The 64041-nt window shown below is 39.9% G+C and overlaps 3 protein-coding genes across 3 annotated transcripts; all 3 read right to left on the bottom strand.

Moving 5' to 3' along the window:
* Positions 1-14019: 14019 nt before the first annotated feature.
* LOC132892462 (taste receptor type 1 member 1-like) lies at positions 14020-20773 on the bottom strand. Its single transcript, XM_060930746.1, has 6 exons — positions 20601-20773; positions 19919-20216; positions 19075-19830; positions 18759-18971; positions 18554-18674; positions 14020-15182 (listed from the first exon to the last, which is right to left on the bottom strand). Exons 1-6 carry the CDS (start codon positions 20771-20773, stop codon positions 14254-14256), a joined length of 2490 nt encoding a protein of 829 aa, XP_060786729.1. The 3' UTR covers positions 14020-14253.
* Positions 20774-36596: 15823 nt separating this feature from the next.
* Positions 36597-43515, bottom strand: LOC132892461 (taste receptor type 1 member 1-like). The gene is made up of 6 exons (XM_060930745.1): positions 43334-43515; positions 42858-43149; positions 42026-42763; positions 40840-41049; positions 38924-39044; positions 36597-37867 (listed from the first exon to the last, which is right to left on the bottom strand). The coding sequence occupies exons 1-6, from the start codon at positions 43513-43515 to the stop codon at positions 36933-36935; spliced, it is 2478 nt and encodes an 825-aa protein (XP_060786728.1). The 3' UTR covers positions 36597-36932.
* A 5796-nt stretch (positions 43516-49311) lies between these two features.
* Positions 49312-61734, bottom strand: ndufa7 (NADH:ubiquinone oxidoreductase subunit A7). The gene is made up of 4 exons (XM_060930744.1): positions 61618-61734; positions 54476-54525; positions 51054-51191; positions 49312-49537 (listed from the first exon to the last, which is right to left on the bottom strand). Exons 1-4 carry the CDS (start codon positions 61666-61668, stop codon positions 49450-49452), a joined length of 327 nt encoding a protein of 108 aa, XP_060786727.1. The 5' UTR covers positions 61669-61734; the 3' UTR covers positions 49312-49449.
* Between the last annotated feature and the right edge of the window lie 2307 nt (positions 61735-64041).

Below are 64041 nucleotides of genomic sequence, written 5' to 3'. Positions count from 1 at the left end.
ATTATCAATGTTGAGTTCAACAAATAATTAACCCTGAAACAAGTAAGTAAAGAGCAGTGTCTCTCCCCAGGGATTTCAAATAGAATCCTGGTAAATTGTCCTTTTGAAATAGCATTTTGCTTCTTGAAATCGTGTCAAAATCCACCCTATATGTTTCCTAAATACATTGTCAGTAAACAGGAAGTCAATGTGTGACAGATCTGAAAATGGCATATGTAGTATAGAACCCCAAGCCGAAGCTTGGTACCAAATATCAAGCAGTTGTGATTTGTAGTTGCTGAGAAAAGTGTTATGAAAATTTTGTAAATCCACTCTATATGTTTCGTAAATACATTCAGTCGGTAAACAGGAAGTCGATGTGGGACAGACCTGAAAACGGTATACACGGTATAGAACCTCAAGCTGAAGCTCAGTACCAAATATCAAGCAGTTGTGATTTGTAGTTGCTAAGAAAAATGTTCCGAAAGTTTTGGAAATCCATGCTATATGTTTCGTAAATACATTCAGTCAGTAAACAGGAAGTCGATCTGCGACAGATCTAAAAATGATATACACAGTATAGAACCCCAAGCTGAAGTTTGGTACCAAGTACCAAGTGGCTATGAGTTGTGGTTGCTGAGAAAAAGGGTGTTTTGGACAGACAGACAGACGGGTAAAAAAACAGTATACCCCCCTCCTTCAGAGCAGGGGTATAAAAAATCCCAATAATAATGAAAGGGAACCGGATGATTCTACTGGTGAACCATATATGTTGGCTGGGAAGGTTCTGTCCTTGCTTCACTATTTACTTCTGTCACACAGCGAAAGAAAGAAGAGAAAAGGAGCCTCGCATGTGATGTCCTCTTCAGGCGCACGCCACGCGACACAATGAAAAGGCTCTCCACTGGGAAAGCTGAGCTGCTCCTCTCCAGAAACTGGGAGGGAAACACACTCCTACCCTTTCCAAGAGCCCATTGATCTTTGCACCAGCCTTTTCTCTGGCTTTACTCTCCATATGAGATGAGTGAAAGAATCCCTTCACTTTCAAGCACAATGTCCTCTGAGTTCAATAGAAGAAGAGCTCTGGCATTGATGCAGTCCTGCTTGTGTGACTTTAAGCCCTGAGATTTGTACTAAACTGACCAACAAACTTACTTTCACCAAACTAACTAAATAAATAAATAAATAAATACACCACCATTCAGGGAATTATTAGTGCACGTTATATGGTAGATATGTTTATATCTGTGAAACATCTATATGATCACATACAGTATTGTGCAAAAGTCCTGGCACCCTTTTTTCCCAAACAAACTTTGTTATAGATTTCTATTTGATGACTTCTACATTATCGAGTCAGTACAAAAACATTTTAGCTTTCCAAACATTCATTTTCCAGCACAAAATTAAATGTTACAGGAAAAAAAAATGCTTGTATCGAAGCAGAATATTCCCTAAGAGAGCACTTTCCAGATTAAAAAAGAAAACATAATAAAGGCTGCTGGGTTTTGGTGCAAAATGAAGAAGCGAGTGTGACAGTCAAAGTGTCCAGAAGAACTGTGGCTGGTTCTGGAAGATGCTCAGTAAAACCTACAGCTCATTGCCTTATCAAACTGCACTCAGTGTACTGGAGACTACTATTTATTTATTTAAGCAAAGGGTCATCTCACATCAAATATTGACCTTGTTTCATTTATTATGGCTTACTGCTTACTGTTTATAGTATTTTTTTTATGTTGAAACATTTCATTTCATTATTTTTAAGCCATTTTTGGTCTCCAGCATTTCTTTACATGTGCCTAAGACATACTTTTGCACAGTGCTGTATGTCATGATGTGATGCATATTTGCATATTGTCTCTTAAAACGCTTAAAGTTGTAAAGTTGTGGTTGATGTAAAGGGTTTAACTTCAATGACCAGCTTGTTAATTAGGGGCAATTTGTAGTCTAATTAGCTTGCGCTGCACCAAGCTGCCAAAAATCATCTTCTTCTCCTTCTAAAGCCAGCATTGTGTCACTATAGGCAACCTCTCGCCTTTTTTGATGGACAAAGCGTTGTCTCTTGACAGGTAGCATAACGCATGTAGATTTGTTAACATCCAACGCTTATTTAGCCACATAGGACAGACTTTTCTGGATGCATCCGCAATAAAGTTGCATGTAATGCACCGCAAAATTGGTGCAAATCACGACAGCACGCATAAAGCGGCACTAAATCAGTATGAAATCGGAGCAAAGCACCTTAAAGACTACTTCAGCTCCTTTGTGCTGCTTGGACGCTGCGTTTTCACGCCGTTTTCACGCTCCAGTGTAACACGTTGCACCATATTGGTGCAATTTTAACAGAGCAAAAGTTAACATCCCCCATCCCACTCCATCCGAAATAATGTGTGGGTTTTTTTTCCTCTAACAAAAATTTATTCTTCATCAGTTTTCAGAAAAATATAACTTGTTGATTCATTTACCGTAAGTAGAAGAACACATCAAATGTCAACTTTTGCCATAAAAAGAGAGAAAGAAATAGAAGCAAAACCCTAACGACACCTAATTTTGTGATATAGATCAAAGATTCCCTCTTTAACCCTCTTAAAAGAGCCTCTTCAATAACAGTGAAGCAGGAATGACATGCACCCAGGCTTGTGCATAATAATGAGTTGCGTTGAAATAACAAGTTGAGTGTATGTTTATGAAAAGCCTCTTCAGCCCTGAGGTTGCTTTCACTTGTCTCTCTCTGTCACTCATTAACCCTCAGCGCCTTAGCTGCACTCAGCAGGGGCATCCTCCAGTCATTTCATGCATTCTCAGACCTGTTAACAACAATTAGAGAGGCAATTATACAATTACCTGCAATAAACTTTTTCTTTCTCAGGGATTTTTCCATTAGCACATGAATGTAAAGACAAAACACGCACTTGACTCGAGGGAGATGCGCACACGTACTGGGTTCCCTTTTCTGTTCATCACTGGGTTCTAACCTTCTAGAGTAGGGGAGAGCAGGGAGACTTGGGACATGTTTTCAGCTTTTGTAGATCATGTGAAATTCTTTGCAGGTAGTGTCACATTCATATTGCATTAGAGAGTATTTACTGTACCCTCCTACCACAACATTATCCATCCATCCATTATCCGTAACCACTTATCCTGTGCAGGGTCACGGGCAAGCTGGAGCCTATGACTATGGGCGAGAGGCATAGTACACCCTGGACAAGTCGCCAGATAATCACAGTGGTGTAGTGGTTAGCACTGTCGCCTCACAGCAAGAAGGTCCGGGTTCGAGCCCAGTGGCCGATGGGGGCCTTTCTGTGTGGAGTTTGCATGTTCTCTCCGTATCTGCGTGGGTTTCCTCCGGGTGCTCCGGTTTCCCCCAAAGATATACAGGTTAGGTTAATCGGTGGCTCCAAATTGACTGAAGGTGTGAATGTGAGCGTGAATGGTTGTTTGTCTCTATGTGCCAGCCCTGCGATGATCTGGCAACTTGTCCAGGTTGTACCCCGCCTCTTGCCCATAGTCAGCTGGGATAGGCTCCAGCTTGCCTGCGACCCTGTAGAACAGGATAAGTGGCTACAGATAATGGATGGATATCCCAGGCAGCAAAGTGAAGATTTGGCAAAGTTAGGCCAATGTCAGTCATTGTGTTGGGCCAACTTTGAGCAAGCATCATTTTGTTCACTGGGTCATCTTTGAGCCAACAGACACCTTTCAGCCGCCTTTAAACCCACTTTGCCAACGTCGGCCATTGTGCTGGGCCAACTTTGAGCCAACATCATTTTTGCTGTGTTCACACTTATACCGGTACGATAGTGGTATAACTGTATCGATACAAAGTATACTGGTACAGTTTAGTGCATCTGTCCACACTAGCGAGAAATGTTTGCGGTTTTCTTTCACGGTACTTGAAATGCGCGTGCGCGAAATGTTTCCGTGGTTACCGAGTAACTTCCTTCCGATAATATATGACGGATGAAACAACGTGTGTGTGCTTTTTGTTGTCAGTGTACAGTCTGTATTTCTGGTGGTCATTTATTCAGTCGAATCGTATAAAACGCGCGAGGCAGTTGAGAAAGAAACAAACGAATCTCCGTTCTTCACTATTTTATTCAGCGAAGACATCGATTGAGGTGTATGACTTTGCGCATGCGCATTATATTTGTATCGATACAGAGCCACTTCATCTGTCCACACTACAGCGAAGCGCTACAGTACCGATACTGTACCGGTACGAAACCCATACATTTGTGGGTTTCGTACCGATACAGTTATACCGCTACAGTACCGGTATAGTTGCTAGTGTGGACAGGTGTTGCGGTACAAAAGTAGTTTCGTATCGGTACAAAATCCCTAGTGTGGACAAGGTATTAGTTCACTGGGTCATCTTTGAGCCAACAGACACCTTTCAGCCACCTTTAAACCCATTTTGCTAACGTCGGCCATTGTGCTGGGCCAACTTTGAGCTAACATCATTTTGTTCACTGGGTCATCTTTGAGCCAACAGACACCTTTCAGCCACCTTTAAACCCATTTTGCTAATGTCGGCCATTGTGCTGGGCCAACTTTGAGCCAACATCATTTTTGCTGTGTTCACACTTATACCGGTACGATAGTGGTATAACTGTATCGATACAAAGTATACTGGTACAGTTTAGTGCATCTGTCCACACTAGCGAGAAATGTTTGCGGTTTTCTTTCACGGTAGTTAAAATGCGCGTGCGCGAAATGTTTCCGTGGTTACCGAGTAACTTCCTTCCGAGAATATATGGCGGATGAAACAACGTGTGTGTGCTTTTTGTTGTCAATGTATAGTCTGTATTTCTGGTGGTCATTTATTCAGTCGAATCATATAAAACGCGTGAGGCAGTTGAGAAAGAAACAAACGAATCTCTGTTCTTCACTATTTTATTCAGCGAAGACATCGATTGAGGTGTGTGACTTTGCGCATGCGCATTATATTTGTATCGATACAGAGCCGCTTCATCTGTCCACACTACAGCGAAGCGCTACAGTACCAATACTGTACCGGTATGAAACCCATACATTTGTGGGTTTCGTACCGATACAGTTATACTGCTACAGTACCGGTATAGTTGCTAGTGTGGATAGGTGTTGCGGTACGAAAGTAGTTTCGTATTGGTACAAAATCCCTAGTGTGGACAGGGTATTAGTTCACTGGGTCATCTTTGAGCCAACAGACACCTTTCAGCCACCTTTAAACCCATTTTGCTAACGTCGGCCATTGTGCTGGGCCAACTTTGAGCTAACATCATTTTGTTCACTGGGTCATCTTTGAGCCAACAGACACCTTTCAGCCACCTTTAAACCCATTTTGCTAACGTCGGCCATTGTGCTGGGCCAACTTTGAGCTAACATCATTTTGTTCACTGGGTCATCTTTGAGCCAACAGACACCTTTCAGCCACCTTTAAACCCATTTTGCTAATGTCGGCCATTGTGCTGGGCCAACTTTGAGCCAGCATCATTTTGTTCACTGGGTCATCTTTGAGCCAACAGACATTCAGCCACCTTTATATCCACTTTGATAGCATCAGCCATTCTGTTGGGTCAGTGTTGACCCAGCATTGGAGTTCCAAAACAGAATTTGGGCCAACTTAGGTTGGGCCAACTTAGGTTTTCTACCTACTGTGTATGTGCGCATGTGTGCGTATGTTAAAAGAAAAATGCAACAAAAATGTAAAACAGAATCCAATATCGTGCATGCATGCATTGTTTCTAGTCGTGCATTATTTTCTCCTGGTGTAGTTTGAAAACAGTGTGCAAACTAACTGAACGCAGGCCATCCATCCCTGAACAGTAGCACAGGTCATCTGAAAGCGAAGCAAATCGTAGAACCGCCTCAAAACCATTCAGAGATTCAATACAAGATACGAAGAATCAGATGGCTTCCCAAAAACAAGCAGAAGCCCACTGTGCGCAAACAACAATCAGCACGCCATTTTATAGCACAAACTTCCATATCAGCTGCATGAGATAAAAGGGGAAGATTAATACTACTACTAATAATAATAATAATAATTAAAAAAAAAAAGACACGTCACGTCTGTGTTTGCTTTGGTCTGATCAAACACGTTCTATCATGAATTTCTATAGACTAGTGTGTAGGTTATTTAAGAGTCTTTATGTTGGTGCAGGAGCACAATGCCCTGTTTGGCTGTGCGCTCCGGGGTGAGGCGCTGAAAAGGCCAGAGGGGCGCATTAACATCGCTTTGGGTTTTCTCAAGCCCTCAGATGAACTGGCGGAAAGTAACTTTATAACCCGCTGAAGGATGAAGGCTTTTGTCCAGGTTCCTCTTGAAAAACACAAGAGACGAACAAAAGGGAAGCCGTTGCATTGTTCGGCACTAAATCTTTGGTCAGTGATGCGCCTTGAATTGCAAAACATCTGCCATTTACTTTTTGGACTTTGGAAAGCGCATTTGTATAAGAATGAGAAACGGGCTGCTTGGTGGACACTGCGTTTAGCAAAAAAAAAAAGAGAGAGAGAGAGAGAGTAATGACAAAAGAGGCGCTACAGAAGCCAAAGGGTTCTATTAGGCGACATATAGGTTTCTATTAGTATTACAGGGACACAGAAACATCAGTGCAGCTCATATCCTTAGGTTTGGAACGCATGACATACATTTCACATGTGATGATGTGCATATGTGAAAACCATGTGAAAGAGCATTTCGACCTGAATTTCTAAGTGAACTCGGGTAAACACGTGAAGAATTGATCACATAGGCTAAGATCAAATCAAATAAATAAGAAGGCGCATTGGGGGGAGAACACATCTTCACTGTCGTGTATAAGACCAAGAAAAGCAGTGAAGCTTTGATGAGGGAATTTGATACTGTATTTCTATAAAAGAGGTCTATAAAGCACAATATATAATATACCGCGAACATTTTCTCCCCATAGAAGAATTTCATGGCAAGACAGGTTTATTCAACACAGGGGATAATGACAGACTGTGTTTCTGGGGGGAAAGTCACAGAAATGTAATTTATTGGAAGATTAAAAAAAAAAAAGCCTCTGGAGAGCTGCTCTTTCAGTGTGCTGTTTTAGATTTGGAAACATAATTTAACAAGAAGTTCATTAGCTTTGGAAAGGTTCTGGGATCTAAAACCACTGTACATGTTATATAAAGATGTTTTTAAAATATGACACTTCTACAATACATGATATATCTCACGATATGAAGGTCAGCTAACAAACTGCCAGCAAAACAAGGAGGAAAACAACTACTGAAAAGCTGAATCTGAGGATACTTTTATTGAATGTCTCGAAAAAGAAATGATTTTAAAACATTTAATTGAAAAATGTCAAATAGTTACAACAATAGCACCAGAAATAACAAGTAGAAAAAAAACAGTAAAAAGTGTCATATTTTGTGACCATCATTGTAATCAAAACATTTCAATAATAATAATAATAATAATAAAATCATGATACTGGCGAAGTCCCCCCAGTGCAGGATTAGGACTTAGTTTTTCTTTTTTTGTGATAGATATTGCATAATAATAATAATAATAATAATAATAATAATGACAACAGCAACAACAACAACAACAACAACAATAATAATAATAATGATGACGATGATGATGATGATGATGAAGAGGAAGAAGAAGATGACAATGACGACGATGATGTTGATAACAGCAACAACTATAATAATAATAATAATAATAATAATAATGAGGAAGATGATGATAGCAACAACAACATTAATAATAATGACAACAACAATACTGACGATGACAACATCAACAATAATAATAATAATAAGATAACAGCAACAACAACAACAACAACAACAGTAATGATGGCAACAACAACAATACTACTACTACTACTACTACTACTAATAATAATAATAATAATAATAAGAAGAAGAAGAAGAAGAAGAAGAAGAGATAACAATGATAACAGCAACAAAAACAACAATAATAATAATGACAAGAAGAAGAAGAAGAAGAAGAAGATGATGATGATAATTATAACAGCAACAACAACAACAATAATAATAACAATAATAATAATAACAACAACAACAATAGTTATTATTATTATTATTATTATTATTATTATTATTATTATAGTCTGCAGTCTGGTTCTATAGCTGAAGTAAACGGTGTGGGTGGCATGTGTTTCTCCCTTGACGTAAAATTGGGATAAAATCGACAAATTACCGTTTTCATGCATTTAGTGAGAATATATAGGACACACGCTGGGTCTCACTATTGAAGCGATTCGTTCCTGCATTCACGGTCCATCCTCCTGTTAACAATTGCTCTCAATGGCCAAAAGAAGCCACAATTCAGCTGTGAAATGAGCAGTGCCTGAGGGGACTGAGCTCCTCTCATATCCAGCTGCAGAGCCTTTCTGCAGCTGGATTTTCAGTTAAGCCCAGAAAGCACACTATGGGTTTAAATTACAACATTCAAATACCTTTATGGACAAATCTCACACGTTTCTCAGATGAAGAGGAAAAGGAAGAAGGGACACACAATTTTACCAGAAGCACCTTTAATGGGAGTGTACAAATCAATGTCAGCTAGTTATCCACCTTGTGTAACTACTTCATGACTACATTTGTTATTGTATAGTATTTTTCTGGGGAATTTATAACATTACTTGAGTGTTATTTGAATTGAACAGCCCACTTGCACTCTTAATTCATTACAGTTCCAAAAAGAACAACAACAACAACAACAACAACAAAATATTTTACAAACAAACTTATGCTTTTATTTAGACCTTCAAACTCCAGTACTTGTTACAATTACCAAAGGTCTCTTATTCATCCAGCCTAAGACCATATGCTGTACATCAACTAAATGGTCTGATTCCAATCAGTTGAATAGCAATAATGCAGTTAGCACTGTACTGTAGCTATCCTTGTGTGTCTGTACATGGCTTGTGTGCACAGGGCAGCAGTTCATTGACATGGAGAACACTGGCCTTGCCAACCCTATGGACATTGGCAACATTTCTGCTGGGTTTACCTGTACCTAACCAAGTAGAGTGATTATTCCACCCCTGGACAAGCTGTCATTGTCTATTAACACACTAATAGGGATGCAGACGGATTAGTGGCATTGATTGACAGACTTGCCACTCAAAATGCCTTTGCAATTCTGACCTCAAATCACATTTCTGAGAAGTCAGTTATTCCTGTACAATTAATGTCAAAAGTCAAAGTCCCTCTCATGCCACAATCTGGTCTTCTTTAAGGCATATGGGTGTGGCACCGATCTTTATTTCGATAGCCCTCAGCCTCTTGCCTATGCAGCTAGGGTTACAGTGGGGGGCTAGTCCTCCAGTAACCACGAGAGTTTGACTTTTGCATCTGTATTGCAGCATGCCTTGCCAGACAGTAGTAGGTATCATTTTTATGATGGTCTTTGGTATGACCCGACCGCAAGTAGAACTCGCGATCTCCCAGTCGAGAGGCAGACACGCTAACCACTAGGCCAACTCACGATCACAATTAATGTACTTCACTTAATAGACCAGATCTAGCTCAGGTTGATATAAATCATAGTAACATTGTAGGTATTTTGACCAAATCCCTTCTGTATTGGGAACTATGGAGAATTTATGCAACAAATTCATCAATGGTTATTTATTTTGTACCAAGGAACACACGAGACATTCTGCAAATGCAATTTCATACATCTTATACAGTTACTTTGCTATTTTTTTTCTTTTTGGGCTTTTTGCACCTTTTATTGGATAGGACAGTGTCGAGACAGGAAATGAGCAGGAAAGAGAGACGGGGAGGGATCGGGAAATGACCTTGGGCCGGAATTGAACCCGGGTCCCCGGATTTATGGTATGGCGCTTTATCCACCTTAGCCACGACATCCCCACTTCGCTATTTCATATTACAAAAAAAAAACCAAGAAAAAAGAATTGTCATTTTTGTTTATTCCAGTGTAGAGATATGATGTAAATTAGCTCAGGAACAAATAACAACAAATTCAGATTCATGGTACACTACATGCATTGTTTTTTTAACATTCATATTCATAAACACAAATACAAATTGTATATGATTTCTACTTTTCGACAGTATCAGATAACTTTATTATCACAAGTGGACTGGATTAGTATTTTAAGTCATGCATAAAGTGTTTAAAAGCCCACTATCTATAACCGAGTTTTTATTTAAGCTCAGATGAATAACATAATGAACTTGCTCTTTATAGCAAGCAACAAAGCTACAGATGACTGACAAATTAAAGAGGGATTGAATGGTAGCACTGTTATGCTGTGAGCCTTTTTACTGAATAGTTTGATGAGGAGTAAATGATGTAATATATTAAGGCCTTCAAAATGACTAGAAAACCTTTGGATGGTTTTAGTGTTAGACAGCGTCTCCACCACCAGCATCAACAACAAAACAATAACAACTGGTGTTCGTCTCTCTAGTACAGTTCCAGAGACTTGCCAAATCAATGCCGAGGCACACTGAAGCTACATTGTGGTTCAGCACCATTCTCAGACACTTTTTCTTTGTTTTTCTTGAATTTGTCACCCATCTGTATGTAGTTCACCAACTTGCAAACCATAAACAGTAAAAACACACCAATAAAATAAGCATAGCTATACAACATATTGCAACTGAGAATCTGCCAAAGCATTGTTATATTTAACAGTTATTCCATGTATGACGAGATTGAGTGGAATAACTGTTTTATTCTATCTACATTCACTGGATTTTGAGAAACAGAGCATTTTTATTTTTTGCAAATTCGATAAATCAAAACTTTATACAAAACGTCCGACAAAATAATTTCCACTTAGGCGGGCTTCGTAAAAACCTATCAATGGCTGCACAAATTGACTTTAGTGTTGTTTCTTTGTAGAAAGTGCCGTCTTCCTGTCATGCCAAGGTATAGAATAGCTTGAGGGCGTATTCACACCTACGTTGTTTGGTCTGGACCAAACGACCAAACGAACCAAATTTCCCTTGGTCCGGACCTTTTGGGTTGGTCTGAATACAAACCACTGAACTCTGGTCCGGACCAAACAAGCGGACCGAGACCGAGCTGCAAGGTCGGACTCGGTCCGGACCAAAGGAACCCTGGTGCGGATCTTTTGGAGGTGTGAAAACAGACCGGACCTAATCCGACAGTTTTTCTTTTTTGTACCTCGGGAGCTTCCGTCGTTTGTTGAGCATTATGGGAAACAGAGTCTTGACACTCCACCGCAAAGTGCAAACACTGTTTCAGTTGTCAAGGGAACCTTACAACAGTCATTCAGTCACCAGTGGTAGGCGAGTACAAAAAATGAGTAGAGGCAAACGTGGGCCGAGGAAGAAACGCGTACCCTTGTGGATATATGGGCAGATGTCCACATATCTGAGCTTTTGGAGAGAACACACAAAAATGCCGACGTGTTTGCTGTATTCAGTGAGAAAATGAAGGAGAAGGGGTTCACGCGCTCCCCAGAACAATGTCGGCTAAAAGTGAAGAAACTCCGTCAGACCTACATTAAAATCAGAGACATTCTTTCCAAAAGTGGCGGTACTAGCGACGCAAAAAAGAAATTCATCTATTACGATGACCAAGATACTATTCTGGGGTCAAAATATAATTGAGGCGTGGCTTTGTTGACAGATTTTGGTCCGCTTACTAAAATGTACAGTGTGAAAGCGAACCGCACCAAAATGAAAAAATAAAAAAAACATTTGGTTCGGACCAAAGCAAGTGAACTATCGAACTATCCTGGTCTGAATACACCCTTAGACATTTATTTAATTCTTCCTTGGACATTTCGGTTCTGTAATTTTCAAACTTCTTTGAGCTTTTGAACCAGTCTAAAAAAATTCAACATATTTTAATGCTGAAAGATGAAGGATGTTAACAAACCGGCGAAATGACAGGTGCAATTTGTGAAAAAAATGTGATAATAATAATTCTTGAAAAATAAAAAAGATACATTCTTACCATCAAATACTTTCATTCTATATTTTCTTGGGCTTTTTTTGTATTTTGGGGGGGTTTGTTTTCGAGTAGAGTTTTTATTTCGTCCTCGGCTGGTTCAGCAACACGCTCCGCCATTTTGTTTTTCTCTACTCACTAAGTGCAGGCACTTACAGATGCAGGCACAGGGGAGACCAAGGGTTTTGCAAACAGCACGTTGAGCCAAATCGTAAAGTGGGAATCGTAGTCAGGAAACAAGCGAGGGTCAGTCGATCAGCAAACAACACAACGGAGAGTAGGCAGAAGACAAAGTTGAGGATAAACGTGAACACTGAGGTTCATCACTAATTGTAGGGCCTTGACCCATCACTGCGAACTATATTCCCGAGTCGGATGGCCGTCACTGTCTACCAGGAGGCTGACTCACTGGTATACCTTTATATACAAGGCAATACTTGGATTACTGCCACCGTACATCAGTAACCTAATCACACTGAGGAACCTTGACTCTTATGGCCTGCGCTCCAATGATCATTTGCTGCTGTCTGTCCCATCCGTCCACACAGAGCAGGGAAAAAGAGCTTTTGTTTTCTCTGCCCCCACCACCTGGAACAAGCTGCAAAAGGACCTAAAAATAAAGGAACTTATTCCATTGAGCGATTTTAACTCCAGACTGAGAGCACTTGAGACGGCGTCCCTGATTTGTAACTGTTTTAAATGATTTTTTTCTTTTTTTTTCTTTTAATCAGACTCCTGTAAATTGTAATTTTAATTTTGTAACCTGTGCTGCCTCTTGACCAGGACGCCCTTGTAAAAGAGATTATTAATCTCAATGGGTCTTCTCTCCTGGTAAAACAAAGGTTAAATAAAAAAAAAATAAAAAAACGGGTCATAAACTGGAAGTCAGGCGGAAAACAAACAGCTCAGTAAAGTCAGACATGGAGGAACTAGACAATACTTCGTGAAGTGTGGAAGTGAGAGCTGAGTGTATATATAGGTGTTCAGGGTGATTGCTGGATGAGAGAGGTGACAGAGGGCGCTGTGACTTTCGGGACTTGTAGTCCAGAGTGGCCATGTTTGGAAGCTGCTCCGAACTCGTGTTTTCGGCACAGTTACTGACACTTACGGTATATGAGCTGATAGACTAATATTAGAGTAGCCAATCAGAGTGCACGATTGCTCATATCCAGTGAATGTGGACAGAAGAAAACACAATATACTCAGCCACTATTCATATAAGAGGTTCTTATTTTGGATCTGCCAATGTACAACAGTGTCTCTCAGTGTATGAAAGAGTTCAACTTCAAGTGAATTTTTATGACCATAATCCACTTTGAACTTCGAGGACTGAGAATTGTCTCAATTGTGTTACTATCAGGTCTTGGTCTTTAAGAACCATTAACACCCATGCAAGTCATTTTACCATTCTAGGTGAAGTACATTTAAGCCATAACCTCTAAGTACATCATATCACAGCCAACAGGCAACTACACACACACACACACACACACACACAAAAAAAAAACCTTTTATATTTGTTAAGTAGACTATGAACAATTTGGCAGTATGGTGGTGCAGTGGTTAGCGCTGGCACCTGTCTCACAGCAAGAAGGTCCTGGGTTTGAAGAACCTCATGGTTGATGGGCCTTTCTGTGTGGAGTTTGCATGTTCTCACCGTGTCTGGGTTTTTTCTGGTTTCCTCCCACAATCAAGGAGATGCAGATTAGGTAAAATACCCAGCCACTGGGGTTGCACAAGCCTGGATAGATTGGGGAGGGTTGCGTCAGGAAGGGTATCTGGTGTATTTAAAAAAAAAATATGCAAAATCATAAATTGGGAAGAGGGGCGGCACGGTGGTGTAGTGGTTAGCGCTGTCGCCTCACAGCAAGAAGGTCCGGGTTCGAGCCCCGTGGCCGGTGAGGGCCTTTCTGTGTGGAGTTTGCATGTTGTCTGCGTGGGTTTCCTCTGGGTGCTCTGGTTTCCCCCACAGTCCAAAGACATGCAGGTTAGGTTAACTGGTGACTCTAAATTGACCGTAGGTGTGAATGGTTGTCTGTGTCTATGTGTCAGCCCTGTGATGACCTGGCGACTTGTCCAGGGTGTACCCCGCCTTTTGCTCGTAGTCAGCTGGGATAGGCTCCAGCTTGCCTGCGACCCTGTAGAACAGGATAAAGCGGCTAGAGATAATGAGATGAGATAAATTGGGAAGGATGATCCACTGTGGTGACCCCTAACGGGAGCAGCCGAAAGAAAAGGAAGAAGAAGACCATGAACGACCACAATTATTTTTTAAAATGATGAAATAAAACGAGTGGCAGTGGAGTCTGAGTTTTGGACCTGACTATAGTCTACATCCTACTCATGGTTTGAGTATAATTCTGAATTGATGTCTGAAAGTATGCTTGAGTGTTCTTTTTTGGCTGAAAAATGATTATATATGCCTTTGGGATGAAGTAGCTCAGGACGATACCATATAAACTGGACAACTGTACCCCTGCATTAAGAAACTGGATATACAGCCCTGCAGGAAAGTGTGCTGCTGTAAAGTAAAAGGACCAGGTGATAAAGAACAAAAGCATGCTGAATGCTATAGATTTAGCCTCATTGTAGTTTTTTGGTAGATCCGTGCTCATATAGGAAAAGGAGAAACAGAGGATACTGAGGAACCATGTGAATATTACACTTGTAAAAAACGTCTGTTTGTTCCCTAGTGAACAGCTAAGGATGATTGATTTTAATATGTATGTTTTGTCAGGAATGGGGGTTTCTAGAGTCATCCGTAAAAGACAAATGAAGATTTGAATCAACGAAAGAGTAGCAATGAGAATCCACTGGCCATTACGTTCCACCCACAATTTTTGGATTTGGGGAAACCTGGCAGCCATTTTAAAAATGCAGAATATCTGTAAGGAGCGCACTGTCATGCAGGAAAGGCAGACGGTGTAGAAAAAGTAAAACACCGCATTTCTGAAAATACATTGGATCTCTGTTGGCTTTCCCAAGAAACACAACACACTTATACAAGATAAAGCCAAAGAAGCAAGCATGACAAAACACATATTGCCTCCAGCAGATTTCACAACCGGTGTGTCATAATTATATAAGAAGATTATGATAATTGCAACACACAACACCATCAGAGTGACAACAAATACCATAAGTAATATGGAAAGAGGGTTTGTGTACTGAAGATACAGAATGGAGCGCTTCTGGCAAGATGTGCTTCCCTCTTCAGACCAATCGTCCACATTACATGACTTGCAAGTGTACGGGTCGTCTGAAAGAATAAAGGCAGGGAAAGAGATAGGAGTCAGCTGGGGAATGTGTTCACAGCCAACTGTAACTCCACTTTACTTTATAATATACGTATTATCATGCTTGAAACATTCTTTTTCCATGTGTCATCCATTATATGTTATAAAAAATGTACTTCTTAGTGTCCCACAATGTTCAAACAACCTTATTGACCCCTATGAGATATTTAGAATTTTCTACTTTCACATTACCCATAATGCCTTGCACTTTGGGGGGTAACCAGGCGCTATATTTGTTTACTGAGTCAGATAGCCGCAGTCATTTCTTCGAATTCACACGGGGAAAAATGACTTTTCCTGATTTAAAGTTTTATACAATACCTAAAGAGGCTAAGCGTCGAAAAGCGTGTTTAGTCAGAATTCGCCGTCAAAACTTTACACTTACAGACAACACGCGACTGTGTTCTACACACTTCAGTGGTGGAGGAAAGTCCGTTGATCCAAGTCAGGAAGCCAACAACTCCTCTGTCTTTGTGTTTAGTCATAAAAAGTGTGAAAACTGAAAAACAAGGACAAGTCAAAGAACTGAAAAGGACGACTTTATCGAAGGATCAATTCCCAAAACAAAGCGCAAACGATGCAGTGTAAGTAAGCTTACATGTACTTCCTCTTTTAGTGTTTATGTAGGTAGATCGAATGTAGTATTTGACCCTGTAGTCCTAACAGCTTCCTCTAACAGCCCAAAGATTGTCGTAATCTGGTAACATATGAGCTCGAAGAAAATCAGAGTGAAGGAAATCAAAATCAACTTGAACTTAAAAAAGAAATTGGACAGTTCTGCTGTGTTTACAGCAGTGTTTCTCAACCACTGGGCCGCGGCCCATTAGTGGGCTGCAAAGCGCCATTTAGTGGGCCGTGAATTTTTTTCAAGTTTGAAGCCATATACTAAATAGTTCAGGATGTCATAGGGTCCCAAATCCAGTAGCTGGTTTGCCATGCACTTTTCAAGTGGAATAAATACATTTGTGGATAAATTAAGAAGAACAGGCCTTTATTTTGTAACGTTCCTCCTCTACATTTAACCCGCGTGTGTGCATACATGTGCACGCATACAGAAAGAGAGAGAGAGAGAGAGAGAGAGAGAGAGAGTGCGGCGGGCTGAATAAATAAATAAATACATTTATGGGTGAATTATATGGATCTGTGATGCTTGCTGGAAGAGAAGAGCAGGGAGGATTGAAAATCGAGCAGCTGTGGTTTGTTTACACCAGATACTAAAACTTGTAGCGTCCTAGCAACCATCGCAAAGACACATACAAAGCCCAGAAACTCCTCTTTCCCCGGGCAAAAATGAAACAGGATTTATCTTGTAGTATCCTGATCCCCAGATCTTTAACCCAACCACATATAAAAAGTTGTATGCCTCCATGCTCTTCCAGGTTTTCATCTATTTGTCTGTGTAGAACGATGTCTGCAGCACCAGGTAGTTTGAGATGTCGGGGAACTCAACGGATGGATAATTTTCCAACTCACAGTGAATGAATGAATAACTTTATTTAAACATGATAAGTTGATCAGCGGCGGCAGGGTGGTGTAGTGGTTAGCGCTGTCGCCTCACAGCAAGAAGGTCTGGGTTTGAGCCCCGTGGCCGGCGAGGGCCTTTCTGTGTGGAGTTTGCATGTTGTCCCCGTGGGTTTCCCCCAAAGACATGCAGGTTAGGTTAATCGGTGGCTCTAAATTGACCGTAGGTGTGAATGTGAGTGTGAATGGTTGTCTGTGTCTATGTGCCAGCCCTGTGATGACCTGGCGACTTGTCCAGGGTGTACCCCGCCTTTCGCCTGTAGTCAGCTGGGATAGGCTCCAGCTCGCCTGCGACCCTGTAGAACAGGATAAAGCGGCTACAGATAATGAGATGAGAAGTTGATCAGCAGAGCTGGTGGGGTCATGCATGTATAGATACAAATAATTATGAATTTAAAAGACTAAAAATATACACATCTTTAAAAAAAACTTAAAATCTGTTGATTATCTGTTAAATATCTTCACATTGTGTTAATTAATAGCATGCATAACTATTGTTTTTGTATTTAGTTATGGGTACAGTAGGGTCAAAAGTTATTCGACTAATGTCAAATTTAGCTAGTACACTTTTCTTTCATAGGAAAAATCCTTCTTTGTTAGCGTGTAAGGATCTAATCCCATTGAGTGGTTTATATATCCGCTTCTTTTGAGTGTACTTCTTGATTTTAATAACTTGCTTGTTTGCTCTACACAAACATGGCAATAAATTCTTGTGTTAATGGACCAGACTCCACTTTTGGATCATTAATCCCTTTTGACTGAGAATGCCCTGCATGCATGGTTTGGCTTCTGGCACAGCCGTACAGTTTTAAATACAATACCTACAATTAAAAATGTTTTTATTGCATTTATTTAATTACTGGGATTCCATCTGTAACAGGGAGTGATGTTGCATCCCATTAATACACTTTACAATAGATTATTAGATTCTAATAGAATAGATGAGCCAAAATAATTGGGGATCTTTTTTAATGGGCCCCGACTCGTGACAAGTATGAATAGGTGGGCTTTAAAGTAGAAAAGGTTGAGAACCCCTGGTTTACAGTTCTTATTTGACTAAGTGAATTTCTTGCTTGTGTTCCTATGCACGAAGCGTTTTGTATTTTTTTTTACAGCTTCCTCGTCATAACCAGCACCCAGCAAAAACCATTTTACCGTGGATTTTTCTATGATTAGTGTCGATCTTTCAAAGTTCTTCTGCGGGTCAGTAATCGTTGGAACACCCGTGTTGAGAGACGAAGAAGGTTGCTGACTGCAACCCAAAGTAGAGATGTTCAAAGCGTTCGATACGATATTTACAAGCTCCTTTTTACCAACTGATTTCTCAAAGTCCACAGAAAAGGCTTTGCAGATTCCTTTAAGCTTTGGTTTAGTTAGTTTTGACCCTTCTTTGAAGGTTTTAGGGAGATTTATGTAAATTTGAAAGATTACTGTCAGTGTGCAACACCATGTTGTTTTAGTTTGTTTATATTTTGGGTACCCCACAAGGCGCAAAGCATTATGGGTAATGTGAAAGTAGTCAATATTCCAAAAGTTACATGTTCAAAAGGTCCTGAAGATTACAGGATGAAGAACAAAAATCATTGTTTTCTTTATTTTCAGTTCTATTATTATACTGCCTGAAAACATCACTTGAAAGTACAACCATGTGACCCAAATTATAGACTAAAAGTAAATTAAAATCAGCTTGGAGAATAAAAATGCGCTGATATGGAAAGCTTACTGAGATGCTTTGTGAATAAAAGCTTATTTTTGAAAACCAAACTACCAGTTTAGAATAATTTCTATGTACAGGTCTGGTCTGAATACTTACATGTATAGTTTATGTAGGTATCTCTTTCACACATCTTACACTGAAAACAGCATGCATAATTATGGTCCTTTTCCTTCCTGAATCCCGCTGTACATTCAACTGAGCAGTTTGCGAAAGGAACCTTATGAAGTCAAGATGGCCATCGTCAATACATATTTAAAATCGTGATGTAGCCTAGTGAGTGATGAATTAAGGTTGAACTTACAGAAGCATCATTGTCCCAGCCTATAAGGGAGTTGTTGATGGTGAAAGCAATTTCTGGATATGAGTAGTATGTGCCGATTCTCTCAAAGACTGGAGGACTGGTTTCAAGGCGCCAGAAGATCACATCATAAAAGACAGGTAGATCTCCATTTTGATCATACTTCACTTTACGGCCATGAAGAAGAAAATCCACCTGTTTAATTTCCTTCAAAAGCTGCAGAATATCAGACAAAAAGGTTTGTGCACATTTCCCAAAAAAAAAAAATGTTTTCAGCATATATTATGAATATTGAATTTTTTATATATAAGGGCTTTACCATGAAAGGGTAAACTGTAATGTTTTTGTTGCAACCATTTGCATCGCAGTGTAGAACTTTGTGTAATGCTTTTGCCATGGTGTAGATCGCAGCATAAATAGGAAAAGAAAATGTGGGATCTTCATTTAAAATTTCCTTTGGACTCAAACTTGAGCAGTTATGACATTCTTGGTTACACATTTTTCTTACTGGCTGAGGAGGATGAATTTCACCATCTTTCAAGTATTTATCATTGCTCTTACTCTGTTTCTTGTACATAAACTGTTCGAATCCAGGAAAAGACAGTAGCTTTTCTGTAATGCCAAAAATCTCCCCAATGTTTTGTATTCCTGGTTCATTCAGAAGCTGTTTATTCATGGACCACACCTCACTCGCGATCCAAACTTTATTTGTGATGTTGTTCTTGATCGCAGCTCTGATGACGTTTTTTGCTACTTCGATAGATGAAAAAACCACGATGACTTTAATGTTGCTTTTTTCAATTCTACTCAGTATGGAAATATAGTTCGAGCTTTGGTCAATTAAATGCTGATAGGCCAAACAGATGTTATTTATTTTGGCAGACTGAGAAAATAAATACAGGCCATCTTGACTATAGTCATCCTGACTGCCGATAAAGGCGACCCAGTTCCATCTGAACCATTTAATAATGTGAATAATTATATCTATCAGGGCTTTGTTGTTAGGCACAGTTCTTATAAAAGAAGGGTACATGTTTTTATTACTCAGTTGATAATTTGACGCTCCGTAAGTCACCTATAAATGAAAAGAATAAAAAAAAGTTAAATAAACTACAGCAATCTTTAGTCAAGGTAATGCAAGAGAACAGTAAGTAATTCCTTACCATCGGAACGAGGGTCATTGTGAACAAAGGGATCACTGAAATTGTTTTAGTGCTTCCATATGGCCCTGTCAGAGCAATTATTTTAGGCTTGTATTTGTTTAAATATCTCTGAACTGGAATGGATCCATTCTCAGAGATAAAACTGAACACAGAGGGAAAATTCTGCATCACCGAACAATGGTCAAAGATCTCATAGCCGAGTGTGACATTAGGAAGGAGGGTCGAAGAGTTATTAATCTCTTCCACTGTAAACCTCATCATCTGGAACATCTGATAAGACGACTCATCAAACCTATATCTGGAATAAAGGAACAGGAGAAATTGGAAAGAATGCTTCTTAATCCTTTAGATAAAAAGAAAAAAAACTTTCTCTGTAGGTATAAGGGTAAGATTTATCAAATGTAATTAGCAATAACACATTTTTGCCACTTAAAGTAATTCTGAGTTTCAGCTATCACTCCAGAGAACTAATTACAGCCGAGTATACAAGACCTGCAATGTTGTCTATACGATACAACCAAATTGGCGTAAGAATAATAAGCCAGTCAATATTTCTTGAATTTATTGAACTGAACATATTGAATTCAGGGTGTACCTTCACTTTCTAAATATGTTGCACTCTGCAGACTACAAGGTTTTTTGTAACTCAAACATTCGAAGAAAAAAAAAGCATGTTACTTACTTGGTACAGTCAAGGGCCACTGGGTAGTACTGAGGTACTGATGGAAAAACATTATTCAGTGAAAATAATCCACCCAACAAATAATCTCCCTGCAAGTTAAATTCAGATTCTGAGCCAGTGACTTTGAAAAAGAATTGATCCAAAAGGAAAACAGAAATGGTAAGCCACTGCATTTTGCCAGGTGAAACATTTGATGACAAAGATGTGTTTTAAAAGTCAAAAAGAATGAAGGGAAGTAGCATCCATATCCACTTTACATATGTGAATTTGAGTAAACCACTCTATGCACCATTACACATCCAGTTTCTGTCAAACACAGTCGTACATTAACAAAGGATGTTTTGCACAGTCTCTCGAATTACAGAACAACCTGAACACATTATAATCATAATACAAAGAAAGATATGTAAAAAGTCTCTGCAAAATTACATTACATCACATTACAGGCATTTAGCAGATGCTCTTATCCAGAGTGACGTACAACAAATTCAATCATTTTTAAATAATCTGCATGTCTTTGAAGTGGAAGGAAACCCATGCAGAAATGGAGAGAACATTCAAACTCCACACAGAAAGGCCTCTGTCAGCTGTGAGATTCAAACCTGCAACCTTCCTGCTGTGAGGCGACAGTGCTAACTATTGCACCACCATGTATCAAAATGAGTGTGTGAATGCTGTTCTTACTGAAGAAAGTAATCCCATGGCCTAAAGGTTAGAGAAGCAGCCTTGGGCCCAAAGGGTTGCTGGTTCAATTCCCTGGACTGACAGGAAAATCCATGGCTGAAGTGCCGTTGAGTAAGGCACTTAACCCCCAACTGCTCCCTAGGTATGTGTATGCGCTCGTTGTACATTGCTCTGGATAAATGCCTTTAATGTAATGTAATATGTCCATCCAGGAACATTCTGTAAATGAATGGATTACCAACATGAGTACAGATGTACTGCATTATCTAATCAAGTGATAAACCTCCTACCATGCGCTGTGGCAAGTCTAAAAATGCCAAGTGGTTTCATTATTGAAGCAAGAATGGTAGGAGCTTCAGTCACAAAGACTTGCTCAACTGGGTTTATTTCGATAGGAACAGTGACTAAAGTGAGATATATGGAGCAATACATCAGTAATATTGTGGCCAAAAGTCCACCTTGATTGTAATATGTAAGGAAAAACAAAAGTGCAAAAATGTTTTTCAGGTGAAAACCAAAGAATAGTAAATGCTTGACCCCTACAATAAGAGTGGTTCTGGTATGCTGTTGGGGGTATTTTGCTGGCCAGGTTTGGATCCACTTGTCCCCTTAGAACTGAAGTATTCAAACTGTGGGCTGAGTATGAAGGAAGTATAGGGGAGGTGCAAATGAGATGAAAAATAGCAAAAATTTATTTAAATGACTGTTACAGACCTGCCAACTTTTACATATTTTGCAAATGAGATGGAAAATAGCAAAAATTATTTAAATGACTGTTACAGACCTGCCAACTTTTACATATTTTGCGTAGGATCTTCATATTAACACAATACAAAAAAAAAAATCTCAAAAGATCGGTCTTCTTTGTTCCCTAATGAAATAGCAGAGACACTAATTGATATGTGAATCTGGAATGATGTTTTGTTAGGTGTTTTGAGTTCTCTGCTCAAAAGATACAGCATTCTCACTTTCTGTTATAGTAAACAGCACTTTTTTTAGATGTGAAATCAAGTCTATCGGTTTATACTAACCGATAGACTAACTCTGCTACCTCCTGTTCAGCCTCCTGTCTTTTTGTCAGTACCACTTTCTCCAATCCATACAAAAGAGTTGGTCTTACTACTGTCTTGTACAACCCCGATTCCAAAAAAAGTTGGGACAAAGTACAAATTGTAAATAAAAATGGAATGCAATAATTTACAAATCTCAAAAACTGATATTGTATTCACAATAGAACATAGACAACACATCAAATGTTGAAAGTGAGACATTTTGAAATTTCATGCCAAATATTGGCTCATTTGAAATTTCATGACAGCAACACATCTCAAAAAAGTTGGGACAGGGGCAATAAGAGGCTGGAAAAGTTAAAGGTACAAAAAAGGAACAGCTGGAGGACCAAATTGCAACTCATTAGGTCAATTGGCAATAGGTCATTAACATGACTGGGTATAAAAAGAGCATCTTGGAGTGGCAGCGGCTCTCAGAAGTAAAGATGGGAAGAGGATCACCAATCCCCCTAATTCTGCGCTGACAAATAGTGGAGCAATATCAGAAAGGAGTTCGACAGTGTAAAATTGCAAAGAGTTTGAACATATCATCTACAGTGCATAATATCATCAAAAGATTCAGAGAATCTGGAAGAATCTCTGTGCGTAAGGGTCAAGGCCGGAAAACCATACTGGGTGCCCGTGATCTTCGGGCCCTTAGACGGCACTGCATCACATACAGGCATGCTTCTGTATTGGAAATCACAAAATGGGCTCAGGAATATTTCCAGAGAACATTATCTGTGAACACAATTCACCGTGCCATCTGCCGTTGCCAGCTAAAACTCTATAGTTCAAAGATGAAGCCGTATCTAAACATGATCCAGAAGCGCAGACGTCTTCTCTGGGCCAAGGCTCATTTAAAATGGACTGTGGCAAAGTGGAAAACTGTTCTGTGGTCAGACGAATCAAAATTTGAAGTTCTTTATGGAAATCAGGGACGCTGTGTCATTCGGACTAAAGAAGAGAAGGACAACCCAAGTTGTTATCAGCGCTCAGTTCAGAAGCCTGCATCTCTGATGGTATGGGGTTGCATTAGTGCGTGTGGCATGGGCAGCTTACACATCTGGAAAGACGCCATCAATGCTGAAAGGTATATCCAGGTTCTAGAGCAACATATGCTCCCATCCAGATGACGTCTCTTTCAGGGAAGACCTTGCATTTTCCAACATGATAATGCCAAACCACATACTGCATCAATTACAGCATCATGGCTGCGTAGAAGAAGGGTCCGGGTACTGAACTGGCCAGCCTGCAGTCCAGATCTTTCACCCATAGAAAACATTTGGCGTGTCATAAAACAGAAGATATGACAAAAAAGACCTAAGACAGTTGAGCAACTAGAATCCTACATTAGACAAGAATGGGTTAACATTCCTATCCCTAAACTTGAGCAACTTGTCTCCTCAGTCCCCAGACGTTTAGAGATTGTTGTAAAGAGAAAAGGGGATGTCTCACAGTGGTAAACATGGGCTTGTCCCAACTTTTTTGAGATGTGTTGTTGTCATGAAATTTAAAATCACCTAATTTTTCTCTTTAAATGATACATTTTCTCACTTTAAACATTTGATATGTCATCTATGTTCTATTCTGAATAAAATATGGAATTTTGAAACTTCTACATCATTGCATTCCGTTTTTATTTACAATTTGTACTTTGTCCCAACTTTTTTGGAATTGGGGTTGTACACTACAAGACAGCAGATGTGGTAAAAGACTACAAACGTGACAAACCATTTCTTGGAAAGAAATTATCAGTAAAAGTCTGAGATATTTAATTCTAAATACATGCTTAAAGACCTTACCTGTGGTGTTGATGTATGTTTGGGCCTTGCATTTCTTACACTGAAAACAGCACTTTTGTATTGAAGTTTGTATTCTTTTATAACCAGTTTCGCATTCAGCTGAACAATTAGAATAGGGCATCTGGAAAGACAGAACAAATGCAATTCTGGTTAGTTGAGTCTGTTTTCTTATAGTCATGCTCATTATAATGTGATCTCAAATTAGGTTGGTTTTCCAAACAAGCTAGTCCATCTAGCAATACTCTTTGCAACTGAATCAACATATTCTTATCCAGAAACAAATTACTCACTGTGCTGTTTTCAGACCAGGGAATGAGGTATTTGTTCAAGGTGAACTTAACAGTTGGGTGGGTTTCATATGTAGCCACCACCAGAAATAATGGGTTTTCCTCTGGCCTCCAGAGTACTACTGCAAGACTAGCTGGAGGATCCCCATATTGGTCATACCTAATATACTGGTTTTGTAATATGAAACTTGTCTGTCTCACATTTTGCAGAACCTTGACTGAAAAGAAATGGCAAAAGAGTCCATCACCATTGTATTACCATTGTATAGAGTGCCTCTAGAAAGTATTTAACTCCCAACTGCATAATTGATAAGTATTCACCCCATCACCTTCTTTTAGCAATCTAAATTAGGATGAGTATTTAATTTTTGAAAGTTCACACTAAATATGTTAAACAAGGTACATCTTTGTTCATTTTAAATCCACCTGTATCCAACTGTATGTTGCACAATCAGTATCTCTGGCTTTGGGAGGTCCCACAGCTAAAATAACAGATCAGATCATTCCTTTGCTAGACCAATGAACTACCCATGAAGATTCGTTCACTTCTTCCAGCTTGTCCTACTTACATGTGTGGGGTCACTGCCATGCGGACCCTATTGATCCACATGTCATATTAATTGGACCCTCCCATTTCCAGGCTTGGGAAACAACCATTCGCACACATATTCACACCTATGGACAATTCAGAGTCATGAGTTAACCAGCATGTCTTTGGACTATGGGGGAAACAAGAGCACCTGGAGGAAACCCACGCAGACATGGGGAGAACATGCAAACTCCACACAGAAAGGACTGGGCTCAAACCCAGAACCTTCTTGCTGTGAGGCAACAGTGCTAACCACTGCACCACCGTGCCACCCAAACTACCCATGAAGATTCAAGATGACAAATCTGGCCTTTATGGGAAAGTAACCAGAAGGAAGCCATTTCTAAAAAGGACCATGTTAGAAAATCTGAGAGCTTTTGGAAAATTATTTTTTGGGCTGATAAGACCATTTATTCTAAAGCCAAAGCATAATACTTGACACAAATCAAATACAGCCCAACACCCAGGTAACATAATTTATGTGATCAAGCATGTTGGTGATAGCATCATGCTTGAGGGTTGCTTTTCAGTAGAAGGAACCGGAAAGCTTTGCTGCCATAAGAGGTGAGATGGATGGATCCACATACAGTATAAGCAAATTGTCAAGGAGAACCTGTTCTAGTCAGCCAGGCATCTGCATTTATGACAAAACTATATGTTCCAACAGGACAATAAGCAGGGGAGGGCCAACTCTCCAAAGGAATGACTTGAACGCCATTTTGGAAAAGGTTTGAATTTTGGAATGGCTTAGTTAAACCCCAGACATAAATCCAATTGAAAACATGTGGCATGACCTTAAAAATACCTGAATCAACATGTGCAAAGCTCATAGAGACACACCTGAGACAGCTCAATTCTGTCATTGCTGCAAAAGGACAATTCACACTGAGGGGGTGAATACTTGTGTAAATAATTCTGAGAACATCTAAATAATTTTTGAATACACACACATACACACAAGCAAATGGCTTACCGTGTAAGGCGGGATGCCTCGAACTGGGTCGCACTCCATCATGCTGCAGTTGAGCACATAATGGAGTGCGTAGGCAAAGGTATACACAGCTGCCTGGATGGAGAACGAGTATGCGGGGCTTTCCTTTATAATGTCATCTGGGTTCTCAGTCATGCAGTTATCACAAACCTGATTGCACTTCTCTCTGTCCTCACAATTCACACAGTGATCATTTTTACCACTGAGCTGTGTTTGGTAGACATATTCATCAAACCCAGGCAAATTCAGAGTTGTTGCTGTAACACCGAAAATAGTCCCGATTTGCCCAATGCCAGGCCAAGTGGAAAGCTCTGCATCCATAGACCATGCATCGCTTGCTATCCAAACTTTGTCTCTTATGTTGATTCTGACAGCTGTCTTGACAGTCTGGCAGTGTCTTCCAGTGTGAAGACGATGATCACATTGATGCTGAGTGATACTCCAATTTAGTATCTCTGTATAATTGGAGTTCAGGGTAATTTAAGAGGAAAAGGCCAAGCAGATGCTGGTGTCTTTGATGTGACTGCGAAATAATTCAAGGCCATTTTTACTGTACGAGTCATCACTGAGGCGGCATGGTGGTGTAGTGGTTAGCACTGTCGCCTCACAGCAAGAAGGTCTGGGTTTGAGCCCCGTGGCCGGTGAAGGCCTTTCTGTGCGGAGTTTGCATGTTCTCCCTGTGTCCACGTGGGTTTCCTCCGGGTGCTCCGGTTTCCCCCACAGTCCAAAGACATGCAGGTTAGGTTAAATGGTGACTCTAAATTGACTGTAGGTGTGAGTGTGAATGGTTGTCCATGTGTCAGCCCTGTGATGACCTGGCGACTTGTCCAGGGTGTACCCTGCCTTTCGCCTGAAGTCAGCTGGGATAGGCTCCAGCTTGCCTGCGACCCTGTAGAACAGGATAAAGCAGCTAGAGATAATGAGATGAGATGAGTCATCACTGCTAATGAAAGCTACCCAATTTCATCCAAATTGCTGAATGAGTTTAATTATTACCATAATTATATCTTGGTTGGTTGGTACAGTCCTCAAAAAACTTGGATATACCCACTTATTTCTTAGATTGTAGCTCGATGATGCATAGCTATCTGAAAGAAAAAACCCACAGATACACTGTAAATACTAAAATTGGACTTATAAAAAATACAGAGTGAACCTGAGTCAGTTTTTATCAGCCTGTTACTAACACTCATTTTACACAAGTTACTTGGACTTTGGGGTCAAAAAAGCTGCCTAACTCAGTGTACTTGAGTTGAATTCACTTAGCCAAACCAAGTACTTGAAACCAGTGCTTTTTTTATATATATATATATTTTTGGGGGGCTTTTTTCACCTTTATTGGATAGGACAGTGTAGAGACAGGAAATGAGCAGGAGAGAGAGACAAGGAGGAATCAGGACATGACCTCGGGTCGGAATTGAACCCAGGTCCCCGGATTTATGGTATGGCGCCTTATCCACGACACCTGATAACCTGACATCATAAATAGCTCCCTGTGGACAGGAAGTGAAAAAGAAATAAATTAATTCAAAATCAAGAAATTCAAAGAGTGTCTTTTAAGATATCCTTCAGAATGAGTGGGGTTTTTTTTCAAGATCAGTTAAACAGCACTGGTTATTTTTGATGCTATTGTTTTCACTGCACTGTACACGTTATAGACACAACAACGAAAGCACTATTTTGGAAAAAAAAACATCATGTACTCACTTGTAGCATTGTAGTGCCATAGGAGAATTTGGAATTATTGTCTCACTGGCTGTATGCACAGGAAAAATTCCCCCAAGTTTATAGTCCCCTGGTAAGGTAAACTCCGTTTCCTCGCAGGCATGTTTGGTGAAAAAGTGAACAGCTAGATGTAAGCCTAAGAACACACAATGCAACATTGCGCCTTGTGATGAGGGCATATAATGAGCAATTATATAATAGATGGAAGATGATCCAGACAAACTTTACATAATCTGCTTTGCATTTTGGAGGCAAATGTCATTTTGCATACAGTCCCAATTCCAAAAAAGTTGGGATGCTGTGTAAACTATAAATAAAAACAGAATGTGATAATTTGCTAATCATGAAAACTCTATATTTTATTGAAAATAATACAAAGGCAACATATCAAATATTGAATCTGAGAAATTTTGTTTTGTTTTTTAAATATATGCTCATTTTGAATTTGATGTCAGCAACACGTTTCAGAGAAGTTGGGACAGGGCAAAAAAAACCCCTGAAAAAGTTGTGTAATGCTAAAAAAACTAATTTGGTTAATAGGTAACAGGTCAGTAACATGACTGGGTATAAAAAGAGCATCCCAGAGAGGCGGAGTCTCTCAGAAGTAAAATTGGGGAGGGGTTCACCGCTCTATGAAAGACTGCGTGGGCAAACAGTGCAACAATTTAAAAATAATGTTCCTAAATGTTAAATTGCAAAGAATTTGGGGATCACATCATCTATGGTACATAATATCATTAAAAGATTCTGAGAATCTGGAGAAATCTCTGTATGCAAGAGACAAGGCTGAAAACTGACAATGGATGCCTGTGATCTTCAGGTCCTCAGGTGACACTGCATTAAAAGCAGACGTGTCTGTAGTGGAAATCACTGTATGGGCTCAGGAACACTTCAGAAAACCATTGTGTGTGAAAACAGTTCATTACTGCATCCACAAATGCAAGTTAAATCCAGATATAAACAATATCCAGAAACACTGCCACCTTCTCTGGGCCTGAGCTCTTTTATGATGCACTGAGGCAAAGTGGAAAATTGTCCCGAGGTCTGATGAATTAAAAATAGAAATTCTTTTTAGAAATCATGGACACCACATCCTCCAGGCTAAAGAGGAGACGGACCCTCTGGCTTGTTATCAGTGCACAGTTCAAAAGTCAGAATCTGTGACGGTATGAGGGTGCATTAGTGCACATGACACGGGTAGCTTGTACATCTGGGAAGGCATCATTAATACTGAATGATATCTACACATTTCAGATCAATATGCTGCCATCCAGACAAAATCTTTTTCAGGGAAGGCCTTCCATCTTTCAGCAAGACAATGCCAAACTGCTTTCTGCACATATTAAAACTGCATGGCTCCATAGTAAAAGAGTCCAGGTGCTAAACTGGCCTGCCTGCAGTCCAGACCTGTCTCTCATTTAAAACATTTGGCACATTATGAAGCACAAAATACGACAAAGGAGACCCCAAACTACTGAGCAACTAAAATTGTATATCAGGCAAGAATGGGACAATATTTTTCTTTCAAAACTACAGCAATTGGTCTCCTCAGTTCCCAAACTTTTACAGAGTGTTGTTAAAAGTAGAGGTGATGTAACACAGTGGTAAACATGCCCCGTCCCAACTTTTCTGAAACGTGTTGCTGACATCAAATTCAAAATGAGCATATATTTTTCAAAAAGCAATAAAATTTCTCAGTTTCAACATTTGATATGTTGTCTTTGTACTATTTTCAATGAAATATATGGTTTCCACAATTTGCAAATTATCGCATTCTGTTTTTCTTTACAGTTTACACAGTGTCCCCACTTTTTTTTGGAATTGGGGCTGTATGTTGCCTTCCAGAATAGCATAACGCTTGGGGGAAACTTCACCCTTCCAATGATACATGTGTCAAATCACATAGGCAACTGGTATATTCCTTCTCCCCTACTTTGCAGCTGTTTGTTGATTGTGTGAGACTATGATGTAATTTGCATTTTGCAGGCTAATAAATTTAGATTTTTTTACATTGCAGAACATCTGGTGTAAAACTTTTCACTCACACACACACACACACACACACACACACACACACACACACACACACACACACACAGGTACATGGTTCGTTTTAAACTGCACATGAAGCCTATATAACAAAAAGAATGTTCAAATGTATCTTTCATTGTTTCTGTTTGTATTTAAATTTTCTTGCCATATTGGATAACCAATTTTTTTTTGCATCCAATATCCATTCCAAGGATATTCATAATCCTTTCAATCTACTTCAAACATACAAGGCAAATCACTGCCTTTTTAAGGCCTGAAAACCAACAAGGTAGCTGACTAGCTGGTGAAACACCTAAAATTAGACAAATTAGAGTAAAGAACGCAATCATACCAAGAGTCTTCACTGTTAATTACTGTTATTCATGCATTATTGTCATTATATATGTTGATATCAAAAATCAGAATGGGGACAATGTGATTTCAATATCATTTCCTGTGGTATGGTTGCTGGTGCCAAGGCAGTTTTGAACATTTCAGAAACTGCTTTTCTCCTGATATTTTCATGCACAACAGTAACTGGAGTTCACACAGAATTATGTTAATGGCAAAACACATCCAGCAAGCAGCAGTTCTGAGGGTGGAAAATGCTTTGTTGGTGAGAGAGGTTGGACGAGATTGACTAGACTGGTGTGAGCTGACAGGGAGGTTACAGTCATCAAATAATCACTCTTTACAACCATGGTGAGTAGAAAACCACTGCCACCCATGTCAAATCTTGAGATGGATGGGCTGCCAGCAGAAGACCATATCATGTTTCCATCCTGTCAAGCCAAGAACAAGAATCCAAGGCGACAGTGGACACAAGTTTGACATGTTGTGTATTCTGAAATGCCTTTCTTCATTTTGATGTTTCATGTGAATAGACTCATTTGCGATTTTACAAGTATGAAAACTCTGTATTAAACTTAAGATCTCACAAGCGACTGCCTGTTGTGTTATTGTATGTAAAAAGTGCGACAGCCTATAGGATAATGTCTCAGGGAAATCTTTGCAACACAAGCTAGCTAATGAACCAAGCAAGCCAATGAAACCCCAACAGCATTTCACCAAGTTAGCTAGCCAGCTAACCATTACCTTTCTATATCTTCTTCTTGCTGCTCCCGTTAGGGGTCGCCACAGCAGATTGGTTCCACATATTTGATTTGGCATGGGTTTTACACCGGATGCCCTTCCTGTCGCAACCCTCCACAGTCTATCTGGGGTTGGGACCGGCACTGTACGTACACTGTGTGCACAATTATTAGGCAAGTTGTATTCCTGATGATTAATTTTATCGTTGAACAAATACAGTGCTCTCAGTCAATCCAAATTGTTAATAAACCTAAAACCAGAATGATTAACAAACTAAAGGGGAGTTTAGGCCTTCTCAGGGGAATATACAAGTGTGCAGAATTATTAGGCAACATTTAGTGTGCAGAATTATTATGCAACTAAATGAAAAGCTTAAAGTTTCCCATCTCACTTGTTTATTTTAATTTTCAGTGTAACAAATAAACAACTCAGAATTAACAAATAAACACTTCTAGCATTTCAAAAATATTCAGTGACCAATATAGCCACCCTTCTTTTCAATAACTGCCATGAGCCTTCCATCCAGTCTGTTAGTTTTTTGATTTGTTGACGATCAACTTTTTGTGCAGGAGCAACCATGGCCTCCCAAATGCTATTCAGAGTGGTGTATTGTCTTCCCTCGCTGTAAATCTCATGCTTAAGAAGGGGCCACAAGTACTCAATAGGGTTTAAGTCAGGTGAGGAAGGGGGCCATGTCATTACTTTGTCATCTTTAAGGCCTTTGTGGGCTCGCCAAGCAGTGGAGTACTTGGGTGCATGTGATGGTGCATTGTTCTGCATAACAATCATGGCCTTCTTGAATGATGCAGACTTCTTCCCATACCACTACTTGAAGAATGTATCTTTTAGAAACTGGCAGTAGGTTTGGGAGTTGATGTTAAGTCCATCTTCAACCTGAAATGGTCAAACTAGCTCATCCTTAATAATAGCAGCCCATGCCATTACCCCTCCACCACCTTGCTGGTGTGAGGCTACATCCACACGACAACAGCAACGAGATGTTATTTAAAAATATATCGCGTCCAAATGGGCAACAATCAGTAAAATATCAGGTCCATATGGCAACGCAACGCTTGCTGAAAACGATGCAATACACATGCCACACCTCTAGGGGCGCTGTAAGACGGTCCCTTCGGAGACACCAGAACAATAGAAGAAGTAAGGACGCATGCGCATAAACTATTATGCGCGAGACTTCATATTAGCCACAAAGTCAGGAAAATCTGTTTGTAAAATTACATTATAATGACCAAATACAATGAAAAGTATTTTTCCAGTCTCACCTGTGAAAGGTAATCCCATGTGATCTCGTTTGGACAGAAAACCTGTTGGTACAGTTAAACGCAGCTAATCTTTATTCTCCGCTTTGACCTATCCAAAATGGCGGCAAGGATGACGTATGATTCTATGCGGAAGGCGGCGTCTTCAATGGTCCGGAATAAATTGAATGATACACGTTGATGAATTAATTTGTTGTTTCTCACCTGTGAAAGGTAATCCCATATGATCTCGTTTGGACGGTAAACCTGTTGGTACAGTTAAACGCAGCTAATCTTTATTCTCTGCTTTGACCTCTCCAATATGGTGGCGAGGATGATGTATGATTCTACGCGGAAGGCGGCGTCTTTAATGGTCCGGAATAAATTGGATTAATTTGCTCCTCTACGCCCTTTTTGAGGAATGTATTGTCGGACTTAAATCAACATCTGAAGAGGTGAGATCGCTCCTTTTTCCCCCTATTTTTGCTGGCGGGATTGCACCATTACACAATAAATATTCACAGTGAAAATATTTTGTAAGCGCATTTCATGAACCAAGTTATAGGATTTGTTGACAACTCGCATCGCAATGAGAAGATCATTGGCACTACTGGTGTTAAGAATCAGACCATTTCATAAATGAATATTTTGCTGTAGAGCTGCAGTGTTTGTACAATTGCATGTTTTTGCTTCACTATTACTGTCACTATTCTGCTTCTTGCATTACTACTGTGAACTAACACTGAACATAATAATAATATCCAAGCTTGTGTTTCACTCTCACTAGTGCTCTGTAAGGCTTTTTCCTGGTGATATCCTGGTGATATTCGTTACACTTCTACCCGGCGTGAAGCACTCACAGTCATGTGGTTGTGACGTCATCGTAAACAAATCCGTTCTACTCATCCAGACGACTTCACAACTGCAACGTTGCCAGATCTTTCCACTCTGGAACCCGTTCTCAAAAAGATTGCGTTTTGGGCACCCAAAACGCCGGTGCCGTGTGGACGCCAGGCCTAAACGATAAGCAATTGTATCGGAGTCACCTGAATCCGTTGCCGTGTGGACAGGGCCTGAGTCAAAGTGCCCTGTGTCCATTAGTTATCCAGCTATGGGCCCATCCATCTGGTCTATCCAGAGTCACTCTCATTTCATCCGTCCATAAAACCTTTGGAAAATCTGTCTTCAGATATTTCTTGGCCCAATCTTGACATTTCAACTTGTGAGTCTTGTTTAGTGGTGGTCGTGTTTCAGCCTTCCTTACCTTGGCCATGTCTCTGAGCACCGAACACCTTGTCCTTCTGGACACTCCAGGTCGGTTGCAGTTCTAGAATATTGTGGCACTGGAGGATAATGGGTTCCTGGTAGCTTCATGTTTAATCCTTCTCAAGTCTTTTGCGGTTAATTTGTGTCTTTTCTTCTCCACACATTTTTTGCGACCCTGTTGACTATTTGCAACAAAACGTTTGATTGTTCTGTGCTCACATTTCTATAGCTTAGCTATTTCAAGAGTGCTGCATCCCTCTGATAGGCATTTTACAATTTTAGTCTTTTCAGTGTCTGTTAAATCTCTTTTTTGGCCCATTTTGCCTGAGATAAAGAAGCTGCCTAATAATTATGCACACCTTAATATAGAGTATTAATGACTTTAGGTCACACCCTCCCTCATTACACAAATAAATACCACCTGAGAATGCTTAAATCCAATTAGCATTCAAGTGTATCTAGCTTGCGGTTGGAAAACATGCATAGAAATAATGGTAGGGTCAGAGTACTCACTTGCCTAATAATTGTGCACACAGTGTATATGCACTGGCTTGTACAACCCCAGTGGCTAGTGGCTAGGTATTTTACCTAACCTGCATGTCTTTGAACTGTGGAAGGAAACCCATGCAGACAACATGCAAACTCTAGACAGAAAGGCCCCTGAGATTCAAACCCAGAATCTTCTTGCTGTGACGCAACAGTGCCAACCACTGCACCACTAGTCAGTTGATAATCTGAAGTGTTCACTTCAGCATAGTTCATTTGGTTAGTTAACAGAATTGAGTCTTGTTTATTGATATTTTTAGTGAAGCCAAACCAAAATGAAAATTTTTAGCAGATTTTGAAACGCTCGTATTACTTCATACTCATGCACATTCGTTCATGAAAGCCAATCATCCATAAAGCGCATACACATTACAGCGCAAACAAAAACTCGATAAAAGGTAGGGCTGAAAAAATGAAATGACTATTAAATTGTATTCAATTCTCAGAGACAGAAGTGAAAGTTACCTGGCTGACGTCTATGCCAGGTGCTCATGGGCATCAAGCACATCACCCACGGAAACTGCTATTTCAAAATTGTATAATGTGTCTTGGGAATCTGTTGGAAATCATTTAGTGCGTAGATATCCATTCTCTCATAAGCGTAGCTGCAGTGTTCAGTTTTCCATCAGCTGAGCCACTGGCACTGTAGTTTGTGGAGTCAATGTTTATGCACTAACACACCAGCCAAGTCCGTCCTCCTCCTTTCACATGGCGCCATTTCTTTTGTGTTGCATGAATAATTGGTCTTATTTGTGTTAATTCATAGATTTGTATTGGCTTGCTTTCTTTTAATTCGAATTGACTGAATTACACAAAATTTTCATTTCACATTTGTATCTATGTGTGTGACTGAAATACAGGGCTTTAGCTTGATACTGTATTCTTAGTGCCTGACCTACTGAACTAGTGTGAGGATATAACATTTTGAACTAGACATGCAAAAAATAATTACTCAAGTGGATTTATTTACTCTCACTTCAGTAATTTATTGATCACTGAATTTACTCAAGTGAATTATTACTTACTTACTTACTTACTTACTAGTGTGGTTTGTATGTACCCTTTCTACCACTGTATACATGCAGTAAACATCTTTATAGATTTTTTTTTTCCATTTTAAGGTAGAAATTTCACAATAAGAAACATTAGATATTTGAACTTTATTGAAGATAATTTTTTCCAGGTAATTTTTTTTAACTCCATACTTAAATGTTGATAATATGTTCAGTTTTTATTGTGCATGTATATCCATTCATAAACATATTGTAATTACACATTGTTGGAGAAAAGAAGTGGTCACAGTGTTGAACCACCGATCTGTGGAAAAAAATAACTTTCTGTAATCTAAATCAAAACAACGAGTAGATATGCACCCTGTAAAAGTACAATTTAAAAGTAGAGGCATTGCGTTTGCTGCACGAAATCTTTCGTGACAGACCTTTGCTGTGCAAGTCAGCTAGGAAGGATGGAAGCAACAGCCATATCCCCTTTACGTACGTCAATTTGATTAAACCACTACATGCATCATTACATGTCTAATTTCCATAATACAATGGCATACACTCAAGTATAGCATTACAAACATGTTTTATTTCAAAGTGTCTTCTAAATGCCCAAATACCAAGACGATATACAAGCAACATCTCTCCAAATATGTTACTGATTATAGGGTAATATAATCACATAATCATAATTTGTATTGAAAATGCAGTTTTAAAAAAGTGAGGAGAGAACAATTGATGGGGACAACAAACAAGGATTACTTTTCTTTCAGTTGCGATTTATGCTTGTAATTGACATTATCATTATTTTATGCTGGTCAGGTTATCAAGTGCAATAACATCTTCACCGCTTGGAAAAGGATTATTAAGAACCAGACTGTGAAGAAGGTATACAAAATGGTGTCTGCTGCTAGAAGCATGGTTTTATCTAACAGCAACGGTGAGGAAATATTCTGCTAGGTCTACTTTTAAGGTCCATTTGGCACTATTGTAAATGGTCCTGTTTCTTTCCCAAGTCTCGGTGTTCCTGTCTCTTGGGCCTTTGCTAGTCCTATCTCTATTGTTGTCTTATTCCAGTGTCTCAGCTGTATCCCTCTTCTGTGGTCCCTGTCGCTTCTCTCCGTCTCTCCAATCCTGTTTTTTTCTGACTCTAATCCCAGTCTTGGTCCCCAGTCCAGTCTCTGGCCTGTCTCTGTTTCATGCCCCTTAATGTAACCGTGACACCTGGTGTTTTATCTAGTGCATTACCACAGTAATGCACATTCAACATTCGGCTCCCTGAACAGCACCAGCCTCGATCAAGGCCGTTGCTGGGGAAACATTTCCCCCAGAAGGTCACTGCTGGGAGACACTCTCGCATTCTTCGCATTCCTTCCCCAATTTTCTGCAGTCGCCATTTTTCACCCCCAGTGTGACAAGCGGGTGCGTGACCAGCGCCACTTGCATGGCTGCAGGAGTGGACGGCTGCTTGCTTGCGCTGGGTTACCTCTACCTCCTCCCCTCCCCTCCTACCCCCTTACCCCTTCCCTCCCACCCCTGATTGCCCCCTCCTTCCCTCCTTCCCCCCTCAAGTCCCATGTTTTAAAGTGTACTTGTGTTATTGTGTGCTTGTGCTGAGGTTTTTAAATGCTCCCACACTGTACTCCTTACAGGAGCATAGTGGGGGGGGGGTGTTCTTTTTTCTTTATCTTTCCTCATGTTACTACTGTGTTTCTTTTTCTTTTATCCCTGTCTTCCTGTCCTGTTCCCCCTCTGTAAGGACAGGTTGATGGTCAATTTCACTGGTAACAGTGACAATAAAGGGTTCATTCATTCATTCATTCATTCAGTATATCCCTTAAATATGAATGTTCTCTTGACTATGCATTTCACAGCTATTTCCTTGGCATTTCTTAATATTCCTAGGTTCCTGCCTTTTGTTGAGGTTTGTTCTTGTTCTATGGATGCCACTATGGATGAGGACCTGTATTTGCATATACATCCATCTCCTATGTGATTTAAATAAATCTACATTCTGCTAATAGTCTGTGTATATGTCTGGATTGATGACTGAAAGTATGCCTGAGTGTTCTTTTTTGGTTGGAAAATAATGATGTAGGCCCTTGGCATATAGAAACTAAAAATAATTCCATATGAACTGGACAGCTGTGCTACTGCATTAAAAAGCTGTATGTAAGCTCCTCTGAACACAATGTATGCTGTGAAATATGCAATCCAGCCCAGGTAAAATACAAGCAAGCTAAACGTGATGGACTTTGCTTCATTGTAGCTTTTCGGAAGATCTTTACCCATGTAGGACAAAGAAAAACAGACTACACTAAGGATCCAAAGACAAGCCCAAGCCAAGGTGGAAGTGACCATTGAACCCATATCGCATGTCAAAATAGTCTGATCTTTAAAAGACGTACTGTCGTTGTAGGGTTTGGGTCTTCCAGTTAGAAGCCAAATCCCACAAGCAACAAGCTGTATAAAAGAGTAAACATTAATACATAGCCACTGGCCATTGTTCTTCATCCACCAGTGGTAGACATCTGGAAACTGGGCAGCCATTTTGAAGACACAAACAATTTGAAAGGAACGTACACCCATACAGGAAAGGCAAATAGTGTAGAAAAATATGAAAAAGACATTCCTTAAAGCACAGTTCACTGGGTTTGGCACTCCAAAGTAAAAGAACACCCCAATGTTGGCCAGAACCAAACAAAACAACATAAGGAAGCACATATTACCACCAGCAGACTTTACTACTGGAGTGTTGTAGTTGATGCCAAAAAGGAGTATGAGTCCAATGGAGAGAGCAATGAGGGCCACAGCGCATATCAAGAATAGGATGCACAGAGGGTCCGACAGCTGAAGATAGACAATAGTGCGCTTTTTGCAGATTATGCTTTTTTCATCAGACCAGTAACCCTCTTCACATGGAGCACAAGTGTAAGCATCCGCTGAAACAAAAGTACACAAATAGAGTTTTCAGGCCAAACAGATTTAGGCACTGTCATTTATAATAATAATAATAATAATAATAATGCAGATCATTGCTAATAATTATTTTTAATCTGTTAATTTTTATGATTAAGCAATAAAACATAATGGGACAGAGTTACCACTACTAAGAGTTACCCCGTGTTTTATTCTTCTTATACAGCAGCAATTTGCCAGTGACTACAATTTTTCATTTATTAATGGAAATGTTGCACTTTTATCTGGTTATAGTTGTGGAACAAGTTTCCTGAAAAGTTCTCATTCTCATCTCATTATCTCTAACCGCTTTATCCTGTTCTACAAGGTCACAGGCAAGCTGGAGCCTATCCCAGCTGACTACAGGCGAAAGGCAGGGTACACCCTGGACAAGTCACCAGGTCATCACAGGGCTGACTCATAGACACAGACAACCATTCACACTTACGGTCAATTTAGAGTCACCAGTTAACCTAACCTGCATGTCTTTAGACTGTGGGGGAAACCGGAGCACCCAGAGGAAACCCACGTGGGCACAGGGAGAACATGCAAACTCCGCACAGAAAGGCCCTCGCCAGCCACGGGGCTCGAACCCGGACCTTCTTACTGTGAGGCGACAGCGCTAACCACTACACCACCGTGCCGCCCCTCCTGAAAAGTTAATTCTCATAATATTTTACAATACTGGACTTGTAGAGGAGTTGTGTCCTCACCAGACTTCAAATAATTTAATAAGACAAAAAAAGCACCTTGTCATGTTACTAAGAAACCAGAAAGGGCAAAGTTTTCTGACGTGAAAATTTTCATCTTTGTTCCATAATAACATACTTGTTTAATCCCTTAATAGCTTCATAGCCTATAAATCTGTGATAGAAAATAGCACACCTTCTAACCAACCAGAATTGTGAATTTACTAGTACTGTATTAAACTCTATTTAACTTGAGTACTATTTTAATATTCTAAAATGCTAAAAAGAACATTTGACACGTATCTAAACAGCAACGATTTTTAAAAAGATACATTCTTGAAAAAAGTTTACCTGTGGTGTTGATGTATGTATGGGCCTTGCATTTCTCACACTGAAAACAGCACTGATGTATTGAAGTTTGTATTCTTTTATACCCAGTTTCACATTCAACTGAACAATTAGAATAGGGCACCTGGGGCAAAAATGTGGTCATTTATATTCAACTTTTGATGCTCATGAGGAAAATATCGTACTGTATATAACCATATCTGCACCAGATAGATAGATAGATAGATAGATAGATAGATAGATAGATAGATAGATAGCGTGTCTTGCAAAAGTATTCATCCCCCTTGGTGTTTGTCCTGTTTTGTCACATTACAAGCTGGAATTAAAATGGACTTTTGGAGGGTTAGCACTATTTAATTTACACAACATGCCTACCACTTTAAAGGTAATTTTTTTAAATTATTCTGACACAAACAATAATTAAGATGAAAAAAAAACAGAAATCTGGAGTGTGTATAGGTATTCCCCCCCCCCCCCCCCATATGAAATCCCTAAATAAGAGCTGCTCTAACCAATTCACTTCACAAGTTAAATAATTAGTTGATTAAGACCCGCCTGTGTGCAATCAAAGTGTCACATGAGCTCTCACATGTCTGTATAAATCAACCTGTTCTGGAAGGACCCTGACTCTGCATGAAAACCAAGGAGCCTCCAAACAGGTCAGAGACAACGTTGTGGAGAAGTATAGATCAGGGTTGGGTGATAAAAAATATCCCAAACTTTAATATCCTACAGAGCACCATTAAATCCATTATTGCAAAATGGAAAGAATATGGCACCACTACAAACCTGACAAGAGAAGGCCGCCCACCAAAACTCACGGACCGGGCAAGGAGGGCATTAATCAGAGATGCAACAAAGACACCAAAGATAACACTGAAGGAGCTGCAAAGATCCACAGTGGAGATGGGAGTATCTGTCCAAAAGACCACTTTGAGACATACACTTCACAGAGTGGGGTTTTATGGAAGAGTGGCCAGAAAAAAAGCCATTGTTTAAAGAAAATAAATAAGAAAACATGTTTGGAGTTTGCCCAACAGCATGTGGCAGACTCCACAAACACATGGAAGAAGATTCTCTGGTCAGATGAGACTAAAATTGAACTTTTTGTCCATTATGGGAAATGACATGCGTGGCACAAACCCAACACCTTGAGAACACTGTTCCTACAGTGAAGCATGGTGGTGGCAACATCATGCTGTGGGGATGTTTTTCATCTGCAGGGACAAGAAAGCTGCTCAGGATTGAAGGAAAGATGGATGGCACTAAATACAGGGCAATTCTGGAGGAAAACCTGTTTGAGTCAGCCAGAGGTTTGAGACTGGGACAAAGGTTCATGTTCCAGCAGGACAATGACCCTAAACATACTGCTAAAGCTACACTGGAGTGGTTTAAAGGGAAACATTTAAATGTCTTGGAATGGCCTAATCAAAGCCCAGACCTCAATCCAACTGAGAATCTGTGGCATAACTTGAAGATTGATGTACACCAACACAACCCATCTAACTTGAAGGAGTTGGAACGGTTTTGCCTTGAGGAATGGGTAAAAATCCCAGTGGCTAGATGTGCTAAGCTAATAGAGACATACCCCAAGAGACTTGCAGCTGTAATTGTAGCAAAAGGTGGCTCTACAAAGTATTAACTTTGGAGGGTGAATACCTATGTACACTCCAGATTTCTGTTTTTTCATCTTAATTATTGTTTGTGTCACAATAATAATTTTTTTTGCACCTCAAAGAGGTAGGCATGTTGTGTAAATCAAGTGGTGCTAACCCCCCAAAAATCCATTTTAATTCCAGCTTGTTATGTGACAAAAGAGGATGAACACCAAGGGGGACAAATACTTTTGTAAGACACGATAGATAGATAGATAGATAGATAGATAGATAGATAGATAGATAGATTTAAAAAAAACTTACTGTGCCATTTTCAGACCAGGGAATAATGTGAGTGTTCACGATAAACTGAATCTTTGGGGATGATTCATATGAAGCAGCCATTACAAATAGTGGATTTTTTTTCGGTCTCCAGAGTACTACAGCAAGATTGGCTGGTGGATCTCCATATTGGTCAAATTTATATAACTGGTTTTGTAACATGAAGGTCGACTTTCTCATGTAATTCAGAAGCTTGAAGAGAAAAAAAAACAAAGGGCAAATGAATTGATTCCTACCAGTTTCGGTTCTTTTCCCTACTTGAATTCAGAAAATTAACTTACACTACCTGGCTCAAAGTATGTGTCCACCTGACCATCACATCTATATCTGGGCCTTCCCCAGCTGTTGCCACAAAGTTGGAAACACCCAACTGGACGCTGTAGCTTTACAATTTCCCTTCACTGGAGCTAAGGGACCCAAACATGTTCCAGCATGACAGTGCTCCTGTCCACAAAGTGAGGTCCATGAAGACAAGGTTTACTAAGGCTGGTGTAGAACTTGAATGACCTGCACAAAGCCTTGACTTCAACCCCACTGAATACCTTTGCGATGAACTGGAATGCTGACTGCACCCCAGGCCTCCTCATCTGACATCAGTCCCCCAACCTCACTAATGTTCTTGTGGCTAAATCTCCACAACCACATTCTTTCCCAGAAGAGTGGAGGTTATGATAACAGTTAAGGGGGACTTAATGTGCTATGAGGTATTCAAAAAGCAATGTGGGTGTGATGGTCAGGTGTGCACAAACTTTTTTTTTTTAAAAGATATTTTTTTGGGCTTTTTTCACCTTTATTGGATAGGACAGTGTAGAAACAGGACAGGAAACAAGTGGGAGAGAGATCAGGGAGGGATCAGAAAATGACCTCAGGTTGGAATCGAACCCCGGTCCCCGGATTTATGGTATGGCGCCTTAGCCACCTGAGCCATGACACCCCCAGGTGTGCACAAACTTTTGGCCATATAATGTACATACCGAACATAAAATGTTCCAAAAAAGTCCAAAAAAACACTCGAAAATGTTATAACTGTTAGAAAATCTACAGTATAAAAATGAGTATTCTTAACACAATAATTCTAACATTTTATTTCAAAATTATTTTTGTATTAGTCGAAATGGTTTATCAATTCAGTTGGTAATTATATGTGAGCACTTCCACAATGACTTACCACATAAGGTGGGATGTCTCGAGGTGTATCACACCCTGCCATGCTGCAATTGAGCAGATTATGGAGTGCATTGGCAAAGGTGTAAATAGCTGCCTTGATGGAGAACGAGTATGTAGGGTCTTGGTTTATAATATCCTCTGCGGTCAGGCTTGAGCATCTTTCGCAAACTTGATTGCACATCTCTCCATCTGTACAATTCACACAATCATCGTTTTGACTACTGAGCCGTGTTTGGTGGACATAGTCTTCAAATCCAGGTAAACTCAGAGTTGATGTTGTGACACCGAAAATAGTCCCGATTTGCTCAATGCCTGGGGAACTGACAAGTTGTTCATCCATAGCCCATGCATCACCTGCTATCCAAACTTTGTCTCTAATATTCATTCTGATGGCTGTTTTGATAAATTTACTGGCAGTGTATTGGTGTGTGAAGATTATGACAATGTTGATACTGAGTGAGTCTATCTTGCTGAGTACGTTGGAATCATCGGATGTATGCGTAATTTCAGAGAAAAGGGCCAAGCAGATGCTGGTGCCTTTGATGTTACTGCGAAATAATTCAAGACCGTTTCGACTGTATGCGTCAGTGTCATTAATGAACGCTACCCAATTCCATCCAAATCGCTGAATGAGCTTAATTATGACCGTAATTATATCTTGGTTGGTTGGTACAGTCCTCATAAAACTCGGATATACCCACTTATTGCTTAGAACATTGCTGGAGGATCCATAGCTAACCTGAAAAGGAGAAAAAAACAACCCTTGGATATTTACATGCAATTATGCAGTACATTCTTCCCCAAACATGCTGTATTTCTGAACTGATACATACCATTGGGACGAGGTCCATCATGAATAAAGGTGCAACAGTCAAAGATTGTGAGCTTGCATATGGACCCACAAGACCAATAACATTATATTTGTGATCTTTGGCTGACAAGTTTATCCGTCCGTTGTCTGAGATGAAATAGAGGACTGAAGGAAAACTCTGAGTGTTTAAGCAATAGTCAAAGATCTCATATCCAAGAGTAATGTTAGGCAGAATGGTGGTGGAGTTATTAATCTCCTCCACAGTAAAACGCATCACCTGAAGCATCTGGTAAGGTAACACTACAAATGACTCCCTGTGGAGGGGAAGGGATTTAAAATAAAGGAATTCAGAATGATAATGAGTAGAGGCATTTTTCCCCCCCAAGTTACAGTAAATTAAACACATCCTTTTTTTTTTTTTTTGGCTTCGATTGCTTTTACTGCTAAGTAGCTAATTGGAAGACTGTTACACAAACCAAAGAAAGCATTTGTACTTACTTGTAGCACTCTATTGCCATAGGAGATTCTGGAACCACAATGCCCGTGGCTGAATGCACACTAAAAAGTCCTCCGAGTTTATAGTCCCCTGGCATGCTAAACTCACTTGCCTTGCATTCATGTTTGGTGAAAAAATAAAAAGCAACGTTCAAGAGGAAGCCGAAGAACACACAGTGCATCATTGCTCCTTGTGATGAATGTGCATCAATATAATATAATGAACCGAGCAGTGGGTATGGCAGGCAATTAGACAGAAGCTGGAAGATAATTTGGACCAACTTTACATAATCCACTTTGCATTTTGGAGGCAAATGCCATTTTGCATATGCTGCCTTCCAGATGTTCTGACCTAACACTTCGAAGAAACTTGACACGACATATAAATCAAGTCACTTATGCACATACATTTCCTCTCCCTTCCCCTGCAGCTGTTTGCTCGTGTGACAGCATAACCTAGTTTGCGTTTGGGAGGCAAGTGTTGCTTTGCATACACCTCCACTTGGGAGACACTTGACATGTTCATCAATCAAAGTCACAGTATATTGATATACTGGATATATCAGCAACTTCAACTTCAGCAAGGAACATCTGCTTGTGGATTTCAGTCAGTTTTTACAAAACAAGTAGAACCAGATGTGTACCTGCCAAACCTAACTGCTTCTTTTTGAAATATCGGCCACATAGAACCATCAAACTAATGCTTAGCATACCATTAAAAGCACTTTTGTTACACTATGCAGACCTCATCTCATTATCTCTAGCCGCTTTATCCTGTTCTACAGGGTCGCAGGCAAGCTGGGGCCTATCCCAGCTGACTACGGGCGAAAGGCGGGGTACACCCTGGACAAGTCGCCAGGTCATCACAGGGCACTATGCAGACCTGTTAATGGTTAATAAGGAATCATTCTAATGTCATGGTTCCTTTCTAATCAAAGCAAGAGCAAATAGAAATTCAGCAGCACTCATTGTTATTACTACCGAGCGCACTGTGTCTCCTAATTGCTAGTACTTTCATTTATGCAACAATTTTTTTTTTAAAGATTCTTTTGGGCTCTTTTCACTTTTATTGGATAGGACAGTGTAGAGATAGGAAATGAGAGAGAGACGGGGAGGGATCAGAAAACGACCTTGGGTCGGAATCAAACCCGGGTCCCCGGATTTATGGTATGGCGCCTTATCCACCTGAGCCACGGTGCAATTTTTAAAACAATCTCCTCATTGTTCTTTATACAGCATGTGTGAAGACAAATGACAAAAGCATACATTCTTTTTTTTTCTTTTTTTGCCAGAACATATTATATTTTTAGCTATAACACAGTGCTGTTGAATTTTCAGTTTGGATTGGTCTCAAGGTGTTGATTGTTCTTAATTTTTGCTAACAGCAGCTCTTATATGGTGGACATGCCATAACCAATTTAAAAAGTGTTTAATTGTCGATGTGGAAAAGTTTCTTGCAAGAAGACATTTATTTTTTGAAAGGAGGCTCCAGGGTCAGCGCTTTGTAGCAGTCAGAGGAAAAGGTGTCATTTTTCGAACATGGGAAAGTCTTCTGGAAGGAGTTCTCATCTCATCTCATTATCTCTAGCCGCTTTATCCTTCTACAGGGTCACAGGCAAGCTGGAGCCTATCCCAGCTGACTACGGGCGAAAGGCTGGGTACACCCTGGACAAGTCGCCAGGTCATCACAGGGCTGACACATAGACACAGACAACCATTCACACCTACGGTCAATTTAGAGTCACCAGTTAACCTAACCTGCATGTCTTTGGACTGTGGGGGAAACCGGAGCACCCGGAGGAAACCCACGCGGACACGGGGAGAACATGCAAACTCCACACAGAAAGGCCCTCGCCGGCCACGGGGCTCGAACCTGGACCTTCTTGCTGTGAGGCGACAGCGCTAACCACTACGCCACCGTGCCGCCCCTGGAAGGAGTTGTAAGAGGGAAATGTTTCTGACTGCTACAGTATATTGTACATAAGTGAAACAGGAACCTTGCTTCACAAACGTTTCACAGCATTGAACATAATTATATCATAATTATATGAAAGGTGTAGTTTATTCATAAATTAAAGGAGAATTGAAGTCGTTTATAAACTTGCTTTATTTTTTAATTAACGTGTTATTCAATTACGTTTTCGGTTTCAGTAACCTTATATCGTGACTCTTATTGGCAACTAATTGCAATTAAATATTATACTTATCGGCCTATTTGGTTTTTAGCCATGTAAAATTTAGTTCGTTTGGTCCACGGCAGGCGTCGCTTATCCGCGCGATCTTCAGGAGACTTGTGCGAGACTTTGAAACATGAAGTGTCAGCCAGGTGTCGGTGCCGCCATTTTGAAAACTGTTTTCCAAATGAAATATTGCACAAAAACGAGTTTAAATGACGACTACTGCCTACTTTTTTCAAACTTTCCTGATTGCTATCAAAACAAACAAAACTTCCAGCTTGATCACATCAGCGTTCGAGAAAGGGCACGCGCATCTTTTGACCATGTTGGCAGATGTTGGTCACTTTGATTTCCACTGTACGTTTTACTTCCATCCTACGATGTCTCGCACAGGTCTCAGCGAATCTCGTTTACGGCCATTGCTTTGACATAATTTATGAACATAGCATATTTCAAACTCTCATAACTTGCTATAGCAGTGATCTAGCTATTAAAAATGCATTCCTATATTTAATAAAATGAGATAAATAGAATTTTGATAATAAAACATTTGCCTTCAGTTCCCCTTTAATACTGTTATCAATAATAATCATACTGCAATCAAATTGCTGTGGTAATATAATTTCCAGGACATGCTATTATTGGAAAAACTGTCAACTTCTATGCAGTCACGGCCTCACAACACCTGGTCGTTGATTATTTTCTTATAACAGTACAACATGCCATGTTTTGTTCGTTGCTTAGTGAGCATGTAAAATATTTCTCATTTCCCTAGTTAATAATGTTCCCAGATTAAACATGATATTTACACTACCGTTCAAAAGTTTGGGGTCACTTTGAAATTTCCTTATTTTTGAAAGAAAAGCACTGTTCTTTTCAATGAAGATCACTTTAAACTAATCAGAAATCCACTCTATACATTGCTAATGTGGTAAATGACTATTCTAGCTGCAAATGTCTGGTTTTTGGTGCAATATCTCCATAGGTGTATAGAGGCCCGTTTCCAGCAACTCTCACTCCAGTGTTCTAATGGTACAATGTGTTTGCTCATTGCCTCAGAAGGCTAATGGATGATTAGAAAACCCTTGTACAATCATGTTAGCACAGCTGAAAACAGTTGAGCTCTTTAGAGAAGCTATAAAACTGACCTTCCTTTGAGCAGATTGAGTTTCTGGAGCATCACATTTGTGGGGTCGATTAAATGCTCAAAATGGCCAGAAAAATGTCTCGACTATATTTTCTATTCATTTTACAACTTATGGTGGGAAATAAAAGTGTGACTTTTCATGGAAAACACAAAATTGTCTGGGTGACCCCAAACTTTTGAACGGTAGTCTATGATGAACATTTGTACACAAGTTCCTTTTTTCACCACATCAGTGGCAATGACTCCTGACTATTGAATACCAATCTCAAGTAAAACTGCCTGAGCAATGCAAAATATTGTAAAATGATACGATGTGCTGTAAGACTCACATTTGTGATTTATCGTATCCAAACGATCTGCTTGTGTAAACCAAGCATCACAGGTTTTGATTCCAAGCTTCAAGAAGACAAAGTATATTTTTCCCTCCAAAACTGTGTGTTGAATTTTATTAACCAATTCAAATGTCTTTGAACACGAACCACCAAAACAAAAGTATACGAATAAGTTGCAAGTGAGGCTGGGAAATGCCAAGAAGTATACTGTGATAATATTTTTTGCGATATTTTCAGTCGAGCTGTCCATCATTTTTTAACATGGATGAATTTGGAAACTAGGAAATAATCAGACAGCTTGAATTGTCTAAAAGGGATGACTTTTGCACTGTAAGATGATTTTGAGTGTCTTGAAAGGCAGCCTTATACATATACAGTGCCAGTCAAAAGTTTGCACACCCCATACTCATTCATAAGTGTTTTTGTATTTGGACTATTTTCTACATTGTAGAACAATACTGAAGACATCAAAACTATGAAATATCACCAGGAACATGTATAGAATTATGTGGCAAACAGAAAAAAAAAAGTGCTAAACAAAATATACTTCATATTTTAGATTCTTCAAAGTAGTCACCGTTTACCTTGATGACGCTTTGCACACTATTGGCATTATCTTACCCAGCTTCGTGAGGTAGTCACCTGGAATGCTTTTCAATTAACAGGTGCCTCGTCAACAGATAATTAGTGCAACTTCTTACCTTCTTAATGCGTTTGAGATCAAACAGCAAACAGTAAATAATAAAAATACAGTAAATAGCCCTATAACACAACTGTAGTAATCCATAATATGTCTAGAAATGCTCAACTAAGTAAAGAGAAACGACATCCATCATTACTTTAAGACATGAAGTGCCTTTTAATGAATAAAAATAAAGAAAAATCACTGAATTTGAAGGTGTACAATTTTTTTGTACACTGGTACTGCAGACAAAGCTGAACCTTAACTGATTTAAAAAAAAAAAATGACTGAAAATATCCTGAATATCATCAAATTAGGCGGCACGGTGGTGTAGTGGTTAGCACTGTCGCCTCACAGCAAGAAGGTCCGGGTTCGAGCCCCATGGCCGGCGAGGGCCTTTCTGTGCGGAGTTTGCATGTTCTCTCCGTGTCCGCGTGGGTTTCCTCCGGGTGTTCCGGTTTCCCCCACAGTCCAAAGACATGCAGGTTAGGTTAACTGGTGACTCTAAATTGACCGTAGGTGTGAATGTGAGTGTGAATGGTTGTCTATGTGTCAGCCCTGTGATGACCTGGCGACTTGTCCAGGGTGTACCCCGCCTTTCGCCCGTAGTCAGCTGGGATAGGCTCCAGCTTGCCTGCGACCCTGTAGAACAGGATAAAGCGGCTACAGATAATGAGATGAGATCATCAAATTAATGATTATAAGAAACCAAATATGTATGTATGTATGTATATATATAATTAATAAATGCTTTATTATCTAAGAAGACTACTTCAAGCTTGAAATAAGTAACAATGGATGTAGTAGTACGATTAATAATCTCATCTCATTATCTCTAGCCGCTTTATCCTGTTCTACAGGGTCGCAGGCAAGCTGGAGCCTATCCCAGCTGACTACGGGCGAAAGGCGGGGTACACCCTGGACAAGTCGCCAGGTCATCACAGGGCTGACACATAGACACAGACAACCATTCACACTCACATGCACACCTACGGTCAATTTAGAGTCACCAGTTAACCTAACCTGCATGTCTTTGGACTGTGGGGGAAACCGGAGCACCCGGAGGAAACCCATGCGGACACGGGGAGAACATGCAAAACTCCACACAGAAAGGCCCTCGCCGGCCACGGGGCTCGAACCCGGACCTTCTTGCTGTGAGGCGACAGCGCTAACCACTACACCACCGTGCCGCCACGATTAATAATCTTATATTTAATTTACTGGTAATCTTATAAAAAGGAAATACTCGATATAGTCGACTGTATTCAAGATTCACTAGGAGTCGTTTGTTTTTTTAGGTTTAATCCACAGGAAACCTGCTGTTTGACTGTTAGTTAATTGTCCATTGCTGTTTTCATCATATTTTTATCCATTGTGTCTTGCTCTATTTACACCAAAGATGAGTTCCCACTGTGGTGGAAAACATTTTATTATTAAAGCTTTAAACCATCCCTATTTTTATGGATAAGTGAGTCATAGAGTGCTGGCGCTGGTGGAAATATTATAATTTCCTTGTATGTATGACTAGCTTTCTTAAAGTTAGAGGATATAACTCTGAATCACACCATGCTAAAAATCCACTCGCAAGTGTGTACTCCAGCGATTTATGGTTGGTTGGTGAAATAAAGACAAGAAACAATGAATCGACAAAAAAATAATAACTTGTTTTTGGATGTATATACACGGTTTAGTTATGTATATAATTTCAAATATGCATGCAACTTGTTCAAGGAAAGCTAGGTTTATGAGCAGGGTTTGAGGATCACACTGTGGGAGACGGTTCAGAGGTACGGCTGATCAGTGGACAACGGGAGCTCTTTCGGCTCGGGGCCAGGCAGAACCGGACGCTTGGGGTTTGCTGGAGTATCGCTGTGAACACAAAATAAAGCAATCATTTACTGTAATCCTACAGCACCAATTTAAACCAGAGATCGCAAGCAAGCACGCATTTCAATATTCATTGCTCAGCCTTCCCCTGAATTTCTTTATGCATATGAGAGACAAAAGCTCTTCCTGACCGTTCAAAGTGGGGCTTTAGAACAGACCAGATATGCAAATATGACTTGGTTAAAATATTTGAATATTTAACAACCTGTCCAGGAAGATCCAAAAGGATGGGACAATAACTATCACACACACACACACACACACACACACACACACACACATATACACATATATATAAAAATTATAGTGTCACTGTGAAATAATGATTTGACATCGCCAATATCAAACTATTCATTAACACTTCTAAATTAGCAAAGGAAGTCAAAATTAATTACGTTTCTGTGGCACTCATGAATGAAATAAAGTCTCCGGTTCTGATATTCGATTGATTTGTTCCACAGGAATGTTTACAGTTCCTGAGCACATTTCTGATTCAGGTTGTGCACAGTAAGGAGATGATTATGGAACATCTCCTGGAATCGCTGCATGTGTATCATCCACCACATGGCCATTAAAGGAGAACTGAAGTCATTTTTAAACTTGCTTTATTTTTTTAATTAACGTGTTATTCAATTACGTTTTCGGTTTTAGTAACCTTATATCGTGACTCTTATTGGCAACTAATTGCAATTAAATATTATACTTATCGGCCTATTCGGTTTTTAGCCATGTTGAATTTAGTTCGTTTGGTCCACGGCAGGCGTCGCTTATCCGTGGGATCTCCACGAGACTTGTGCAAGACTTCGAAATGTGACGCGTCAGCGCCGCCATTTTGAAAATTGTTTTCCAAACGAAATATTGCACAAAAACGAGTTTAAATGATGATTACTGCCTACTTTTTTCAAACTCTCCTGATTGCTATCAAAACAAACAAAACTTCCGGCTTGATCACATCAGCATTCGAAAGAGGGTGCGCACGTCTTTTGACAACATTGGCAGATGTTGGTCACTTTGATTTCCGCTGCACGTTTTACTTCCGTCCTACGATGTCTCGCACAGGTCTCAGCGAATCTCATTTACGGCCATTGCTTTGACATATGGACTGATATATATTACATCGCATATTTCAAACACTCATAACTTGCTATAGCGGTGACAAAATAGCGATCAAAAATGCATTCCGATATTTAATAAAATGAGATAAATAGAATTTTGATAATAAAAAAAATTGCCTTCAGTTCTCCTTTAAGGAATTTATAAGGAAAAATATAAGCCAGGAATATTGATATTTTATAATGTAGAGCAACAGGGTTTTGTTTTTTTTTCCTGTATATGTGTGAGAGTTCCCAATAATACAAGAGGTCCTGATATTAAACTACAGTGAAAACAAAAGGTGTAATATTTAATATTAATATTAGATGAAGAACTTGTACACACTTATGGCAACGAAACTCTCAGTGTTAGAACGTATACTGTATTTCTAATCAGGTTAGCTTACCTGCCAGCTGCCAGGGCCTTCTGAGAAGACATTATAACAGTCGGAGGAGTAGATTCCCGTCTTCCATCTCTGGTAAGGTAGTAGTTGTTGGCAAACTTATGGCTCGGCCCAACAGCAAGTTTAGGAGGAGGTTGAGTCCTGGAGTCAAAAGAATGCAAAAATATTTATAAACTAAATTAATATGAATAACTTGCAGAGCTTTAAATGTTTCATCGTGATTCCATTTAACATGCTTGACATGCACTGTTAAACTTCAGTGCATTTTGTTCCCTCAAAATATGAATTCCTTAGTTTAGTTTAATTTAATTTAAGGAAACATAAGAACAAGTAAAACTCACATTAGCAGAGGTATAATAAAGCTTAAAAAAAATCATAATTAAGTGACCTAAAATTATTCGCAGTACAAGAAAAAACAAACAAAAACACAGTTCCAGTCAAAAGTTTGGACACACCTAAGTCAATGTTTTTTCTTTATTTTTATTAATTAAAAAAAAAGTCACTTCATGTCTTAAAGTAATGATGTCATTTCTCTTTACATAGTTGAGTGCTTCTTGACATAATATGAATTACTCCAGTTGTGGAATAGGGCTATTTACTGTATTTTTATTGTTTACTATTTACAAACGCATTAAGACAGCAAGAAATTGCACTAATTATCTGTTGACGAGGCACCTGTTAATTGAAAAGCATTCCAGGTGACTACCTCATGAAGCTGGGTAAGATAACGCCAATAGTGTGCAAAGCGTCATCAAGGTAAACGCTGGCTACTTTGAAGAATCTAAAATATGAAACATAGTTGGGTTTTTTTTTTTTTAACACTTTGTTTACCACATAATTCCATACATGTTCCAGATGTTATTTCATAGTTTTGATATCTTCAGTATTGTTCTACAATGTAGAAAATAGGTCAGAATAGGGTCATTCCACGTCAATTCAACCGGGGCCCGCGCACTTAGGTCTCAAAAAATTCTGAAAAAATCACCAGATGTACCCATGTTACCTAGGAGAAACACTGTAAATTTATTTGAATGTAAGCTGTACACTTTCCATGTTACAGCCAGTTTTACGGGGGTGGTGGTGGGGGGGGTGGTGTCAATTTTGTTCACGCTCTTTTTTGTCAAAGTTCACAAGCCCATAGCTCAAGAACTAAACCATGTAGGAGGCTCAAATTTTGCATGCTGGTACATAAATAGGAATAGTATGCAGCAAAACTGTCATTTTGGGTCTGGATGATCCTGCATGGTCACAGCAGTCCCTCAAAGATGATCAAAATTTTATTGGAGTTTTTGGCTGTGCTCTGTTTAGGCCTTCAGAAGACATATTTTTACCCAACATAGGCTCTTGATTTTTTTTCCCTTATTGAGAGAAGTAGAAACACTCTCAAAAAAAGCAATAAACAGAAAGGAAACTCGGCGGCACGGTGGTGTAGTGGTTAGCGCTGTCGCCTCACAGCAAGAAAGTCCGGGTTCGAGCCCCGTGGCCGGCGAGGGCCTTTCTGTGCGGAGTTTGCATGTTCTCCCCATGTCCGCGTGGGTTTTCTCCGGGTGCTCCGGTTTCGCCCACAGTCCAAAGACATGCAGGTTAGGTTAACTGGTGACTCTAAATTGACCGTAGGTGTGAATGTGAGTGTGAATGGTTGTCTGTGTCTATGTGTCAGCCCTGTGATGACCTGGCGACTTGTCCAGGGTGTACCCCGCCTTTCGCCCGTAGTCAGCTGGGATAGGCTTCAGCTTGCCTGCGACCCTGTAGAAGGATAAAGCGGCTAGAGATAATGAGATGAGAAAGGAAACTCTATCAGTGTTTGAACAGAAGACCTCACAAGTCTGACAAATCATTTTGGATGTCATTTTCAGAGCACCGTAACACCTTGTGGGAATGTGCGCAGATTTTTTAAATATTTTTTCTTTATTCTCCATGATCCCTTCTTTTTAAAAACACCAATTTGGCTTGTCTTACTCGAATCTTTTTTATTTTCCACCCTGAACATGGGCAAAATGCACCATTGAGAGCAATATGTTTTCTATAACATTAATGTAAAGAGTAAATAACCAAAGGCCAATTTTGCCCTGACATGATCGCCTGAGAGCGCCTGTGCAGGGGTGGAGGGATCCTTTTCAATTTCAACGATTCAGTGATTTTAGGGGCACCTGTCGTTACTCTCAATATTGATACCCCTAAAATCACTGAATCATTGAAATTCAGTGATGGTTACTCTCAATACTCTCAATATTGAGAGTAACGACAGGTGCCCCTAAAATCACTGAATCATTGAAATTGGAAAGGATCCCTCCACCCCTGCACAGGCGCTCTCAGGTGATCATGTCAGGGCAAAATTGGCCTTTGGTTATTTACTCTTTACATTAATCTTATAGAAAACATATTGCTCTCAATGGTGCATTTTGCCCATGTACGGTGCTCTGAAAATGACATCCAAAATGATTTGTAAGACTTGTGAGGTCTTCTGTTCAAACACTGATAGAGTTTCCTTTCTGTTATTGCTTTTTTTGAGAGTGTTTCTACTTATCTCAATAAGGGAAAAAAAAAATCAAGAGCCTGTGTTGGGTAAAAATATGTCTTCTGAAGGGCTAAACAGAGCACAGCTAAAAACTCCAATAAAATTTTGATCATCTTTGAGGGAGTGCTGTGACCATGCAGGATCATCCAGACCCAAAATGACAGTTTTGCTACATACTATTCCTATTTATGTACGAACATGCAAAATTTGAGCCTCCTACATGGTTTAGTTCTTGAGCTATGGGCTTGTGAACTTTAACCAAAAAAAAAAAAAGTCTGAACAAAATTGACCCCCCAGTAAAACTGGCTGTAACATGGAAAGTGTACAGCTTACATTCAAATAAATTTACAGTGTTTCTCCTAGGTAACATGGGTACATCTGGTGATTTTTTTCAGAATTTTTTGAGACCTAAGTGCGCAGGCCCCGGTTGAATTGACGTGGAATGACCCAATACAGAAAAAACTCTGAATGAGTACCGTACGTGTACAAACGTTTGACTGGTGTTGTCGGTACCGACACCCTAATATGAGTGTCATTTTGCGCTGTTTAAGTCGTCCTGAAAATGCATTTGAGTGTTTTCCTTGCTCTAACACACCTGCATTAACTCAGGAAGGGATGGTAATTTGCTGATTAGATGAATCAGGTGGATTAAAGCAGGGAAAGCGCTCAAATGGACATGTTCTCCAGGACCAGAGCTGGGAACCTGTGACTAACAGAACCAGCCTGAAGGACTGTGTTGAGGTGTAATAAGAAGTTGCTATGCTACACTCCAGTCACTAGATGTGAGTATAGAGCTGTGGCGGGGACAAAACTGAGGTGGCGTGAGTAGGGGTGCATTTAGACCTCCTCTGGTTCCAGATTCAAAAAGGCAGTGGGATGAAATGCAAACATGTAAAGCCTCAATGACCTTTTTGCAACCTCTTCGTAACGCAGTTGAAGCTTTGCCTGCAGATTCCGCTGTGGACAGAGCAATCAGAAAAAGAAAAAAAAAAACATGATTAAGCAAGCATTAGAAGTTATCAATTCATATTATTTAGAGGCTTGGTGCAAGCTTTGCCAACACAAAGCCTAATCAATCAATCATCGACTTCACACTAGTGAGAAGTCTGTTACGCCTCTGCAGTTCATACAGTCGTTGTAGTCTCAGTATTAATAACTATGAAGCCAAGACAGTAATGTATTTATTACATGGATAGGTCCGTGCCAAATGACCAGATGGTGGTTGCAGCACCAGATTCATTTTCTTTGTGAGAGCTTATGGGCAATTCCATGTAAATGTCAACCTCACCATGCAAAAATAAAGCAACATGTAATACATCAAAACCACTCAGAGATATCACCTCGGCCTGTATTTTACAGATGTGAATAAGTTGAACCAATTTGTAACCAACCTAATATGTCACTGTCAGTCTTTCTTTCTTATAATGTAAACCCCAAGCTAAAATCAACGTTGATCATGTACAATTCTATATTATTGCCACAAGCCACAGAAATGTATGCTAAAATCCACAAAACAGCAAAACAATAGCCATCCTAAATATTATTTAAGAACTTTGATAGTTTTAGCTGATATTTAGAGAGTTTTTCAAAGGGTTATGCTGGTTAAATTGCTGATTTTCTAAACATATGCCATGTCTATTTCAGACGCGTCACATCCATAACGGAATTTCGTCACATCCATAACACTGACTTTTCCTTCCGAAACTCTGCATGAAATACAAAACATTTTAAACAAAGATTTTTTAATATTCACCTTGGTCCCCTCTATCAAATGGATATCTCCATTTCGACATTAGGTTTACAATTTCAGAGTTTGATAAAAATGTACAGTCACCCAAGAAAAGTGATACTTTTTCTGTCACATCCATAACGCATCTTTTATTGGCATTTTCTGGCATGCCCGAGATGTACTATGGGAATTGTTCTTGTTCTATCACTTCTCCAGTATGGTACAGCCTTAAAATATGCAACACCTGTTTAAATACCGGGAGACAATAAAACATGCACTGGGTCATTTGTTGCCATTTTGAGTTCAAGTGTCACGTCCATAACGCTGGAATTGCTCTTATGGTAATAGATACTGGTGAAATATGAACTGATAAAAGATTTCGGGGCCCTGTTCTGTGTATTTTTGAAAATTACTAAATTAGACCAGAATGTACCCCCTAAATCCTCGCCAGGGATTTTTGGGGTTTTAAATGTGTTTTTCTCAGCTTCTAGGCTACACAGAGGTTTGAAATTTGGTAAATTAACTCTCTACATGTTGCTCATCTGGTAGGAAAACATAGAGCCATCTATCTAGAAAATCCTGGTCATAGATACTTCCTAAAAATGCTAAAAATTAAGAAAAACGCACTTGCGAGTGGGGTTTAGGGCCCTGAAAATACTAGAAAACAAATGCATTCATCTCCTATCACTACCTGTTTTTATGATAAACCAGATTGCCTGGTCACTTATATAATGGGAGCTCTCTAGATAGAGTATTTACAGAAATATGGCAGATTCAATTACATACCCCACAAAAAGTATCATATCGTTAAGACCCTGAATGGAAATGAAGCACAGGCAGCACAGGTCTGCAACTGGGTAAATAGTTTCATTAATTCAATCACTACAAACATGTGAAGTGTCCTCTTGTTGTTATTTGTGCATCATTCTCTTTTTTCAATCCCAAATAATCCATTTTAATGCCCTTTTTGCGGGGTATGTAATTGAATCTGCCATATTTCTGTAAATACTCTATCTAGAGAGCTCCCATTACATAAGTGACCAGGCAATCTGGTTTATAATAAGACCAGGTAGTGATAGGAGATGAATGCATTTGTTTTCTAGTATTTTTAGGGCCCTAAACCCCACTAGTGAGCACGTTTTTCTTAATTTTTTAGCATTTTTAGGAAGGACCTATGGCCAGGATTTTTTAGATAGATGGCTCTATGTTTTCCTGCCAGATTAATTTACCAAATTTCAAACCTCTGTGTAGCCAAGAAGCTGAGAAAAATCAGGGGCAAAGACAGGTTTTTAATTTGGGCACCATGGCGAGTGTAGCGAGCCTAAAAATTTTTTTAATTATTATTTTCGCGCATAGCGTGCCGAAAATATTTGACGTATCATTTTTAGTAATTTTTTTAACCAATTATAAATATATCGAGCAATAAAAATAATAGAAATTACATAATCATGTGCAAGTATAAAGTAGTGCTGTATCTAAAAAGTCAAAAGTTTTCTCCAACATTCTGAATAAATAAAAAAAAGATAAAAATAGTTCATGAATTTTTTATATGTATGAAAAATGGAAAACAATATGTAATATCAATCTATTTGCACAAGAGTATGGGCAGCAGAGAACTTTAAAGAAACAGTCCACCGTACTTCCATAATGAAATATGCTCTTATCTGAATTGAGACGAGCTGCTCCGTACCTATCCGAGCTTTGCGCGACCTCCCAGTCAGTCAGACGCAGTCAGACGCGCTGTCACTCCTGTTAGCAATGTAGCTAGGCTCAGCATGGCCAACGGTATTTTTTGGGGCTGTAGTTAGATGCGACCAAACTCTTCCGCATTTTTCCTGTTTACATAGGTTTATATGACCAGTGATATGAAACAAGTTCAGTTACACAAATTGAAACGTAGCGATTGTCTATGCTATGGAAAGTCCGCACTATAATGACAGGCGTACTAACACCTTCTGCGCGCTTCGGCAGCGCATTGATACGGAGCTCAGATATCAATGCGCTGCCGAAGCGCGCAGAAGGTGTTAGTACGCCTGTCATTATAGTGCGGACTTTCCATAGCATAGAAAATCGCTACGTTTCAATTTGTGTAACTGAACTTGTTTCATATCACTGGTCATATAAACCTATGTAAACAGGAAAAATGCGGAAGAGTTTGGTCGCATCTAACTACAGCCCCAAAAAATACCGTTGGCCATACTGAGCCTAGCTACATTGCTAACAGGCGTGACAGCGCATCTGACTGCGTCTGACTGACTGGGAGGTCGCGCAAAGCTCGGATAGGTACGGAGCAGCTCGTCTCAATTCAGATAAGAGCATATTTCATTATGGAAATACGGTGGACTGTTCCTTTAAAATCTCAAACAGTGAAACAATAATGATCTAGAACAATCAAAATATAAAAAAATGACATATATGTATCTGTCTAAATTAAGCTATTGATACATATCAAAAAAGCTAGAATATGTCAATTCAACAATATATCAATTAAAATAAAACAAGATGTCAATATATAATATAACCACATAAAATAGTTTGTAGTATGTCATTACATATATTAATAATAGGTCCAGTAGTATAATTAGTATAACAGTCATTCAACAACACATTTAAAAAGTTATTACTCATCTCATTATCTCTAGCCGCTTTATCCTTCTACAGGGTCGCAGGCAAGCTGGAGCCTATCCCAGCTGACTACGGGCGAAAGGCGGGGTACACCCTGGACAAGTCGCCAGGTCATCACAGGGCTGACACATAGACACAGACAACCATTCACACTCACATTCACACCTACGGTCAATTTAGAGCCACCAGTTAACCTAACCTGCATGTCTTTGGACTGTGGGGGAAACCGGAGCACCCGGAGGAAACCCACGCGGACACGGGGAGAACATGCAAACTCCACACAGAAAGGCCCTCGTCAGCCACGGGGCTCGAACCCGGACCTTCTTGCTGTGAGGCGACAGCGCTAACCACTACACCACCGTGCCGCCACACTTTGCTTTTTAAAAAAAAAGTAGTCTCAGGTACAATGAGTGCAGTTTGATAAGGAAATGAGCTGTAGGTTTTACTGAGTGTCTTCCAGAACCAGCCACAGTTCTTCTGGACACTTTGACTGTCACACTCGCTTCTTCATTTTGCAGCAAAACCCAGTAGCCTTCTTTTTTTTTTTAAATCTGAAAAAGTGGTTTCATGTAATATGCTGATCAGATACAAACTTTTTTCCCCTGTAACATTTAATTTTTTGCTGGAAAACAAACATCTGGAACTCTAAAATGCTTTTGTACTGACTCGATAATGTAGAAGTCATAAAATAGAAATCTATAACAAAGTTTGTATGAAAAAAATAGGGTGCCTCAGAGTTTTGCACAGTACTCTGTATAAATATATATATTTGAGAATTATTGTTTTGTGGCAGTTAAAACATAATTATTGAGTTGCATGCTGCCGTTGTGTCAGTCAGATGAAAGGTCTCAGGTAGCAAACTGATGTTGGGCCATCGTTAACCATTTCACTGGGTTAAAAGTGGGTGCCGAAGCTAACCCAGTTGGGACCAAGTTGGACTTTTTAGCCACCTTCATATTCACAAAGGATATGAAAAACACTCCTTTATCAATGATGAATCAGTGTTTGGACATCTTTGACAGGTTTGTTATTAAAAGTAATATCCTTTGTCAATGCTGGATAGGGAAGGCCAACATACATCACCACTGAACATCAGTATGTTACTTGGAGTGTTTACTGAATGTGGGCCACAACTGGGCCGGGCCAGGTCAGGGCCAGAACTCAACTGTTATCTGGATGTCCCACACTGTCCTGCAAACACTGATCAGGTCACATTATATTCTTATACTGCAATCCTGAGCCTGCTATACCAGGATACAGAGCCTACAGCATACTTTAAGCTTAGGTCACAACCGGACGTACGGTTTTTTGGCCGTACAATTTTTGGCGTTTCCCAAATCGCTGCATTTTTTTTGTTCATGGAGAAAGATGCACATTGGCCGCAAGTTTGTCTTGCAACCTGAAAAAAACATAAGCGCCCGTAGAGTTTGTTTGACATGACAAAGAACCTCTGCGGCCGGTCTGCAGCCAGTCTATGGCTCGAAAATCAGCACGTCACACGCGCACCCTCCATGCGTTTCACGCACGCCCTCCGTGCGTTTCTTGCGTTTTTTGCACGTAGACCAGCCGTAGGAGCACGTACGGCCGGTTGTGACCGAGGCATTAAGGAGGTGCAATCTTTTGTCAAGTCAAGTGGTGTGATGAAAATCACCTCACTATTAACGTTAGGAAAACAGAGGAAATGTTGTTGGATCCTAAGTTAATAGGGGACCATACTCCACTTTGTATCCATGGTGTAGAAATCAGCCAAGTGAATTCACACAGGTATCTTGGTATCCACCTTGATCTGGACCACCTTTTCAGTTGGCAAGTCCATGTTGACCACCTGTGTTCTCGCCTGCAGCAAAGATTGTACTTCTTGCGCAGGCTCAGGGTGTTTGGTGTAAACCAAAAAGTGATGTTTTTATTTTAACAGCGTATCTTGGAAAGCATTCTTACGGTAGGTACAGTAACCTCTCAGTCCATTTGAAATCAAGAATTGCCCGCAATGAAAGTGATACGGAGGTCTGAAAAGCTGCCCCTGCAGGCCATCTATGCGCAGTCTGTGCTTAGACATGCACAGAGAATTTTGTCTGATGAGTCCCATGTCCTCCACTCTGAATATGACCTTTTACCATCAGGCAAACGCTATAGAGTCCCCGACTGCAGGCTTAACCACTTCAAAAATTCATTCTTACCAACTTCAGTCAGAGTTTTGAATGCTTCTAAGGCCAAAGGCGTTGTGCAATAGGGCTACGGACGGTTCATCATGGTGGTTTTTGGTTGTGTATTTATACTCATGGTTCTGTGTGTGTGGGTGCATGTGTTGTATATGTTTTATGTTTACCTGCGAGTGTGTGTCTGTACATGTCGTCTGTATGTGTATTGATGTTTATCAGTGTGTGTCTGTATATGTTGGTATGTGTATTGTTCATCTATTTATTCTCTATGTAAGCAGCAATGAAGTCCAAGACGAATTTCCCTTTGGGGACAATAAAGTGCATCTTATCTTATCTTATATATATATATATATATATACACACACTACCATTCAAAAGTTTTGGGTCACTTTGAAATGTCCTTATTTTTGAAAGAAAAGCACTGTTCTTTTCAATGAAGATCACTTTAAACTAATCAGAAATACACTCTATACATTGCTAATGTGGTAAATGACTATTCTAGCTGCAAATGTCTGGTTTTTGGTGCAATATCTCCATAGGTGTATAGAGGCCCATTTCCAGCAACTATCACTCCAGTGAGGGCGGCATGGTGGTGTAGTGGTTAGCGCTGTTGCCTCACAGCAAGAAGGTCCGGGTTCGAGCCCTGTGGCCGGTGAGGGCCTTTCTGTGCAGAGTTTGCATGTTCTCCCCATGTCCGCGTGGGTTTCCTCCGGGTGCTCCGGTTTCCCCCACAGTCCAAAGACATGCAGGTTAGGTTAACTGGTGACTCTAAATTGAGCGTAGGTGTGAATGGGAGTGTGAATGGTTGTCTGTGTCTATGTGTCAGCCCTGTGATGACCTGGCGACTTGTCCAGGGTGTACCCCGTCTTTCGCCCGTAGTCAGCTGGGATAGGCTCCAGCTTGCCTGCGACCCTGTAGAACAGGATAAAGCGGCTACAGATAATGAGATGAGATGAGATCACTCCAGTGTTCTAATGGTACAATGTGTTTGCTCATTGCCTCAGAAGGCTAATGGATGATTAGAAAACCCTTGTACAATCATGTTAGCACAGCTGAAAACAGTTGAGCTCTTTAGAGAAGCTATAAAACTGACCTTCCTTTGAGCAGATTGAGTTTCTGGAGCATCACATTTGTGGGGTCGATTAAATGCTCAAAATGGCCAGAAAAATGTCTTGACTATATTTTCTATTCATTTTACAACTTATGGCGGTAAATAAAAGTGTGACTTTTCATGGAAAACACAAAATTGTCTGGGTGACCCCAAACTTTTGAACGGTACATATTTAAGCAGTGACACCCCTGAGTCACCTTTTGACAGCTCATTTCTAAAGACCTGGACACACACACACACACACACAGGTATTGTTAGTAGTACATGCAACAATAATAACACAATGAAACCTGTGTGTAGCACTAGCACAGTCCTAACAAACTCCAAGTGAGCTATGGTATCTAACAGAAACTGTGCTCTGATTTACACATTATACACATTTCTGAGTATCACTGCATCATCAGAAGGCTGATTAAACCCCTTACCCCCGCCAAAAAGTTCCTTAATCTCTGAATAAACGGTGTCGCCGTCGCCATAGCTGCTGTCAAGGTGAAAAAGAAACGCTCTGCACTTCTACTGTTCCGAGATCAGCTCTACACTTAAGAACCGAGCGCAGTCACAATACGTATTTCCTTTGCAGCTGATCTGACATCAGTCACATACACTATTTTTTTTCCCCTCTGACTGAGCTAGGAGCGGAAGTAGAATTTCTTCTTCATGCCTGAACGCGGTGACGTCTAGGAGTCAACAGTGAATTGATCTCCCCCTATCGGTTGTTTTAGCAGTAATGTGCTAATATTTACAGGAATGCGAGGTTTTCATGCGACTCGTTTTAATTAATTGAACAGTAAACTGTTGATTTATTGATTTTTATTTAGTAAAATAATGCACAAAATACATAAATACAGTGTAGATACACGGATAACACAAGAAACTGTATAACACTTATTTCCATTGTGGTCTTATCCTTGTATGTTGTGCATAAGGACACCATTAACCTACTGATAAACTTCTCATCTCATCTCATTATCTGTAGCCGCTTTATCCTGTTCTACAGGGTCGCAGGCAAGCTGGAGCCTATCCCAGCTGACTACGGGCGAAAGACGGGGTACACCCTGGACAAGTCGCCAGGTCATCACAGGGCTGACACATAGACACAGACAACCATTCACACTCCCATTCACACCTACGCTCAATTTAGAGTCACCAGTTAACCTAACCTGCATGTCTTTGGACTGTGGGGGAAACCGGAGCACCCGGAGGAAACCCACGCGGACACGGGGAGAACATGCAAACTCCGCACAGAAGGCCCTCGCCGGCCCCGGGGCTCGAACCCAGGACCTTCTTGCTGTGAGGCGACAGCGCTAACCACTACACCACCGTGCCGCCCAGATATGTAATATTGGATCATTTTCCTCAATAAATAAATGACCAAGTATAATATTTTTGTCTCATTTGTTTAACTGGGTTCTCTTTATCTACTTTTAGGACTTGTGTGAAAATCTGATGATGTTTTAGGTCATATTTATGCATAAATATAGAAAATTCTAAAGGGTTCACAAACTTTCAAGCACCACTGTAGTTCTATTTTAAAGTCTTTCAATTGATTTGTTCCATTATGTATGATGAAGGAAAGAAAATATCAGGTATATTCGATTCAAAACTTCCATGTATGGCACATATATGAAGAAACTGTTTGAGATGGATTTCAAATGGATCACTAACAGTGAATTTGCAGAGGTTTTGCTGCACAGAAAGCTAGCAGAGTTGTCGCCACAGGCTTTCAGAAATAAAACTAATGAACTGGATTCTGGGAAGGGTGAGTCAGCCGCTTTAATTATAACCATTCACAAATCATTCTGGTGACTGTTATCACCATTCAGTAATTATAACCTGACTTTTATAAGTGTTAGTTAAATACTTGTGATATCTGCTTGTTAAGTCTGATAGTAGTTAGCACTCAAACTTTTTTCTTCATTCATTTAAATGTTCTGACTGCAAAGTTGAATTCTGGGCAAACTGTTCTATTGCTGTTGGAGTTTCAGGATGTTTTATTGCTGCGCACACCATGTGTCCTGTGTGTAAATGTTTTGCTGAGATAAAAAGCGTCCCACATTTTATGATTCTGGAGACTGACGAAGCAAGTGAGCAACAATATCACATGACCACCGTGGGGCATGTTTGACCTACTTTTAACCAAAAGTCGGCGTGGGCAAACATGGCGGACTTGGCTCTCCCACGAGCTAAAAGCCAACAGAAAAGAAAAGGAAAGTCTGCCTAGTGAGTGCAACTGCAAGATAGAGCAAGGTTAGATGACACGTCATTATTCTGAATAGATAACTAAATCATTCTAGCTAGCGCTTAGCTATCTTAGCCTTAGAATCCATGGGCTCGACTCCACGGTAGCGAGTACGAAGATCTACACCGAATGTTTTGATCTTACAGAGAAAGAAACAAGAACACAAAAGCAGTAACAGAGAAAAGATATATTCGTCTTTTGTTTCACGGCTCTATTCACGAATGTCAACCACAAATCACATCCCTGCGACCCAAAACTCTCTGAGCTCGATGCAGAGTCACGATGTTTTCTGCGCATTGCCATCTTGGTGTGATGCAGTTCCATATTCTGCAAATTAGTTAAAGCTCCTTGTGTTCGGCTGTTTCCATAGGACATTCGGTCCTAAAACCGAGAAGAGCGACCCTCAGCAGATCAAAATGATCACGTCTCATCCACATGATGTTGTTCTTGTGAGAGATAGGAAAATTTCATGCACAATAAAAAAAAAAAATTCAGATGTCTTTGCAGTCAGCACCTTTAAGAATTGTAACTAACCTTATCAACTGCATCCATTTCCTCTTCTCTTTATCATCACAAAGAAAGTGATAAAATGACAATTGAATAGTTTTTT

The sequence above is a fragment of the Neoarius graeffei genome, chromosome 10, assembly GCF_027579695.1.
Source record: "Neoarius graeffei isolate fNeoGra1 chromosome 10, fNeoGra1.pri, whole genome shotgun sequence".
Classification (NCBI taxonomy): domain Eukaryota; kingdom Metazoa; phylum Chordata; class Actinopteri; order Siluriformes; family Ariidae; genus Neoarius; species Neoarius graeffei.
This window is presented reverse-complemented; position numbering and strand designations above follow the sequence as displayed.

Bases quoted from the DNA above. Each gene is read 5' to 3' on its own strand.
- LOC132892461 (XM_060930745.1), bottom strand. From the start codon at position 43,515: ATGATGCACTGTGTGTTCTTCGGCTTCCTCTTGAACGTTGCTTTTTAT. The intron at 42,764-42,857 runs GTATGTATCAGT...TCTCCTTTTCAG, and splicing joins TGATGGACCTCGTCCCAATG to GTTAGCTATGGATCCTCCAG. The intron at 37,868-38,923 runs GTAAACTTTTTT...CTTTTGTTTCAG, and splicing joins TACATACATCAACACCACAG to CGGATGCTTACACTTGTGCT.
- ndufa7 (XM_060930744.1), bottom strand. From the start codon at position 61,668: ATGGCGACGGCGACACCGTTTATTCAGAGATTAAGGAACTTTTTGGCG. The intron at 54,526-61,617 runs GTAAGGGGTTTA...CTCTGTCCACAG, and splicing joins TAAGGAACTTTTTGGCGGGG to CGGAATCTGCAGGCAAAGCT. The intron at 49,538-51,053 runs GTAAGCTAACCT...TTGTGTTCACAG, and splicing joins AAGGCCCTGGCAGCTGGCAG to CGATACTCCAGCAAACCCCA.
- LOC132892462 (XM_060930746.1), bottom strand. From the start codon at position 20,773: ATGCAGTGGCTTACCATTTCTGTTTTCCTTTTGGATCAATTCTTTTTC. The intron at 18,972-19,074 runs GTAAAGCCCTTA...GATATTCTGCAG, and splicing joins TTACAGTTTACCCTTTCATG to CTTTTGAAGGAAATTAAACA. The intron at 18,675-18,758 runs GTAAGTTCAACC...TGACTTCATAAG, and splicing joins GCTGGGACAATGATGCTTCT to GTTCCTTTCGCAAACTGCTC.